The 66358-nt window shown below is 41.5% G+C and overlaps 1 protein-coding gene across 2 annotated transcripts; it reads left to right on the top strand.

Annotated features, from left to right (window-relative positions):
- Positions 1–5705: 5705 nt before the first annotated feature.
- Efhb (EF-hand domain family member B) lies at positions 5706–50748 on the top strand. 2 transcript variants are annotated; one of them, XM_070018389.1, is made up of 14 exons: positions 5706–5800; positions 6295–6423; positions 13721–13783; positions 15048–15191; positions 19080–19260; positions 21443–21553; positions 26943–27072; positions 27475–27558; positions 28604–28671; positions 33113–33267; positions 36595–36802; positions 43433–43645; positions 47537–47718; positions 50426–50748. In XM_070018389.1, exons 2-14 carry the CDS (start codon positions 6406–6408, stop codon positions 50597–50599), a joined length of 1731 nt encoding a protein of 576 aa, XP_069874490.1. In that variant the 5' UTR covers positions 5706–5800; positions 6295–6405; the 3' UTR covers positions 50600–50748. The 2 variants fall into 2 exon arrangements, with proteins under 2 accessions (XP_069874490.1, XP_069874489.1); XM_070018388.1 differs by lacking the exon at positions 5706–5800 and having other exon boundaries at positions 6097–6423.
- Positions 50749–66358: the final 15610 nt, after the last annotated feature.

The raw sequence follows: 66358 nt of genomic DNA, 5'->3' as shown, positions 1-66358 counted from the left end.
AGTGGTATTTTAAAGATACTGAAATGCCTCAGTGAAGCTTTTGAGTTGCAACTCAAGATACGCTTGTGCTTTCTTTTTTCCTAACTCTGAGAGTTGGGAAAATGGAGGAGAAGGGAAAAGGAATAGGTTGGACTCAATCATCAACAGGCAAGGACAGTTTATTGAGGAACAGCGTGGGGCACAGACATTCCCGAGGGGGTTGGAGGTTGCGGAAGGGAATTGGAAAAGGAGCTGGGTTTTTATATGCGGTCTGAGCAAGGAGGCAGAGGTTAATGAAAAAGCCACTAGGTCAAGGGAGGTGGGGGCTTTCCAGTTGGGCTCACAATGGGATGTTTACAGCTGGTCGGGTGAATTGTCCTGCCCAGCACATCAAACAAGTTCACACACACCTGGGGTTTTGCCTGGCTTCTGTATGGATCTGAGATAATAGGGTAGGGGTCAATCCTTCATATTCCATCTTTAGATACATAAAATGATTGGGCGCAGAGGGGAGAGGCAAGTTCTTCACTGAGGAGGGTAGATAACTTTATATATTTTAGGGTCAATTGTAGAGTCCTACTTATTGATTGGATTTGTTAAGCAAGCTACGAAATGGATGGGCCTTGCCAGGAGTCAGTGGCTCACTCCTATAATCCTCAAGGAGGCAAAATCTAAAGGATCATAGTTTGAAGCCAGCCTGAGGAGAAAAGTTTGTGAGACTCCATCTCCAAAATAATTGGCAAAAGCAGGGATGGCGGTATGGCTTAAATGATGCATATCAGCCAAGCAAGGCCCACCGAGTAACATGAGGCCCTGAGTTCAAGCCTTAGTTACTGCCCCTACCCCCCCCCAACCCCCACAAAAGAAAAGAATGAGGCTAAAGTCATCTAAAAAAAAAAAAAAAGGCCTTTAGCCTTTAGTCCTTAGGTTTCCTTCAGATCCCTAATGGCCCAAATCATAAATTCCCAGGGCTTGGCTGCTTTCAACAACTAGCACCATATCCTCTACCTTATCTTCGTGATTATTTTTCCTCCTCTGTGTAGTTGGAAATAAATCTTTCAATGAATCCTCCCCTATAACCAGTATAAACTAATAAGTAAATATTAATAAGAAGAAACAAATGAATCTTTTCCTAGAACATAATGAATGGTTATGTTACCTTTGTTGTTGGTCTCCCTATGCAGCCCCAGATTGTCAGTCCATGTACCTTAGCTTCAGTGCTGAGATCATAGCTATATATCACCCTGCCCAGCTAACAGTTACCGTTTTTGTTTTTGTCGGTCCTGGGGCTTGAACTCTGGGGTTGGGTGCTGTCCCGGCACTCTTCAGCTCAAGGCAAACACTCTACCAGTTGAGCCACAGCACCAACTCCGGTTTTCTGGTGGCTAATTGGAGATAATAGTCTCACAGAATTTCCTGTCCAGGCTGGCTTTGAACTGCAGTCCTCAGATCTCAGCCTCCTGAGTAGCTAGGATTACAGGCATGAACCACTGGCGCTGGGCAACAGTTACTTTTGAATAAGGTTATTTGGGGTATTTTTTTTTTCCTGGACATAAACCAAATAGTGGCTCTGATACAAGGCATGGTGTCAAGACAATGAGGAAAAGGCTATGGGAACTTACACAGGTCATATTGAAGATGCATTAGTATGGGGTTGGGGCATAGCTCAGTGTTGGAACATATGCTTGGCAGGACTGAAGCTCTTGGCTCAACAGCACTAAAAATAAAAAGCTTGTGTCTTAACTGGGTGCCAGTGGCTCATGCCTGTAATCCTAACTACTCAGGAGGCTGAGATCTGAGGATCTCGGTTCAAAGCCAACCTGGGTAGAAAAGGCTGTGTGACGCATATCTCTAATTAACCACCAAAAGCTGGAAGTGGAGCTGTGGCTCAAGTCATAGAATGCTAGCTCTGAGCAAAAATAATCTCAGAGACAGTGCCCAGGCTCTTTAAGTTCTAGCCTTAGCACTAGTGCAAACACACACACACACACCACCACCACTACCACCACCACCAACAACAACAAAAAACAAACTTGTGTCTGAAAAATATAGTCCAGGCTCTGTTATCAAAAGGGACTTCTAAGATTTCTAGTTCTTAAAAATTTCCTTCACATCAAAACAGCTGTTTTTTTGTTTGTTTTGTTTTTCTCAACACTTGGCTACCTGAAATGATTGTCTTATTTTTTTTTCTTCCTTTGTGCTAGTCCCAGAGCTTGAAGTCAGTGTCTGGGTACTGTCTCCTAGTTTTTTTGCTCAAGGCGGGTGCTCTACCTCTTGAGCTACAGCTCTACTTCCAACTTTTTGTTGGTAATTGGAGATAGGGTTTCATGGGACTTTCCTGTCCAGGCTGGCTTTGAACCTTGATCCTTTGATCTCAGTCACATGAGTAACTAGGAGTACAGACGTGAGCTCATAGTGACAGCTGAAATGATTTTCTTTACTGGTTTACTTATGTATCCCTATTACAATGTAGGCACTGTGAGATAAGGAACAGAAAGTATTATTTTATACTCCCAGGATGACACAAAGACTCAATACATATTTGCAGAATGAATGAATTCAATAAGTCCCCATACAAATATGCCTTGTGTACACAATATTGAGTCGTTTAAAGAATTTATGGGGAGGAGTTGGAGGCATGGCTCAATTGGTAGAATGCCAGCCAATGAAGCATCAGATACAGGAGTTTGAGGCCCAGTCTCAGATCTAAAAAAACAAAACAGCTTATGGGGAGCAAAATATTTAGAGCATTTATATGAATGATGTAGAATGTTACAGGGCTGAGCCAGGAGCCAGTGGCTTATGCCTGTAATCCTTGCTAATCAGGAGGCCGAGATCTGAGGATCATGGTTCAAAGCCAGCCTGGGCAGGAAAGTCCAAGAGACTTTTATCTCCAATTAACCACCAAAAAACTGGGAGTGGCTCGGTGGCTCAAGTGGTAGAGTGCTCTCCTGGAGCTGAAGAGCTCAGAACAGGGCCCAGGCCCAGAGTTTAAGCCCCATGACATACAAAAGAAAAAAGAAGAGAAAAGAAAAAGAAAGTTACAGGGCTGGAAATGTGGCTTAGTGGTAGATTGCTTGCCTAGCATGCACAAAAAAGCCAGAAGTATCGTTGTGGCTCAGGTGGTAGAGTGCTAGCCTTGAGCAAAAGAAGCTCAGGGAGGGGCTGGGAAGGTGGCTCAGTGGTAGAGCACTTGCCTTGCATGCCTAAGGCCCTGTGTTCCATTCCTCAGCACCACATAAGCAAAAAGAAAAAAGCCGGAAGTGACACTGTGGCTCAAGTGGTAGAGCGCTAGCCTTGAGCTGAAGAGCTGAGGGACAGCACCCAGGCCCAGAGTTCAGGCTCCACGACCAGACCCACCCCCCACCCCCCCCAAAAAAAGAAGCTTGGGGACAGAGCTCAGGCCCTGAGTTCAAACCCTAGGACTGGTTTTTTAAAAAAATGTTACAGTAAACAAGCAGTTTAAAAAAATTGGGGGGAGCCAGGTGTTGGTGGCTCATGCCTATAATCCTAGCTGCTTAGGAGACTGAGATCTGAGGATCATGGTTCAAAGCCAGCCGAGGCAGGAAAGTCCATGAGACTCTTACCTCCAATAAACCGCTCAGAAAACTGGAAGTGGCACTGTGGCTCAAGTGGTAGATCACTAGCCTTGAGGTGAAAAACTGAGAGACAGTGCCCAGGCCCAGAGTTCAAGCCCCACAACCACAAAAAAAGAATATAAATTAATTAATTAATTAATTAATTGGGGGGAGGGGGGCTGGGATTGTGGCTTAGTGGTAGCGTGCTTGCCTAGCATACATGGAGCCCTGGGTTTGATTCCAGTACCACATACACAGAAAAAGCTGGAAATGGTATTGTGACCATGTGGTAGAGTGCTAGCCTTGAGTAAAAAAAGCTCAGCGACAGTGTCCAAGCCCTGAGTTCAAGCCCTAGGACTGGCAAAAAACAAAACAAAACATTGTGTTCTTATAAAGGTGGTGTATAGAAGGGTTACAATTGCATGCATCAGGTAATGAGTACATTTCTTTTTGGACAATGTCACTCCTTCCCTCTCTTCCAGTTTTTCCCTCCCATCCACACCCACAAGTTGTACAGTTCATTTTCCACATAGTGTCTAGTGAGAACCACTGCTGCGTTTGTTCACCCTTTGTCCCTCCCTTTCTGTACTTCCCCTTACCACCCCCTAGACTGATAAATGAACAAACAAGATATAAAGAAAAGAAACGGAAACCAACAATAAAGATAAACCTCTTGTTTCTGTTTCCTGGAGCTCATTTCAATGAATATTATTTTATATGATCAGAGGCATATAGGCATTGCACCTTTATGTTTCTTCCTTAAGAATATCCACCTTTGGATACTCTAAAGTCTTATATAATTTACCACATCCTGGGGATTTTAGATCTAGCTTCCACATATGAGCAAAAAGGTGCTGTTTGCCTCTCTTGACCTTGGTTTACCTCACTTCACATGATTTGTTCTAGGGCCATCCCTGCAAATGGCATAATATTATTCTAATACCTGTGTAAAATGTGTATGTACCACATTTTTTGGATCCACTCATCTGTTGTAGGGCATCTGGCTATTTCCATAAATAAATAGTTTTTTTGCAAATGAGAAATAATATCCTACTCACTTTTTTTTTTTTTTGAGACCAGGTCTTGCTATGTCATGGGTTTTACAGGTGTTCTTCACCACACTTTGCCAGAATAGTGTTTTGTTTTGTTTTGGTCAGTCATGGAGGTTGAACTCAGGGCCTGAGTGTTGTCCCTTAACTTTTACACTCAAGGCTAGCACTTTACCACTTTGAGCCACAGCATCACTTCTGGTTTCCTGGTGGTTAATTGGAGGTGAGTCTCACAAAATTTCCTGCTGGGCTGGCTTTGAATTGTAATTCTCAGATGTCAGACAACTGAGTCGCTAGGATCACAGGTGTGACCTAGTGCTTGGCTCTCAACTAATGCTTTCGAGCTGAGGATTTAGCTCAAGTCAGGACTACAGTGATGGCCTGTGTGAGATCCTAAGTTCAGACATACTGCCAACCACAAGTTGTTTTTAGCGTTAACTACATGTGAATGGAGGGACAAAGGGTATACAAATGCAGCAATGGTACTGGCCACTATGTTGAAAATGAACTATACAGCTTGTGGGTGGGAAGGGAAGGAAAAACTAGGAGAGAGCAAGGAAAGGGATAGCATTGTCCAAAAAGAAATATACTCTTTACCTCATTTGTGTAACTGTAATGCCTCTATACATTACCATTATAACAACAATAAAAATTTTAAAAAAATAACGCGGTGTGGAGGTACTTAGGGGCAAGGGAGGGCATGCGTGATCACTACCCAAGAGTTACTTGTTCCCAGACGACAACCAGTCAAATTAAGCCAATGGCGGTAAAGAATTTTATATTTGAAACTATTTTAAATAACTCTGAATTGCTTGGGAAACCAGAGTGGTTGATGAACCATTACTCTAGTTCCCCAAAGCCACACCATTCTAGCTTTCTTGCTCTACAGATTTAGCAAGAATTAAAAGAGGAAGAAAAAGAAAAGAAGAAAAAAAAAATACTGGGGCCAGAGAAAGATACAAGGGAGAGAAGGAAAGATGGATGGGATCGCCCTGGGAGGGACAGCTCGACAAGCCCCGCCCCCAGACCCAGTCTGTTTCCCAGGTAACCGTGTAAACAGACTCCACCTGCTTCCCTGTCAACTGCGCTTGGTGTGAGAGGCAGGCAGGAAGCAGTGGGCTGGGAATCAGGGGGAGAGGTGCTCTTTCGTGAGAGTGGGGTCCCCTAAAGACTTCCAAACTTCCCTCCAGCCAGGTACAGCTACCCCCTGAACGACAGGGAACCTGGGGAGAAATCCCCCCTGAGCATAGAGGTCTGTTTTACCCAAGAAGGAGAAGGTGACTTAGGAGACAGGAGGATACTTAACAGAACAAAATCTCCCACAGAGTTAAGGCGTAGACTAGGATTTGGAAAAGGAAATCGCCTATGGAGGGAGAACCCTGCAGCTAGTAATAATTATAACGAAAAGTTGGCATCGTCAGAAACAAAATCTCCACTGGGCAAGGGGCTTGAAATGAGATTAGAAAGACAGGCTTTGCCTGGGACTTTAAGGGAGAAGGATAATTCAGGAGTCGATAGGGTATCCAATTTCAGGGGGGACACAGGAAAAAAAGCCCACCTGTGTTGTGGTTAAACCCAGCATAGAGATGGACTCTGTGAAGGTAGACATTGGGCTTCCCATAGCTGACAGGTCCAATGAAACTAAGGAGCTAGAGCCCCAAATGGGCTTGGTGATTGAACCCCCTCAGAATCAGTTTGTCGAACAACCTAAAGAGCAAAAGGAGCCTGAAAACATTGAACCAGGAGTGGAACCTCCACACTGCATCAGACCCATATACTCTGGAAAATATTTTGACCGGATGCCTTGCTGGCCAATTGTAAGTTTTTGATGTGGTTTTATTTTTTCTTAGTTTTTTCTCTCAAGGATACATGTATACTCCTGCCTTTTCATCTTCCTCACACCCCCCGCCGTGTGTGTGTGTGTGTGTGTGTGTGTGTGTGTGTGTGTGTGTGTGTGTGTGTGTGTGTGTGTGTGTGTGTGTGATGGTCCTGGGCACTAGCCTTGAACAAAAAGCTCAGGGACAGCACCCAGGCCCTGGGTTGAAGCCCCAGGACTGGCACAATAAAAAATTCTATTTGGATTACATGATATTGAGAGATGAAGAAGAGACCTAAAAATCTACAATTCAGAAGTTGCCAGTTAATCTTTTTGTTTTTTTTTCCCCCTCCTTTTAATATTAGGGATTGAACCCAGCACTAGGGATTGTGAATGCTAGGGAATATAGACTTGAACTTTGGGTTTGAGAAGAAATGAATATACACTATTGAGTTTATGAATGTCTTGAGTTTGAAATGGCAGGTGAAGCCTGAGAGATCATTGGATTATCAAGCCAGTGGAAACAGTGATATAGTTGAAGCCACGGGTGAGAACTAGAAAAGATAAAGGCAGAAATCTTGGGACATACTGACATTGTTGAGGTAGGCTGTAAAAAGATGAGCTCATAAAACAAGGACTGTTAAAGGAAGAAAGATTAGCTAGTCAAAGGAGAGAAAGAATGGAGAAAAGAGTGTGATGTCTGGGTGTCATATCTGAGTGTATACTGTAGTATTGAACATGAAGGGAGCATCTTTATGCTTTTTGTTTTGTTTTAGGACAAGGTCTTGTTATGGAGCCCAACAAGGCCTCAGACTTATTACATATCCCAGGCTGGCCTTGAATGGTGGTCCTTTAAGGCATTCTTGGAATAAAAGATTTTTTTTTTTGGTCCAGTCATGGGGCCTGAACTCTGAGCCTGGGCGCTGTCCCTCAGCTCTTCAGCTCAAGGCTAGCACTCTACCACTTGAGCCACAGTGCCACTTCCGGCTTTTTTTCTGCTTATGTGGTGCTGAGGAATCGAACCCAGGGCCTCGAGCATGCAAGGCAAGCGCTCTACCACTGAGCCACCTTCCCAGCCCCGGAATAAAAGATTTTACACATTGAAATTGGAGAGCAATACAATTCTGCTAAACAGAGGTCACAGGAATTCTGCCGAGTTTTGTCTGCATCTCAAACTTATGGTCTCATTGGCATTTAGGGCATCCTTTTGGCTTTGACCCATTTTGCTTTTTGATTCCATTATTGGATTTCCCCAGACACTGACTTTTTACTTTTTTTTTTGGTGAGGAGTTGGAGGGGGGAGGTGGTACAGGCAGTTCTGGGGTTTGAACTCAGACCCAGAGGTCTGTCCTTGAGGTTCTTTTTCTTTTTTACCCAAGTCTGCTGCTCTATCACTTGAGCCACAGCTCCATTTCTGGATTTTTGGTGTTAATTGGAGATAAGAGTCTCAAGGGGGGCTGGGAACGTGGCTCAGTGGTAGAGTGCTTGCCTTGCATGCATGAGGCCCTGGGTTCGATTCCTCAGCATGACATAAGCAAAAAGAAAAAAGCCGTAAGTGGCGCTATGGCTCAAGTGGTAGAGTGCTAGCCTTGAGCTGAAGAGCTGAGGGACAGTGCCTAGGCCCAGAGTTCAGGCCCCACGACTGGACCCCCCCCCCCAAAAAAAAAGGAGTCTCAAGGATTTCTTTCTGAGTTGGCTTTGAATCCCCATCCTTGGATCTCAGCCTCCTGACTAGCTAGAATTACAGGGGGGAAACGCTGGCACCTAGACAGATTTTTACTTTTTACTTGACAATGTCTGCTTTCTGTTCCTGTTTCTGGATTTGTCATGACTTCTAACCCGATTTTCAACACAGGTGGTTTTAAAATCTCGATTTCTCATACTCGGCTTTTTATTTTTTTATGTTTTAGGCAGGTCCTCCATAGTTCAGGCTAGCCTCGAACGTACTATCTAGCCAATGCTGGCCTTGAATTTGAAATACTTCTGCCTCACCCTTGAAGACCTGATGTCATTATAGAGTTGAAACCCCTATATTCTACTGTACTGAGCACTCTAAATGTGATGAGGATAGGGAAGAGAATAAGGAGAGAAATTTCTCAGCATTAAAATGTCTCTGATTGAGGCTGGGAATGTGGCTTAAGTGGTACAGTGCTAGTCTTTTTTTGTTTTTTTGTTTTTGTCGGTTGTGGGGCTTGAACTCTGGGCTTTGGCGCTGTCCTTGTGCTTTTCAGCTCAAGGCAAGTGCTCTACAGCTTGAGCCACAGCACCTCTTCCAGAGTGCTAGTCTTGAGCAAAAGAAGTTCAGGACAGTGCCCAGGCCTGGAGTTCAAACTCCAGGACTGGTAGTAGTAGTGTAAAGTTAAATAGACCCAAGTAAAGATAGTACTTACAATGTTTGTACAATATAAAGCCATGAGGCTACATAGCTAAAAAATTATAGAGTACTTGCTTTCAAAGAACTGAACAGTCTAGAGATTTGGAGGGATATTTTTGTGGAGGGATGTACTCGTGCTTAAATTCATGGCCTTACATTCTCACTTTTTGTTGCTGTTAGTCCTGGGGCTTGAACTCAGGGCCATGGCACTGTCTCTAAATACTTTGCTCAAGGTTAGTGCTCTACCACTTTGAGCCCCATGTCCACATCCATCGTGTTTAGCAGTTAATTGGAGATAAGACTTTCATGGACTTTCTAGCTGGTTTTGAACCAATCTCAGATCTTAGCCTCCTGAGTAGTCAGGATTACAGTCGAGCAGTACCCAGCTCACTTGTTTTTTTACTCAAAGCTGGAACTTTACCACATGAGGCACAATACTACTTCTAGCTTTTTGCTGACTAATTGAAGATAAGAATCTCATGAATTTGTATGCCTGTGCTGGCTTTGAACTGTGATTTGTAGCTCTCAGCCTCCTAAGTAGCTAGGACTACAGGTGTGAACCACTAGTGTCAGGTGATATTTGAAAATTTTCACTCCTATTTCCTTCATGAAAAGCATAATATGTTTTTCTCTTGTTTATTTCTCCCTTTGTTATTCTGTTACACCAAAATCAATTTTTGCTAAAACTTTCACCTTGTTAAACTATTATTATGAGACTCCCTTGAAATGCCTTTTGTATGTAGCTCTCAAGGACCTGTGATTTTTCTTTTATTGTGAAAATACCGTACAAAGGGGTTACAATTACATGGGCAAGATAATAAATACATTTCTTATCAAGCATTTTTGCTTCCTCCTTTGTTTCCCCTTCCCATCGCTTCCCATATGCCCCCCAACCTCTCCCCCCACACCAAAGTTGTAAAGTTCATTTTTGACATAACAACTTGTACATCTCATTGTTGCAATGGGTCCACCTGTATCCCTATTTAAATGATTTGTTTTTTCCCTTCTCCTCCACAAATTATACCAACATCAAATACAGTGAAAGCAGGGGTTATACCGTGGGGGAGGGACATACAAAGCAACAAAGAAATCATTTTATAAGTATATTAGGAACAATTGCATGAAAGAAAAAAAACATTTGAATACTTATCTTGGGGTTCATTTCCCTAACATCACCTTATCTGACCTTTTCGGCTTGACTCAGACATATACTAGTTATTGCAAATAAGGGAAACCATGGAACCTATGTTTCATGTTTCTTTGGGCCTGGCTTACTTCACTTAATATAATTTTTTCCAAGCCTTTCCATTTTATTTAATTTTTTTTGGGTCCAGTCGTGGGGCCTGAACTCTGGGCCTGGGCGCTGTCCCAGCTCTTCAGCTCAAGGCTAGCGCTCTACCACTTGAGCCACAGTGCCACTTCCGGTTTTTTTCTTTTTTGCTTATATGGTGCTGAAGAATCAAACCCAGGGACTCAGGCATGCAAGGCAAGCGCTCTACCACTGAGCCACCTTCCCAGTCCCGCCTTTCCATTTTCTAATAAATGGGGCAATGTCATTCCTTCTGATGGAAGCATAGAATTCCATTGTGTATATATACCACATTTTCTTGATCCATTCATCTACTGAGGGGCATCTGGGTTGGTTCTACATCTTAGCTATGGTAAATAATGCTGCAATAAATATAGTTGTGCTGGTAGCTTTAGTGTGGTCTTGTTTGTGATCATTTGGGTAAATGCCCCAAAGTGGGATTGTTGGGTCATAGGGGAGCTCTATGTGGAGTCTTTTTTTCTTTTTTCTTTTTCTTTTTTTTTGGCGGGGGGGGGGGGGGTCCAGTCTTGGGGCCTGAACTCTGGGCCTGGGCGCTGTCCCTCAGCTCTTCAGCCCAAGGCTAGCGTTCTATCACTTGAGCCACAGCGCCACTTCTGGCTTTTTTCTTTTTGCTTATGTCATGCTGAGGAATCGAACCCAGGACCTCAGGCATGCAAGGCAAGCATTCTAGCACTGAGCCACCTTCCCAGCCCCTATGTGGAGTCTTTTGAGGAAACTCCATACTGTTTTCCAAAGTGGTTGAACAAGTTTACACTCCCACAAACAATGCAGTAGTGTTCCCTTCTGTCCACATCCCCTCCAGCATCTGTTGTTATTAGAGTTCTTGATTATAGCCATTCTAACTGGAGTGAGGTGGTATCTCAATGTTGTTTTGATTTGCATTTCTTTTATGGCTAGAGAGGTTGAGCATTTCTTCATGTGTCTATTGGCCATCCTTCTTTCCTCTTCAGAAAAGTTTCTCTTTAAGTTTTAGCCCACTTATTTATTGGGCAGTTGTTTCTTTGAAAATTGTTGTTGGGGGATTTAATTTTTTGAGTTCCAGGTATATTTTAGATATGAGACCCTTGTCCATTGTATGGCTAATGAAGATCTTCTCCCAATCTGTGGGCTTTCTATTAATCTTGCTAGCTATGTTCTTTGCCAGCAGAAGCTCTGCAATTTCATGCAATCCTATTTGTCCAACCTTTCTTTTGTGTTTCTGGGTCTCTATGAAGAAAATTTGGGCCTGTGCCAAGGAGACCTAGGGTTTCTCCTATTCCATCCTGTAATGTTTTCAGAGTGTCTGCTTTGACTCCGAGGTCTGTGATCCATTTGGAGTTGATTCTGGTGCAGGGTGATATATAAGGATCTAGTTTTAGTTTTCTACAAGTAGTTAACCAATTTTGCTAGCACCATTTACTGAAGAGACTCTCTTTCTTTCATTCTTTTTTTTTTTTTAGCTCCCTTATCAAATATTAGACGGCTATAGGTCTTTAGGTTCATTTCTGGGTTTTCAATTCTATTCCATTAGGACCTGTGATTTTTAATGGAAACCTGTGATTTTTAAAATGAGGAAACCCACTCACCCCCTTAGCTGGTGACAGATTGGTGAGCCAGCCAAAAAGTGAATCTCAGAAGTTTGTATGGAATTTACAATCCAACTCATGGAAAGTGTCTAAAGTCCAACTTCTAATAACCCCAAGAGCGTTCTATCTGGTTGTGTATGTGTACATGTGCACGGATGTATACATGTGTGCACACATGCCAGTACTGGCCCTGAACTCAGGGCCTGGATGCTGTTCTTGAGCTTTGCTGCTCAACACTAGAACTCTACCACCTGAGCCAAAGTTCTAGTTCTGGCTTTTTGTGTGATTAATTAGAGATAATAGTCTCACAACTTTCCTGCCTGGGCTGGCTTTGATCTGCGATCTTCAGATCTCAGCATCTCGAGTAGTTAGAATTACAGATCCAAGCCCCTGGTGCTCCATCCAAACAACATTCTTTCAAGATGCCAGGACATCGTCTACAGAAAAGACAAAATTCAACTTAAAGGAAGATTCCCAAACAGTATCTTCATGTCTTCACATCCTTACTATGGCAACCTGCCAACTGATTTTCTTGCCAATTAAATTTTTACCTTCTAAATAAGATAGGAAAATGACTTTTCTTTGATAAAGCCAGTAAGACTAAAGAGATCAAAGCTGTTCATAGAAGAAATGAGCAGAATAGATAAGGAGACAGGAAATTTAAAATTAATAAATATTGAGAGGGCTAGGCTTAGACATTAAAACTAGGAAGCAAAAACTGGAAAACCAGTCTTTGAGCCATTTTGCTCAAGGTTAGGGCTCTACCTTTTGAGCTGAAGCTCCACTTTTGACATTTTTGCTAGTTAATGGGAGAGCAGAGTTTCAAGAACTTCCCTACCTGGGCTGGCTTTGAATCTTAATCCTCATATCTCAGTCTTCTGAGATACTAGGGTTACAGGTATGAGACATAGGCACCTGGCATTAAAAAAAATTAATTTGGATTTATTTTTGTGTAATAGGGATGAGGAAGGAGAAATAGAGAAGAGAGAGACACATTTTTCTGCTCCACACCCTGGGAATGGGAGTTAAACACAGCATTAACTCTTTACAATGGATAAAATGACAGGAATTAAAAGGCTTGTCTGGCAAAGTTTAAGTTCTAAAATCACTACTGATACTATGTTTTGGGTGGGCTTGCCCATGCTAAATCACTGTCTAGGGATTAAGGTGCACTCTTAGAGCTGAGAAAGTACAAAGGTTATTTTTGAGAACTACCATTTTGTCTTTATTTGTGTGTGTGTGTGTGTGTGTGTGTGTGTGTGTGTGTGTGTGTGTGTGTGTATTCGTGCACATATGCACAAGTACTAGGACTTGAACTCAGGGCCTCACACTAACTCTACTTTTTTGATCATGACTTACATTCTACCACTTGATCCATGACTTCAGTCCACTATTTTGTCTGTAACTCTGATTTCTTGCATGGGGAATAGGAAATGTTCCTCTCTCTTGCTTTTTTTCTTTCTCTGTACGTTTTTCCTGTTATACTAAAGTAAATCCTTGCTAAAACTTCAAAAATTACAGATGTTCTGCAATTGGATGAAACACTGATAGTGCTAGACTATAATTAAGTATACTTACAATTATATTAGACTATATGTGACATCTGATTAATTAATTTGTCGTTCTGGGGTTTGAACTCAAGGCTTCATGCTTGCTAGACAGGCGCTCTTCTATTTGAACCATTCTTCCTTCCTTCCTTTCAACAGTCCTGGGGCTTGAATACAGGGCCTGGGCACCGTCCCTAACCATCTTTCTTGCTCAAGGATAGCACTCTACCACTTCAGCCACAGAGCCACTTCTGGCTTTTTCTGCTTATGTGGTACTAAGGAATGGAGCCCAGGGCTTCATGCATGCAAGGCAAGCACTCTACCACGAAGCCACATTCCCAGCCCCATAACATTTATTATTAGTAGTAGTAGTAATAGCAGCAGCAGTAGTAGCAGTCAAGGAACTTTGTAGCATCAAAGGCACAGATCAAATTTTCGTTTTTTTATTCTGACTATAATCAAGTTACTTTTTTTCCCTTTAGGCAGGAAAAGTTAAACCAGTTGGATACAGAGTTGCAACTTGTCTGACTGAAAAACTTCCTAGGGTAAGCACTTCCAATATCTTTATATGTTGTTGGTGTTTTTGGTGGTGGTGGTGGTGGTGGTGTGTGTGTGTTTGTGTGTATGTGTGTTAGTTCTGGGGCTTGCATTCAGGGCCTGGATGCTGTCCCTGAGTAGTTGTGTTTTTTTTTTTTTTTTTTTTGCTCAAGACTAGTGTTCTTTTACTTGAGCCACAGTTCCACTTCTGGATTTTTTTGGGGGGGGGTCCAGTCGTGGGGCCTGAACTCTGGGCCTGGGCACTGTCCCTCAGCTCTTCAGCTCAAGGCTAGCACTCTCCCACTTGAGCCACAGTGCCACTTCCAGCTTTTTTCTTTTTTGCTTATGTGGTGCTGAGGAATCGAACCCAGGGCCTCATGCATGCAAGGCAAGTGCTCTACCACTGAGCCACCTTCCCAGCCCTGTATTTTTTTTTTTGTATGTGGTTAATTGGAGACAAATCTCATGGACTTTCCTGCCTGGGCTGGTTTTGAACCTTGATCCTCAGATCTCAACCTCCTGAGTAGCCAGAATTAGACAGGTATGAGCCACAGGAGCCTGGCTTTATTTTTATCTTGAACATTATTTTTATCTTGAACTCTATTTTTATCTTGAACATTAGGAGATAGACAATTCTATGTTTCTTGGGCGAGTGGATTTATAATTTTAATGTACAATGAGGTCTTCTATTAATTTTGTCCAAGAAAGTGAATATTCCCAATTTACAATTTTAGTGCTACAAAACCTTCTAGGTATTTTATATTGGTAAAGATCATAATATGTATTACTGTTATTAGTAATAGTTCCTTCCTTCCCTCCCCTTCCTCCCTCCCTCCCTCCCTCCCTCGCTCCCTCCCTCCCTCGCTCCTGTCCCTTTTCCACTCAATGTTGGCACTCTCCCGCTTGAGCCACGGCTCCAATTCTAACTTCTTTGGGGTTAACCAGAGATAACAATTTCCCAACTTTTCTACTTCAGCTGCTTTTGCACTTTGATCCTCAGATCTCAGCCTCCTGAGCAGCAAGGATTACAGGCATGTTCCATCTGTACCTGGCTATTAGTAATGATTTCTAACCTGGGTACTTACTAGCTACTTTCTTAGTATAGCTTTTCAATATATATTATTTCCATAAGTAAACACATTATTTGAGGCTATTGTTAGTACCTCATTCCCTTACTGAATGTATGAAAGGAAGGCTGTTATTGATTGGAAAAGTTCGGCTAACATTTTAAAACTTGTACTTAGTTTTATTTTCTTGTCTGCTTCTTTGTAGCTGATTACTCCACCTGAGGCAAAAAAATACTTCAACTTCAGATATCCACCTCCTGGAGAAGAAAGAATATTCTATGGCAGAGCAAATGATCCCCAAGTTGCACCATATTTGACCCATGGGATAAGTTCTAAAAGTTCAATATCGGTAATTCCTCACCCTCTACATTAGTAATTGACCATGGTGAAAATGTACCAATAAAGTCAATGAAATTTATCAATGCTAATCTCCTTTCTAACTTCTTCAACCTGTCCTCTAAAAGCACTAATGTTAGAAAGTGAAAAAAAAAATCCAAGCAGCAGGCAAGAGAGTGTAGACAAATGGTCACACCACAAGCTATTGTCCCTTTAGATGATGAAAGGCCAGTTGCATTCTATTAATTAATGTTAAATAGAAAGGCTGGCAGGCTTTGCAGGGAATAGACAGTCTTTTTTTTTTTTCTTTTGTCGGTCGTGGGGCTTGAACCCTGGGCTTGGGCGCTATCCCTGCGCTCTTCAGCTCAAGGTGAGCGCTCTACCACTTGAGCCACAGCACCACTTCTGGTTTTCTAGTGGTTTATTGGAGATAAGAGTCTCACAGACTTTCCTGCCCAGGCTGGCTCTGAACTGTGATCTTCAGATCTCAGCCTCCTGAGTAGCTAGGATTACAGGCGTGAGCCACCGGCACCGGGCAGAATACACAGTCTTGAAAACTACTTCTTGTCTTCTAGAGGTTCTGACAGGCGCTGTGAAGTGTAGTCTGAGTCAGAATGTTACCATTGGTTGATTAAATGGATAGTCTTAGATTCAGAAGATTTGGTCTATCCACTTCGAAGAGAACTTGTAGAAATTGGTTCTTGTACTTTTCATTCCCACGTCTAGTGACCTATTTTGGTCAAATACCTTGGAAACTGTCTTTATAAGCTGTTTAATTCTATTGAAGCTTTGTTGTCATTGTTTAAATACTGAGGACTGAATTCAGTATTTCACATTCTTGCTTGTCTTTTTCCACTCAATGAAGGCTGGTGCTCCATTTCATGAATGACTCGACTACTTCATGCTTATTGTTGCTGGTTGATTAAAGATAAAGAATCTCACTGACTTTTCTGCCTGGGCTGGCTTCAAATTGAGATTCCCAGATCTTAGCCTCCTTAGTAGTTAGGATTACAGGTGTGAGCAACCAGACTCTGGGCTTGTACCAGGGAAATTTAGTAACTGCTTTGCAAGTTCTTGTTGAAACATTCTTTGTAGTACCAATTGTTCATTTGAAAATGAGCTAAACCAATGATGGTGAAATATTTTTCTGTAATCATACATGCTCCTTTTACTAGGTTTTCCTAGGGCTTTCATTTTCAGATTTATGCTATTTTTGTTTGTTTGTTAGTATCTGTGCACTTTGTGACTTTCTTTTTTCCTTTTTCTTTTCTTTCTTTTTTTCTTTTTTCTTTTGGTCATGGGGCTTGAACTCTGGGCCTGGGCACTGTCCCTGAGCTCTTCAGCTCAAGGCGAATGCTCTACCACTTAAGCCACGGTGCCACTTGTGATTTTCTGGTGGTTAATTGGAGATGAGAGCCTCATGGACTTTCCTGCCGGAGCTGGCTTTGAACCACAATCATCAGATCTCAGCTTCCTGAATAGTGAGGATGAACCACTGGCACCTACTCTTTTTTTTTTTTTTTTTTTTTTTGCCAGTTCTGGGGCTTGGATTCTGGATCCCTGAGCTTTTGTACTTAAGGCTAGCACTCTACCATTTGAGCCACAGTTCCATTTCCAGCTTTTTTTTTCCTTTTGTGTGTAGTTAATTGGAGATAATCTCCTAGACTTTCCTACCTGGGCTGTTTTCGAACTGCGATCCTCAAATCTCAGCCTTCTGAGTAACGAGGACTACAGGAGAGTCACTTGCATCCAGCTCTATGACTTAATTTTTTCTTTTAATCCTTTATTTATTTATTTATTTATTTATTTGTAATTTTGGTCTATTGTGGGGCTTGAACTCAGGGCCTAGGTACTGTCTCAGAGCTCTTTTGCTCAAGGCTAGTGCTTTACCACTTTGAGCTACAGCACTACTCTTTACATTTTTGCTAGTTAATTGGAGAGCATAATCTCAAGGACTTTCCTACCTGGGCTACCTTTGAACCTGAATCCTTAGACCTCAGCCTTTTGAGCAGCTAGGATTACATTTATGAGCCACTGGTGCCTGGCATTTTATAAAAATTTTATTAGCATATATTAGTTGTAGGAAGGGGAATTTTTACTGTGACATTTCCATAATACATACAATGTACTCTGATCCATTTCCCTCCCCCTCTGTCTCTCTCATTCATTCCCCCATCCTAAAACAATTTCAACAGATGTTTGTTTTCTTCCTTTCTTTCCTCTCCCTCCTTCCCAGTCTTTTTTCTTTCCTCCTTTTCCCTTTCCTTCTCCTTTTTTCCTTCCTTCCTCCTCCTTCTTCTTCTTCTTCTTCCTCCTCCTCCTCCTCCTCCTCCTCCTCCTCCTCCTCCTCCTCCTCCTCCTCCTCCTCCTCCTCCTCCTCCTCCTCCTCCTCCTCCTCCTCCTCCTCCTTCTTCTTCTTCTTCCCAATCTTGGGGCTTGATCTCAGGGCCTGGGCACTGTCCTTGAGCCGCTCTGTGCTGAAGGCTAGCACTCTACCACTTGAGCCACAGCCCTACTTCTAGCGTTTTCTGTTCCTGTGGTACTAAGGAATCGAACCCAAGACTTTATGCATATTAGCCAAGCACTCTGCCACTAAGCCACATTCCTAGCCCCAAGCACAATATTTTTTAAATTTTATATTTATTTTAACTTGTACACAGGAGCTGAATTCAATATATTAGTACATGAGTACAATGGATTTTGATCATTGTCATCTCTTTCATAATTTCCCCAACCCTCTCAATCCCACCTTTTCCTCAAGTTTCTTCATTTGGTAGAATATGCTTAAGTTATATAACTGCATTTTCTCCCACTTTATTGCTTCATTTATCTATTTCTCCCCATCTTGATCCCAGCCCTACCTTTGAGTACCTGGTTCCTTGTGTCTATTTTGTTGGAATGTGAGTTAGCTTTTCTAAGGAATTACATCATTTGAATTCCTCCCCAAATCACCCACATTTCAGTCCATATCTATTGTATACTTGAAATCCACCCAAGTGTGTATGTTGTATCGTTATAGATTATGTCTAACTTCCTGAGCTTGACTTTCTTCTCTTAGTTCACTTAGCATGATTTTTCCCCAAGTTCCTTCCCTTTCTTTGCAAATGATAGAATATCATTCTAATGGATGAGTAAAATTCAACTGCCAAGCACAATATTTTTAATAAAATAAAATTGAAAAAGAAAGGAAAAGAGCTGGGATTGTGGCTTAGTGGTAGAGTACTTGCCTAGCCTGCATGAATCCCTGGGTTCAATTCCTCAGTACCACATAAACAGAAAAAGCTGTGGCTTAAGTGGTAGAGTGCTAGCCTTGAGCAAAAGAAGCTCAGGGACAGCGCCTAGGCCCTCAATTCAAGCCACAGGAGTGGCAAAAACAATAACAACAACAACAACACAACAACAACATTGTGCTTGAACTTGGTTGAACTCGGGGCTTCATATTCTTGCTTTAGCTTTTTTCACTCAAGGCTTAGTACAGCACAAGGTGGGTACCAGTTGAGCCACATCTTCACTTCTGATATTTTGCTGGACAATTAGAGATATGAATCTCATGAATTTGTCTGCGTAGGCTGGCTTTCAACCAGGATCCTCAGATCTCAGCCTTCCACGTAACTTGAATTACAGATGTGACCCAAAGGCTCCCAGTGTTTTTTTTTCTTCTTTTTCCATATATTTATGCAAAGTATTTGCTAGCTTCTCTATTAACCCACTTCTCTGTTAACCCTCCTGCCTTTTGCTGGTACCCTTCCACACACACTTTATTGTCCTTCATTATTTTTTCAGTATATACTAATTATGCAAAAGGTTCAACATGGTAATTCACACGTGTGTATATTATAGTTTATTCAGATTAACCTGAATTGACCTCTCTTTCCTGGTCCCCCTTGCGTGATTTCTTTAGGCACGCACATTGGTAAACCCACAGCCCATCAGCAAATTTCAACAGCTAATTAAAGATAAAAAAGAATCTCTGTATCTTAGCAATCAACGAGCACCATTAGGAAGATCTCAAGATCAAACACCAGGATTACCTAAAGGACTGGATATACTCAATACAACATTTGGGACAGCAGTCATCAAAGGTAGTAAAATAAATAAGGAATGAGAAGGGGTTGTAAAGAAGTCCTCATGGGAAATTGAATATATTTGGGGATGGGATAAATAATTATTCAAGAATGGACAATGGAATCGTAATGAAAAGGCTACTTTCTGAACCCAAATCCTTTCTGTTATGGGTATGAAGACAGTAAAAATCCAGGTTTTAGAATGAAGGTGTGGGTTGAAGGCATGATGTAATAATAGGAAAGAGTCAGAAAAGTTGGCATTAGGACCATCTGTGACATCTGCAGTCTTCCTTCTGGATAATCATGGGTGTGTTTGTTTCCTTCAGTGCCTCTGATGTGTTCATGACTCTTATCTTTTTATGAGTCATGAGACAAACAAGTTTGTAAATGCTGCATATCAACCTTCAGATTCAGGATGCATACTTGCATACTAACCCACAAGAAAGGGAACATCTTGATCTATATTGTTATGTTGAAAAAGAATAATGAAGGGCTGAGAATGTGGCTTAGTGGTAGAGTGCTTGCCTAGCATGCATGAAGCCCTAGGTTTGATTCCTCAGTACCATATAAACAGAAACAAAACTGGAAGTGGTGCTATGGCTCATGTAGTAGAGTGCTAACTTTGAGCAAAAGAAGCTCAAAAATAGTGCCCAGGCCCTGAGTTTAAGTCCTAGGACTGGCAAAAAAAAAAGGATAATGAAATAGTAAAGGAAGCTATGTTTAAAAAATAGTACTTAATGTAGAACATTGGTAGCTCATGTCTGTAATCTCTTAGACAGACCTGAGGATGGAGATTTGTCTTTTCTCAAATTAACCAGCAAAAAAGCTGGAAGTGGAGGTGTGGCTCAAGTGGTAGAGCACTAAGCTTGAGCAAAAAAGCCAAGCAAGAGCTTAAGGCCCTGAGTTCAAGCTGCAGGGCCAACAGAAAACAAAGAAATTAGGTAAACCAATAAAAACAAGATAATGCATTATACACAAAACTGAGGACTACCAGTAGTGAGGAAGCAGCTCTTCAACAAGCATCTTATTTAGGTTTGGAGCCAGTAGCAGAAAGAATTCTGATTCTAGGGTTTTTTTCTTCTGACTTTTTTTTTTTTTTTTGGTTCCAGTCGTGGGCCTGAACTCTGGGCCTGGGCGCTGTCCCTCAGCTTTTCAGCTCAAGGCTAGCGCTCTACCACTTGAGCCACAGTGCCACTTCTGGCTTTTTCTATTTATGTGGTACTAAGAAATTGAACCCAGGGCAATGCTAGGCAAGCACCCTACCACTAAGACACATTCCCAGTCCTTGGTAGATAATTGGAGGTAAGACTTTCCTGCCCAGGCTGGCTTTGAACTATGACCCTTAGATCTCCGTCTGCTGAGTAGCTAGGATTACAGACATGGGCCACTGATGCCAGATCAGAGTTCTAATTTCTTCAGAAACTTTGGGAGTGAATGAGGTCAAGGAGAACTTTCTAGCAAAGTAACACTTAGACTATGTTTTGTCTTGATAAATCTTTTTTCCCCCTTGAGGGGACTGGAAAGTGGACATAGGAGAGACATAAGATCCCCTTAAATAAATAGAAGATCCCTTCTATTTTCCTTTTTCCTCCAATTATAATTTTTATATTTTTAAATTAAAAAAATTCTTTGCCTCCTTTTTCTCTTCCTTTTTATTTTTGCAACTATTTTTATTCTGTTACCTTTTTTCTGTCAGTTTTTTGTGTGTTTTTGTTTTTATTTTTGTTTTCTTGTTTTGTCTTTTTTCTACAACCCTGATTGATTTTTTTCTTCCTCATTGCTGTTCTGTTCACAACTGGATACACAGCCTACGGTGATCACTAGGCTTTCTCCTTAACTGTGTATATACTTAATTCAGAGTATAAATTGATTACCCAGTTCTCTACTGCACAATCTTAGTATTTTTAATTTTACTATTATTACTTCATACATATACAATTGTTCTAATTTTTTATTTTATATACATTTTTTCTCTTTTCCCTTCTTAATTTTTTTTCTCTTTTTCTTACTTAGAATTTAGGTCTTAGTTTTCTTCCCTCTGTTCCTTTCCTTGGCTACATCCTTCTACTCTGATAAATCTTTATTCATGCAGGTTAATGAAATCTGCATGCCTTGTGTGTTGCTTGTCCTAGTCAATTTAAGTACATTAGAAATAGATGAAAGAAAATCCTAAAACTGATTTCTTTGATTCTTCCTTCAGATTTCTCTGCTAGAGAAGTAGTGAACCCACCCAAATCCCATGAAGAAGTGCTTAAAGAAGGAAATGAGGGACATGATTTGTATGTTGTGACTCACAATGCTTATTATGCCGGTAAGTCTCTTCCAGTGCAAAATGGGCCTAAAGATATGGAACCCTGAGGTTTGTGAAGAGGAGGAAGGACATGAGGTATACAAAATTAAAGTGATCAGTGAATGGGCTGGGAAGGTGGCTCAGTGGTAGAGTGCTTGCCTAACACGCATGAAGCCCTGGGTTCGATCCTCAGTACCACATACAGAGAAAAAGCCAGAAGTGGTGCTGTGGCTTGAGTGGTAGAGTTCTAGTCTGGAGTAAAAAAGCTCAGGGACAGTGTCTAGGTCCTGAGTTCAAGCCCCAGGACTGGCAAAAAAAAAAGTGAAGTGATCAGTGCATTGTAATTTATTGTAATAATAACAAATGGACAATTATTATTATTTTTTTGGGTTCCGTCATGGGGCCTGAACTCTGGGCCTGAGTGCTGTCCCTCAGCTCTTCAGCTCAAAGCTAGCGCTCTACCACTTGAGCCACAGCGCCACTTCCAGCTTTTTTCTTTTTGCTTATGTGGTGCTGAGGAATCGAACCTAGGGCCTCAGGCATGCAAGGCAAGCGCTCTGCCACTGAGCCAACTTCCCAGCCCGAAAATTATTATTTGTAATAAATTATTTTTATGATATATTTGCTGGTAGCTGGAACACAGGTGTATTTTGCATAGAAATATATGTATTAATAAAATGAAAAAGCAGTTAAGAAGGTCAAAGTTTATATGGTCTTTTTTTTTTTGCCAGTCCTGGGGCTTGAACTCAGGATCTGGGTACTGTCCTGAGTTTCTTTTGCTAGCACTCTTATCACTTGAGCCACCGCGCCCCTTCTGGCCCTTTCTGTTTATGTGGTAGTGAAGAATTGAACCCAGGGCTTTGTGTTAGGCAAGCACTCTACCACTAAGCCACATTCCCAGCCCCTGGTATTTTTTTTTTCTTTAGTGATTTTTTTGGTTGAAAAATTATGGCTCTTATTCAAATATCAGGCTTACTCTTTCATTACTATTTTGTTGAAACAAGGTCTTTCTATGTTGCTCAGTCTGGTCTTGAACTCCTGCCTGTGACTCTTTAGGTGCGGAGACCACAGGTTTGTACCACCACACTGAGCTAAAAGTCAGACTTGTTGAAAAAAAAAAAGGCTGAAAAAAAGTCAGACTCACTTTAAGTTCTTCTTCTTCTTCTTCTTCTTCTTCTTCTTCTTCTTCTTCTTCTTCTTCTTCTTCTTCTTCTTCTTCTTCTTCTTCTTCTTCTTCTTCTTCTTCTTCCTTCTCCTCCTCCTCCTCCTCCTCCTCCTCCTCCTCCTCCTCCTCCTCCTCCTCCTCCTCCTCCTCCTCCTTCTCCTCCTCCTCCTTCTCCTCCTCCTCCTCCTCCTCCTCCTTCTTCTTCTTCTTCCTTTTTCTTTTGTTTTTGGTCAGTCATGGGGCTTGAACTCTGGGCCTGGGTGCTGTTCCTCAGCTCTTCAGCTCAAGGAAAGGGCTCTACCACTTTAACCACAGTGCCACTTTTGGTTTTCTGGTGGTTAATTGGAAATAAGAGTCTCAGAGACTTTCCTGCTCAGGCTGGGTTTGAGCCATGATCCTCAGTTCTCGGCCTCCTGAGTAGCTAGGATTCCAGGAGTAAGCCACCAGCGGCCAGCTGGCTTCATTTTAGTACTAAGTTTTTAATCAGATTAGCTAGGTTCAAATATTAGCTCATCTATTTACTGTTTTTTAAGAAATTGAGCCCCTTTTAAAACCCGATCATCATCCCTTCTTATAACAATAGAGAATTAAGTGACATGTTAAATGCCTAAGTGCCTGAAAAATGGTAAACGTTCATGAATATTTATTTGCTTGTTTGTTTATTTATTTGCTAGTCCTGGGGCTTTAACTCAGGGCCTGGACACTGTCCTGGAATGTCTGTGCTCAAGACTCTATCACTTGAGCCACAGCTCCACTTCTGGCTTTTTGATGTTTAAATAGAAGTAAAAGTGTCATAGCCTTTACTGTTCAGGCTGGCTTTGGACTATGATCCTCACATCTCAGCCTCCTGAGTAGCTACAATTGCAGGCCTGAGCCACTGTGCCTGGCTCACAGTTATTAATTATTCTTATCAAGCGTTCTCACCTAAACTAATCTGTCATATTACTAGATTATATAGGCATGGATTAGATTTGTAGTGCTATAAAAGGCAAATTACTTGGTAATTTGTTTTTGCTACATACTATTAATGTAAAGGGAATTGATGGTTAGACCCTGACACATGTCACAAGAAAGCCCCATCTGGAGTCTGCCCACGGTCCCTTTCAAAGCTAATCTCTTCTGGTTCCATGCACTCCTTAATGTGTTCCCAGTCCTGAGATAGTCTCTCTGTCCCATTCAGGCTGGCGCTGTTTCTCCCCACATGGACACCATATTCCTTCTCATGCCTTGACTTCTTCCCGTATCTCTGTCCTCTGCTTCTGTAAGGCTCCTCTTTTCTTTCTTTCCATCATCCTTCCCTCCCTCATTGTAAAAATGTTTGATTTATGTAAAGTCACAATGGGGTTCCTCCACAGTGTTGGGATTATAGGTCCTGTGCTCTCTCCCCCTTGAGCCACAGCTTCAGTTTTGGCTTTTTGCTGGTTAATTGGAGAAAAAAGTAGCAATAGACTTTCCTGCCTGGGCTGGCTTTGAACCAGGATCCTCAGATTTCAGCCTCTTGAGTCGCTTGAATTAAGTCATGAGTCACCAGTGCCCAACAATGTATGAACTTTGTGGGTTTTGTTGTTGTTGTTTTGTTTTTTTCCTATGCTGGGGATTGAACTCAGAATCTTGGAACTGTAGGCAAGTGCTCTATCATTATCTATATCCCCAGCCTTTATATATGTATTTGAGATATACATATATATATTATATTTGTTATTTATATAATATATTGTATATATAGAATATGTATGTATACACATTCAGGTACACATAAATACATATACACATGTATTCTTTTTTCTTCCATTTGTTGTTTTTTGTCTTATGAAATATTTTTGGCAGTTTATTCCTGCTGGTATTGTATCATACTTTTCACTATTACAAAAATGCACTGTTAAATACACTTTTGAATGTGCTCTGCTATGAACTTGGAATATATTGCTAGATTTCTAAGCATTTGAAAATTTCACTGAGACAAATTATTTTCCTGAATAACTAACTGCTTCACTTTGCTCTCAGACTCAGCAACCTATGAGAATCTCCATTTACCCCGCCAGGCGGCCCTGAGTGATCTTAGCTGATCTTCATTTTTGCTTAACTGGGACACAATTTTTTATTTCATATTGCTGTTTTTATGTGAAACGTACCTATTCAGAGAGGCTCAGTGTCCTTCATTTCTTACCATCTTAGTTGTTTTCTAGCTTCACTCATACTTTCTTTTTTTTGTTGGTAGTGGGGCCTGAACTCTGGGCCTGTCTCTCAACTCTTCTGCTCATGGCTAGCGCTCTACCACTTGAGTCACAGCACCATTTCTGGCCTGTCCTGCTTATGTGGTGCTGAGGAATTGAACCAGGACCTCATGTGTGCAAGGCAAGCGCTCTTCCACTGAGCCACCTTCCCAGCCCCATACTTTCTAATTTTGCAATTGAAAACATTAATTCAAGACTTGAAAAAAAAGAAAGCTACAATATTAGATATTTAAAGAAAACACTGGGTTGGGAATGAGCTTGGTGGTAGAGTGCTTGCTAAGCATGCATGAAGCCCTGCGTTAGATTGCTCAGTACCATACAAACAGAAAAAGCTGGAAGTGGTGCTGTGGCTCAAAGTGGTAGAGCACTATCCTTGAACAAAAAAAGTTCAGGGACAGTGCCCAGGTCCTGAGTTCAAGCCCCAGTACTGGCAAAAAACAAACAAACAAACAAAACCAAGTTGTTCCATTACATGAAGGCACAATGCCTAGATGCATTTGATCATACAAAATTATATTTATCAAAATGAACTCCAGAAAATGGAAACGGGAGGTTTTTTCTTTCTTTTTTGCTATTTTTGTTTTCTTTTTGTCTAGTTTGTTTGCTTATATGTCTTTGAGAGGGTATGGGGAGGCACAGAAATGGAGGTATAAGGGGTGAGCAAATGCACCAGTGGTCCTCACCAGACTCTAACTTGAAAATGAACTATACAACCTGTGAGTGGGATTGGAGAGAAAAAATGTGAGAGGGAAGGGGTGACGCTGTCTGAAGAGAAATTTATTTTTACCTGATTTATGTAACTGTAAACCCTCTGTACATCATCTTTATAATAACAATAACAAATTTTGAAAAGTTGTTCTGCTCATTTTTTTGCAATTTTTATCTTAAAATATTTTTATTGTTAATATAAAGGTGATGTACAGAGGGGTTATAGTTACATAAGTCAGGTAAAGAGTATATTTCTTTTGGGACAATGTCTCCCCTTTCCTTGCTTATTTCTGTTTTCTTTTCTCCCTCTTTTTTTTCTCTTTCTTTTTTCTTTTTGTCGGTCTTGAGGCTTGAACGCTGGGCCTGGGCACTGTCCCTCAGCTCTTCAGCTCAAGGCTAGCACTCTACCACTTTGAGTAACAGTCCCGCTTCTGGTTTTCTGGTGGTTAATTGGAGATAAGAGTCTCACAGACTTTCCTGTCCAGGCTGGCTCTGAACAGTGATCCTCAGATCTCAGCCTCCTGAGTAGCTAGGGTTACAGGTTTGAGCCACCAATGCCCAACACTTTTTTTCCCCCCAGTGCTGGGGCTTGAACTCAGGGCCTTGGCACTGTCACTTAGCTAATTTCTTTCTTTCTTTGTGCCTTTGGTCTCTCTCTCTCTCTCTCTCTCTCTCTCTCTCTCTCTCTCTCTCTCTCTCTCTCTCTCTCTCTCTCTCTCTCTCTCTCTCTCTCTCTCTCTTACATTCCTTTTTTTCTTTCCCATCCTGGGGCTTGGACTCAGGCTGGGAACTGTCCCTGAGCTTCTTTTGCTCAAGGCTAGCACTCAAGGCTGGCATTTGAGTCACAGCACTACTTCTGGCTTTTTCTGTGTATGTGGTGCTGAGGAATGGAACCCAGGGCTTCATGCATGCTAGGCAAGCGCTCTACCACTGAGTTACTTCCCATCCCTCCTAAGTGTTTTATTGACTAATGTTATTATTGTAAATGGATATTGTTTTCATAATTTATTTTTTCTGCTAGGTAGTTATTATTAGTTTTTGGTGCTGTCTATGGGGTTTCCTACAGATAGCCTTCTTTATTAACATAAAGATTCTTGTACATTCTGTCATATCTCACCCGTCTCTGGCTCACATTGGAGGAATTGCTTCTCTCATCGGTAGCTAGATCTGCATCATTCCCTGCACTATTTCAAGTTTGTTCCTTGTCCCCAGCTTGTCCTCAATGTCTATGAGAATGTAATGTGCTTCTTACAAGATAAGGTTATTTGTGTCTTGAGTCATTCCTCCTCCTCCTCCCATCCAGGAGAAGCCAAGAACCGGAAATATAACACCTCAAGTTTCCAAAAGTCCAACTTATTTGGAGTCCCAACACCACACTATAATAATGGGAAAAACATGGCAAAAAGTTTATATTGGCTCCATGAACTACAAATGTAAGTTTCCTTGTGTTTTCTCCAGGATTTAAATACATGTTTGCTTTAAAATACCACATCAATATGATTGAAATGTACATTTATCTTTAAGTAGTTGTCCAAAAGAGCTATCATTTTGCTCAAGGTTACAGCACCACTTCCGGCTTTTTCTCTGTATGTAGTACTGAGGAATGGAATCCAGGGCTTCGTGTATGCTAGGCAAGCACTCTACCACTAAACCACATTCCCAGCTCTATATTTTTATTATAGAGAATAAATGGCAGAAACATAAATGCATAAAACCTTTTTTAATCATGTAATTTATTTTGAAATTAAATCTGTTCACTGAAGGTGTGGTAATGCTGACATTTCTCTACTGTACACTTTGCAGACAAGATAGCTGACAATTTTTAAATCTTGTAGGAAAAAAGGAAGTAAAATTGTATCCAAGAGAGTAGATGATTTCAATGAAAAGTTTCAACATAAACTTGGAAGAGTTTTAGATCCGTAAGTAAATGATTAACTTATTATTGGTAGTGTTTCTGCATGGAATTTAAAAAGTACTCTTAAGGTGAATATTGGTTTGTGTTCCATTAGATCTTTTTTTTTTTTTTTTTTTTTTTGGGTCTGGTCGTGGGGCCTGAACTTGGCCTGGGCGCTGTCCCTCAGCTCTTCAGCTCAAGGCTAGCGCTCTACCACTTGAGCCACAGCACCACTTCTGGCTTTTTTTCTTTTTGCTTATGTGGTACTGAGGAATCGAACCCAGGGCCTCAGGCATGCAAGGCAAGCGCTCTACCACTGAGCCACCTTCTCAGCCCTCCATTAGATCTTTATATCTATTAAGTAAAAAATATCTATGTCCGTAGATATATTTTGCTGTGATCAATGGAATTCTGTTTACGTTTATAGCCTTTGGGATTCTAGGAGAGCAAAGAGCTCTTAAGGGCGGACCAGACATTTAGAGAGTGGAAGGGAGTATTTTGCATGAAGCCTTATTTCTAGAATGCCAGAAATATCATTCAGCTTTAAATGCTTCTCTGTCTCTGTTTATATTTTGGTAATTTTGCTCTGATTTTTTTTGAGGGGGGTAGGTTAGTAAGAGGCAGCTGCTGTTAATACAATATCCAGCTGTTGTTAATGCAAGTAGATGGTTAGACTAAAAAAGATCTTTGAAGATCTTACGATTGATCCTTACAGTTTATTTATAAGAGAAAGTTTAGGGCTGAGGGCTGGTGGCTCAGGCTTGTAACCCAGCTACTCAAGAGGCTGAGATATTAGGATCATGGTTCAAAGACAGCCTGAGCAGAAAAGTCAGTGGGACTCTCGAACTAACCATCAAAAAAGCCAGAAGCAGATCTGTGGCTCAAGTGCTAGAGTGTTAGCATTGAGCAAAAAAGCTGGGGGGTGGGAGGGGGTGGGGCAGTAAGGGGAGAAGAGGGAGAGGAGAAGAGAGAAATATAGGTTGCTAAAAAAGATGTGGGGAAATATACTTTAAATGCCAGAGAGGACATTTGCTTGGTGCTTTAACTAAAGGATTCATTTTCTTCTATAGCGTTGCAGATACAATGAATATCCCCCCAGGCTACACCTTTGGAGGCTGCCTCCATCCTGAGATATATGGTAAAAACACAAGCTCTCCTTCAACAAACTTCATCAAAGCCAGCACTCAGACTCAGGCCTGTAATCCTAGCTTCTCAGGAGGCTGAGATCTGAGGATTATGATTTAGAGGCAGCCCTGGGAGGGTAGTCCATGAGACTCTTACCTCCAATTAACCAGAAAAAGCTGGAAGTGGGGCTGTGACTCAAGTAGTAGAGCACTATTCTTAAGCACCAAAGCTCAGAGACAGTGCCTGGTTCCTGAGTTCAAGCCCAGGGAAATAAATCAAGGTAGGTAGAAAGGAAGGAAGTCCATAAAGTTACTCAATCAAGCTCACAGGCTTTTAATTTATGATTTTAGCAGGGTAGTAGTAGCTCATGCCTGTAATCCTGGCTACTCAGGAGGCTGAGATCTGAGGATCAAGGCTCAAAACCAGCCTGGGGAGGAAAGTCGGTGAGATTCTTATCTCCAATAAACCACCTGAGAATCAGAAGTGGTCCTGTGGCTCAAAGTGGTAGAGCGCTAGCCTTGAGATGAAGGGCTGAGGCACAGTGCCCAGGCCCAGAGTTCAAGCCCCACAACCCACACAACCCCCCCAAAACCCCCCAAAAACCCCCAAACAGAAAAACAAAAATCTGATTTTAAAGGTGTAGAAGAGTTACATTAATAAAAAATATGTAATATGAGAGGGATTTGTTTTCACATTATGTTGAAACTAAGTACAGTTTAAAGGCTTTGTAATGAATATCTGAAGTGTAGTTAAGTCTTAAATTTGATTTAGAAAATAAATACAGCCTTATTACACAGACAATGTGAAACAAAGCAGATTTTTAATTAATTCAGATATTGTCTGTAGGTCCTTGCTACTCAAAGTGTAGTTTATAGACAGGCAATATGAGAGCCCCTGGGAACTTCTTAGAAATGCAGAATTTTGGGCTGGGAATGTGGCTTAGTGGTAGAGTGCTTGCCTAGCATGCATGAGGTCCTGGGTTCAATTCCTTGGCACCACATAAACACAAAACAAACAAATAAATAACTTGAAACATTATATTTAAAAAAAAAAAAGAAATGCAGAATCTTGAGCCAGGCACCTGTGGCTCATGCCTGTAATCCTAGCTACTCAGGAGGCCGAGATCTGAGGATTGATGTTCAAAGCCTGCCTAGGTTGAGGAGAGTCTTCAATTAACCACCAAAAAACTGATAGCAAAGATAGGGCTCAAGTGGTAGAACACTAGCTAGCCTTGAGAGAAAAAGCTAAGGACAGTGCCTAGGCCCTGAGTTCAAGCCCTAGGACTAGCACAAAAACAAACACACAAACAAAACAAATCAATTCAGGCTATACCTTAAAACCTGTATTCCTATTTAGAAGGCTGATATCTGAGAACTGGAGGTTGAAGACAGCCTGGATAGAAAGGACCTAGACTTCTCCGTCCCCCACCCCCCACATCGTCGGCCATGAGGCTTGAACTCAGGGCCTAAGTGGTGGCCCCAAGCTCTTTTGCTCAAAGCTTGTACTCTACCACTTTGAGCCACAGAGCCACTTCCAGTTTTTTGGTGGTTAACTGGAGATGTGTCTCATGAACTTTCCTGGCGAGCTGGCTTTGAATTGTGATTCTCAGATCTCAGCCTCTGAGTAGCTAGGATTACAGGCATGCCACCAATGCCCAGCGATTTAAACTATTATCTTCAAGCAAAAAAAGCTGGAAGCAGAGGTGTGGCTCAAGTGGTTAGTGCACCAGTCTTGAGCAAAAACACCAAGTGTGAGGCCTTGAATTCAAGCCCCCAGTACCAGCACAAAATAACTAAAATATAAAATAATATTTAAAAATTTACCAATTAAGGGCTGGGAATGTGGCTTAGTGGTAAAGTGCTTGCTTAGTTAGCATGAAGCCCTGAGTTTGATTCCTCAGTACCACATAAATAGAAAAAACTGCAGTGGCACTGTGGCTTAAATGATAGAGTGTTAGTCTTGAGCAAAAGAAGCTCAGGGACAGTACCCAGACCCTGAGTTCAAGTACCAGGACTGGCCAATAAAGTAAAATAAAATAAAATAAATACCAATTAGGGTGGGGCTATTGTAGAGCCTTTGCCATATCTGATTTCCTAACTCTGTGTGTGTGTGTGTGTGTGTGTGTGTGTGTGTGTGTGTGTGTGTGTGTGTGTGTGTGTGTGCACATGCATGCACACACATACAGGTGCCAGTTCTAGGGCTTGAACTCAGGGCCTGAGCACTGTCCCTGGGATGTTTTGCTCAAGGCTAGTTAGTACTCCACAGCTCCACTTTCAGTTTTTTGGAGGTTAATTGGAGATAAGAATCTTACTTGAAGGTAAGAGACATCCCAGTCTAGACTGACTTCCAACCATAGATCCTTAGATCTCAGCTTTCTGAGTAGCTAGCATTACAGGAGTGTCTGGCTTCCTTATTGTTTTGAATTTCACTCCCAAGGCCTTTTCTGGGTCTTGCTAATTTTAGACTGGTCTGATGGTTGCTGATCCATTCAGAGGGCTTAGCTCTGCAGCTCTTGTCCTGTTTCTGAATCCTGCATTACTGGTGTGCTTCTCAGCCCTCCTCAGGGGCTTTCCACAGAAAAACCATGAGCATAATTAGCTCCCGATTGTATGATGAGTAAACAACTTACACTAGCTATGAGTGCCTATTTAAAAAAGACCCTTGAAAGAGAGTCTTACACAGAGTAGGTGTAAAAATTAGTTGCCTTAAACTGGAACCAGTGTTCCAGCCAACTGCCAGCATGACCTTGGCTCCAGGAAAGCTAAGAGGTTGGGCAGGAAGTGGGGAAATGTGTAGGCCAGGAGAAAATCAGTAGAGGCAGAAAGTCTTCTCTGGTAATACCCCTTAAGCCACCATATATGATATAATGAGGTCAACTCTAGTTGGGGATGTGGGCTAAGACTCTTGGAGAATGGAACTGTGGATGGAGGATTGGGGGGATTGGGGGAAGGGGGGGCGTGTCACGCTACAGTAACAAGGATGGGATGGGAAGAAGTCAGTCTGAGACATAGGAACTGGAGCGCCAGCTGAAATCTAGGAGGGCAGAGCAAATTTGATTTTTTTTTTTTAAACAAAGGATCGTAGAAGTTCAGCCAACTCCAGACATGCTGAATAGCCCTTACTTGGGAGCAGTCCCAGCTTTCAGATCCTCAGTGTTGTGGATTGTCAAGCGAAGACTCCACTGTCCTACTTAGGAAAAGAAAGGGTAGCGGAACAGGACTGATGATGTCCCACACAACTTATGCTATTTCATTTTTCTCTTGAACAGAGAAGTGACAGAATAGAAATACCATTTTCTTTCTATTATTATTATTGTTGGTGGTGTTGTTATTACTGTTATTATTGTGGGTTGTAGGGCTTGAACTCTGGGCCTGGGCCTGGGCCTTGCTCGGGATACCTCAGTTCTTCAGCTCAAGGCTAGTGCTCTACCACTTTGAGTCATAGCCCTGCTTCTGGTTTTCTGGTGGTTAATTGGAGATAAGAGCCTCACAGACTTCTGCCTGGGATAGCTTTGAACCATGAATCTTCAGACCTTAGCCTCCTGAGTAGCTAGGATTACAGGCGTGAGCCACCGGCGCCGGGCTCTTTTCAATTATATCATGTACTTTTTGTGTTGTTGCCAATACTGGGGCTTGAACTCATGGCCTGCGTACTCTCCTTTGCCATTTTCATTCCAGGCTGGAGCTCTACTACTTGAACTATTCCTCCACTTTTTTTTGCCAATCCTGGTGCTTGAACTCAGGGCTTAGGCACTGTCCCTGAGCTTCTTTTGCTCAAGGCTAGCACTCTTACCATTTGAGCCACTTTTGGCTTTTTCTCTACTGAGGAATTGAACCCAAGGCTCTGTACATGCTAAGCAAGCATTCTACCACTAAGCCACCTTCCCAGCCCCATTCCTCCACTTCTGACTTGGAACTGCTTTTTGGAGATAAAAGTCTCATAGACTTTTCTGCCCAGACTGGCTTTGAACTGAGATCTTTAGATTTCAGCCTCTTGAGTAGTTAGGGTTACAGGTATGAACATTGGCTCCAGGCTTATTTTATGTACATTTTATGCATAAAAATAGTTAGATAGAAGGCTTTTTTCATTCCTTGAGGTTGCAAGATTTCTCTCTCTCTCTTTCTCTCTCTTGCCTTACTTTTCTCCTTAAAGATAGAAATAAATGAACCATGTGCCAGTGGTGCACACCTGTAATTCTAGCTACTTAGGAGGCTGAGATGTGAGGATCATGATTCAAAGCCAGCCAGCCAGGGCAGGAAAGTCTATGAGACTCATATCTCCAATTAACTACCAACAAAATCTGGAAGTGGAGCTGTAGCTCAAGTGGTGGAGCACTAGTTTTGAGCGAAGAAAAGCTCAGTGATAGTGCCAAGGCCCCGAGTTCAAGACCCAGAACTGGCCAAAAACGAAAAAAAAAAAAAAGCAAAGACTTTCTTTTCTTGTTTCTTCAATAGGAGCTGGTGATCTTATCCATAATAGGCCTTTGGCAGAATGCCTTCGAGGGAAAGACAGACAACGAGCTATGATTGCAGCCGTCCGACATCACCTGAAGAAATTTAATTACCAAAACTTTGACAGTTTGCTGGAAGCCTTTCATTATTATGACAAGGTCAGTGGGTAGGGCAGACCTTTGTGGTTTGAGCTTGGGCTGATCTAATTCTAGCAGGTGGATGCAGGTAGGGACAGGGACCAGCTAACGAAGGCCTGTGGTCAAATCTAGTTCACTTGTCTTTGTTTAGATTTTTTTTTAAACTTTATTTTTGGTACTGGGGAACGAACCCAGGATGTTGCCCTAGCTAGGCAAGTGCTTAGCTGCTGAGCTACATCCCAGCCCATTATCTTTGTAATGCAACTTCCATTGCAATACAGTCCTTTCTCCGTGTGCATTGTTATCTGTAGCTGGATTTGTCCTATGTGCAGCATTGAATAGTAGTAACATATTTTTATCATTCGGTTCTCGTGTTTCAACTCTCTCTTCCCCTCCCAGTTATTTTTAGACTAATCATATAGGGTCCTATCATGTACAAATGAGTATTCAATTGCATTGCACACAGAAATGTGGGTTTTTTTTCTTTTTAAAAATTGTTATTATAAAGGTGATATACAGAGGGTTTGCAGTTATGTAAGTCAGGACAAAACTGGGTTTTAAAAAGTGTAAAATCCAACTATCTAGCTTTTAAGATAAACCAATTTGTATTTATATGTAGTTATTTGAATTCAGGGCCTCACACTTTCTAGGCAAGTGCTCTACCACTTGAGACATGCCCCAGTCATTCCAAGATAACTTTTCAATATTAAAATAAGAACTAGCCTGGCACCAGTGGCTCATGCCTGTAATGCCTACTCAAGAGGCTGAGAGGTGAGGATCATGGCTTAAAACCAACCTAGGCAGAAAAGTCCCTGTGAGGCTTTTTTTATTTTTATTTTTTTAACTGGTCCTGGGGCTTGAGCTGAACTCTGGGGTTAGGTGCTGTCCCTGAGCTTCAAGTGGAGCCACAGCTCCACTTCCGGCTTTTTTGAGTAGTTTGTTACAATTAAGAGTCTCATGGAGTCTCCTGCATGGGCTGGCTTTCAACCTTGATCCTCAGATCTCAGCCTCCTGCGTAGTTAGAATTACAGGCATGAGCCACTGGTGACCTCAGGGCATTGCGAGACTTATCACCAATAAACTATGCCGAACAAGCTGGAAGTGACGCTGTGGTTCAAGTGGTAGAGCACTAGCCTGGAGTGCAGAGAGGCCCAGGGGCACTGCTCAGGCCTGGAGTTCAAGCCCCAGGATGGGCAAAAAAATAAATAAAATAAAATAAAATAAAAGAACATTGTACAGTATCTAGTAAGTGTGCAACAGCCCTGAGTTCAAGCCAAGTATCTGTCCCCGTCTCTCTGTTCCAGTCTCTGTCTCTCTCTCTCTGAATGCTAGAGATAGAACCCAGGGCTTTGATACCTGCCAGGCAATTGCTCTGCCATTCTGTCTCTGACCTACATCTCAGCCCCTTTCCACTGAAGTGTCATTTATCTCATAAATATGATATTTGAGGGGAATTTAATTTACATAGTAGCAACATGAGACAACCTGCCATGGTACATAGTGCTATGCTTTAAAAAATTCATTTGAAATGCAATTATGGGAAATATGATCATCTTAATAGCTGTTGATTATCTGAGTAAACCACCAGGCACATTCCTTATGATAAAATTAAATTAAGCAGGGAGGAAATTAGTGAGAATTATTTAATGTTGCTATGCCTTTTAAATGGTTAACTTTTAATAGGCAAAGTGTAGAGCTTGGTGTCCTTACGGAACATTTTATGGTGAGGGTGATAGGATGTGGGCCGCGTACAGCTGCAGGATCATTAATGATTTGAATCTGAATAGAAAAAAATTAAAACAGCCCAGCTATGATTTCCTAAATGAATATTCTTGGCTTAGGAAATTAATTGTTATTTATGGAATGGCCATAATACATCACACCCTCTACTGGGTGATGTGTAGACGAGGGCAGTTAAGCATAAGCTAGACTAGCAGTGACCTGCTAGAACTGGCTTGAGAGGGTATATAAGAGGCACATTTTCATGAAGTTTGCAAGTCAGTTGACATCACAAAGGTGTCTGGCAAAGCCAGAACATTGGTCGCTCACGCCTGTAATCCTAGCTACTCAGGAGGCTGAGATCTGAGAATCATGGTTCAAAGCCAGCCTGGGCAGGAAAGTCCATGAGCCTCTTTTCGCCAATAAACCACTAGAAAACCGGAAGTGGCACGGTGGCTCAAGTGGTAGAGTGCTCGGCTTGAGCTAAAGTGTGCAGGGACAGAGCTTAGTCCCAGAGTTCAAGCCACACAACTGATTAAAAAGCAAAACAAAACTGGAAGTGGTGCTGTGGTTTAAGTGGTAGAGTTCCACCTGGAGTGAAAAAACTAAGAGACAGACCCAGGCCCTGAGTTCAAGCTCCAAGTACACTGGTATCAAAAAAATAAATAAAAAATAAAAAAATCTCCCTGACAAAAGAATTAATGCCAGGAACAGTAGCAGCTATTACAAATCAGATCTTCCTTATACCCCACCGAGCAAAGAGCCCAAGGAAAACACGCACAGTACACTGTTGGCAGGATAGAAAGTTGGAATGATAGCTGGGCACTCGTGGCTCATGCCTGTAGTCTTAGCTACTCAGGATGCTGAAATCTGAGGCTCATAGTTCAAAGCCAGCCCGGGCAGGAACGTCTGTGAGACTCTTATCTTCAATAAACCACCAGAAAACTGGAAGTGGTGCTGTGGCTCAAGTGGTTAGAGCTCTAGCCTTGAGCTGAAGAGCTGAGGGACAGCGCATAGGCCCAGAGTTCAAGCTCTATGACAAAAAAAAAAAAAAAAAAAAGAAAGTTGGAAAGAGCTGTCAGCAGTACAAAACACTGCCACAGGAAATGTCATCTTGTATCTCAGCCTCCTGAGTAGCTAGGATTACAGGTGTGAACTACCAGTGTGCAGTGGTCATACACACACACACACACACACACACACACACACACACACACACACACACACACACACACACACACACATTTTTGGAGGGGGAGGCCAGACTGTTCTTGAACTGAGACCCTCTACTTATACCTCCCTCATAACTGGGATTGTAAGTATCAATTTTGCCAGTCCTGGGGCTTGAACTCAGGGTTTGGGTACTGTCCCTGAGCTTCTTTTACCCAAGGCTCTGCCACTTGAGCCACAGCACCACTTCTGGCTTCTTCTGTGTATGTGGTACTGAGGAATCCAACCCAGGGCTTCATGCATACTAGGCAAGCATTCTACCACTAAACCACATTCCCAGCCCCAGTACCCTCAAATCTTGATTTTTTTTCTTGTTGTTAAGCAATTGGTGCTCTCTGCTTCCACAGATAGTGTTAATTGCTTTTTTTTTTCTTTCTATTTTTGTTTCATGTGCAACAGAATGGAGATGCGATGATAGATAAAGAAGAGCTGCTAGGAGCTTGTCACCAGGCTAATTTACGTTTGGATACGAAGCTCCTGGACCAACTATTTGACTACTGTGATGTGGATAATGATGGCATGATTAACTATCTAGAATTTGCAAATTTTCTGAACTGGAAAGACACATTTCTTCTTAAAGACTATGAAAAAAGAGTCATTATTAAAGGTATCTGATTTTTGAAAGTTATTTATTTTATATGTGCCAGTGTTAGTGCTTGGACTCTTGCTTTTTGTTTTTTTTCAATCAAGGCTGGCGCTCTACTTGGGCCATACCTCCACTCCAGCTTTTTGCTTGATAATTAGAGATAAGAGTTTCTTTTAGATTTGTCTGCCCAGACTGGCTTCGAATTGAGATTCTCAGATCTCAGCCTCCTAAATAGCTAGGATTATAAGTGTGAGCCATCAGTGACTATTTAAAAAGCAATCTTTAGTTTTGATTTAAGTATTTTCATATTTATATATGACCTTCCTTTAGCAGTCCCTACAGGTAGCTATAAATATATACACATGTACATGTGTGTTTGTATTACTTTGTTTAGTTATTTAGTTTAAAAGAGGGTCTTACTATATAACCCAGGCTAGCCTTGAACTCACAATCCTTCTGCCTCAGCCTCATAATTGTGTGAGTACAGATGTATACCAGCATGATAGGATTTTTATATGTATTTTAAACTTTTCTAAAATAACAATAGATATGCCATTTCATTTGGCAGAGAAAATTTATCTTTCAAATTTTTGTGGAGGGCTGGGAAGGTGGCTTAGTGGTAGAGCGCTTGCCTTGCATGCATGAGGCCCTGGGTTCAATTCCTCAGCACCACATAAGCAAAAAGAAAAAAAGCCGGAAGTGGCGCTGTGGCTCAGGTGGTAGAGTGCTAGCCTTGAGCTGAAGAGCTGAGGGACAGCGCCCAGGCCCAGAGTTCAGGCCCATGACCGGACCCCCCCCCAATTTTTTTGTGGAATGTGAGCTAGCTTCCTTCCTTCCTTCCTTCCTTCCCTCCTTCCCTCCTTTCCTCCTTTCTTTCTTTCCTCCTTTCTTTCTTTCTTTCTTTCTTTCTTTCTTTCTTTCTTTCTTTCTTTCTTTCTTTCTTTCTTTCTTTCTTTCTTTCTTTCTTTCTTTCTTTCTTTCTTTCTTATTTCTTTCATCCTAGGGCATGAACTCAGGGCCCGAGTACTGTCCCTAAGATTTTTTGCTCAAGGATAGCACTCTGCCAATGGGGCCACAGCTCTACTTCTGACTTTTTTGGTAAAAGCTAATTGGAAATAAGAGTTTCAGGGATTCTCCTGCCTGAGCTACCTTTGAGCTACAATCTTCAGACCTCAGACTCTTGAGTAGCTAGGATTATAGGCAGGAGCCACAGCTGCCTGGCTTTTTAAAGTTTTTTTTTTTTTTAAATAATTCCCTGTGCTTACTTATGTATTAAATACTCAACCTTTTTTTCTTTCTGGGAAATTTAGGTTGTTTCCAGATCATTTAAAAGTAAGATAGGTAATGATATGACTATCGACTCTCAAAAAGCTTTCCGTTTCTACTTATATCTCCTTTCTTAAGAGTGTTATTAGTGTCCCAGAAGTAGCTCTATTTTAATTTTGCTTTTCTAAATGATTGTACCTATTTGTAACTTTGTCAGTTGGTTTTACTCCAACGTTGCTACCATCGAGTATTATTTCAGACATTCTTATAATTTAGTTGGTATGTAATGATATGTTATTTGCTTTAATTTTATGATTATTAGAGAAGATTAACGTTTTTAAAGGTTGTTTTAGCATTTTTATTTCCCCTTGGAATGCCTTTCCTCTGAAAAAGTAAATATGCTTCCATTCTCATTTTTATTCTTAGATCATGCCTTTTTGCAAGGCTTAAACCAAATGACTGTATGAGCCTTCCCTCAATGTGTGTGGGACAGCCTTTCGTCCCATTCACTGGGAAAGTGGCAGAATGGTCTTTACGTATTTTCATATAAAATGATTCTATGCCATCCTATTTTTTTTTTTTGCCAGTCCTGGGGCTTGAACTCAGAGCCTGGGCACTTGTCTCTAGCATTCTACTATGTCACCACACCACTTCTGGCCTTTTCTGTGTATGTGGTATTGAGGAATCGAACCCAGGGCTTCATGCATGCTAGGCAAGCACTCTACCACTAAGCCACATTCCCAGCCCATCTATGCCATCGTTCTCAGAAATCAAGGGGTTGACACAATTGGTTCCTTCCAAACACAACTTAATGCTGTCTGCTTTCAAATCAATAGTTTTCTTTTTCTTTTCTTTTGTTTTGTTTTGTTTTTTTGCCAGTCCAGGGGCTTGAACTCAGGGCTTAGGCACTGTCCCTGAGCCTTTTTGTGCTCAAGGCTAGCTCTCTACCACTTGAGCCACAGTGCCACTTCTGTCTTTTTCTGGGGAGTTTATTAGAGATAAAGGACTCTTTTTTTTTTTTTTTTTTGGCCAGGGCTGAACCACAACCCTCAGATCTCAGCCTCCTGAGCAGCTCATAGCTGTGAGCCATGGATGCCTGGCACCAAGAGTTGTTTAAATTATTCCCAGTTTCAGTGGAGTCCTCCTCCCCTTCCTCCTCCTCCTCCTCCCCATCCCCATCCCCCTCTCCCCCTCTTTCCCCTCTTCCTCTTCCTTTATCTCTCTCTCTCCCTCCTTCCTTCTCTCTCCCTCTCCTCTCCCCCTTCCTCCTCCCTCCTCCCCCATCCTCCCCTCCCTCTCTCCCTCTGCCTCCCTCTCTCCAGTGCTGAATTATAGGCAGGCATGTACTTCTGCAGCTGGTACTCAGTGGAGTCCCTGAGGAGTTTGCCTTCTGCGATTTTAGGCCAGAAAGTACGAGTGTTTGGGCCATTCAGTCCAGTAAGTACAGAGGAGTCCAACATTAATTTTACCAGGAATATTCATACATCAAATTGTGTCTTATTGCTGGGCTGTAGAGGACAGGGTGAGTATGGAAGGCACTGGCTTTCAGTTTTCTGAGGAAGTTTTCCATCAGACTTCTCTAGCTCTCTGCTTTTTGTTGAGGGGAGTCGGTGGATCTGGAGGACGTGAATGCTTTTCTGGCAAAGGTTGTACATCGTGGAATGGTTCATCACAGTTCTTTGGTACTGGAGACCCACTTGGCTTTGCATTCCTTGATTGGACCTCAAGGCCCCAACCCAGCTTGAAGTTCTTCAGGACGTCAAAGCACCACAGTGCCCTCTACTGGTAGCTGTGGAATAACCAGGTTTTTGGAAAACAAAAATGAGAAAACAATGTCTCTGGAATTTGAAGTTCAGAATTGACTCAGCAAAGCAAATCTGCAAAAGATCATGGCTTACAGTTCAATTCTACCCTTTTGTTATGAAAATTTAACACAGGGCTTCATGCATGATAAGCGCATGCATTACTTCCAGCCCTAAGTTTTCTTTTATAAACTTTTTTCTTTTATAAACTCCCTCCATCCCTCCCCTTTTGCCAGTCCTGGGGCTTGAACTCAGGGCCTGGGCTCTGTCCCTGAGCTTTGCTGTGCTCAAGGCTAGCACTCTACCACTTTAGCCACAGCATCACTTCAGGCTTTTTTTTTTTTTTCTGTTTGTGTGGTACTGAGGAATCCAACCCAGGGCTTCATGCATGCTAGGCAAGCACTCTACCACTACACTACATTCCCAGTTCCATATTTTCTTTAAAATTTTAATATGTTTTTTATTGTAAAAATACTGTACAGAGGGGTTACAGTTTCATGAGTAAGGTAGTGAGTACATTTCCTATCAAGCATTGTTACCTCCTCCTTTGTTTTTCCCCTACCATCCCTTCCCTCCCACCTCCACAACTACCCCCTCCCCCACAAGTTTTTTTTTGTTTTTTGTTTTTGTTTTTTATTTTTGTCGGTCATGGGGATTGAACTCTGGGTCTGGGTGCTCTCCCTCAGCTCTTCAGCTCAAAGCTAGCCCTCTACCTCTTGAGCCACAGCACCTCTTCTGGCTTTTTCTGCTTATGTGGTGCTGAGGAATTGAACTCAGGGCCTCATGCATGCAAGGCCAGCACGCTACCACTGAGCCACCTTCCCAGCTCTCCCCCACAGGTTGTAAAGTTCATTTTCAACATAGAGTCTTGTACATCTCATTGTTATAATGGGTCAACCTATATCCTTATTTAAGCATTTTGTTATTTCCCTTCCCCTCCCCAAATTAGAAAAATGTGTGTACAAGATGCAGGGCACCAGAATCAAATATAGTGAAAACAGGGGTTATACCATGGGAGAAGAACATATAAAAGAAACAAAAAAAGCACATAGTACATTATAAATACATTAAAAACAATAGCAAGAAAGAAAAAATCCACTTGTGTCTCTATCTTGGCATTCATTTCACTTAACATCATCTTATATGGTCATATGTACATAGCTTTTGCCCTTTTTTGCTTGTCCTAGACATGTACTACTTATTGCAAATAAGGGAAACCATGGGACCTATGTTTCTTTGGGCCTGGCTTACTTCACTTAATATAATTTTTTCCAAGTCTTTCTATTTCCTAACAAATGGGGCGATATCATTCTTTCTGATGGAGGCATAGAATTCCAGTGTATGTATATATGTGTGTGTATACACACACACACACACACACACACACACACACACACATATATAATCACGTTTTCTTGATCTGTTCATCTATTGAGGGGCATCTGGGTTGGTTCCATATCTTAGTTATGGTGAAAAATGCTACGATAAACATGGTTGTGCTGGTAGCTTTGGTATGACCTTGTTTGTGATCATTTGGGTAAAAGCCCAAAAGTGGGATTGTTGGGTCATAGGGGAGCTCTATGTGGAGTCATTTGAGGAACCTCCATATTGCTTTCCAAAGTGGTTGAACAAGTTTACATTCCCACCAACAATGCAGTGAAGTTTCCTTTTGGCCACATCATCTCCAGCATCTGTTGTTATTAGATTTCCTGTTATAGCCATTCTAACTGGAGTGAAGTGGTATCTCAATGTTGTTTTGATTTTCATTTCTTTTATGGCTAGAGAGGTTAAGTATTTCTTCATGTGTCTATTGGCCATTCTTATTTCCTCTTCAGAGAAGTTTCTCTTTTAGTCTTTAGCTCACTTATTTATTGGGCAGTTGTTTCTTTGAGGATTTGTTGTTGGGGGATTTAATTTTTTGAGTTCTAAGTATATCTTACATATGAGACCCTGTTGTATGGCCAGTGAATATTTTAAATTTTTTTTAAAAATATTTTTCTGTGTATGTGGTCCTGGGGAATGAACCCCATGGCCTCATGCATGTTAAGCAAGCAATCTACCACTGAGCCACATCCCCAGCCCCACATTCACACTTCCTTTCATATATGCTAAGCACATGTTTTAATATGCAGCCCTGGGTTTTCTTTTATATACTAATCTGTAAGGAATTAGTTATATAATGAGTTAAAATAATTTTCTGAGTTCACAGTGTGTGTGTGTATGTGTGTACGTGTGTGTGTGTGTGTGTGTGTGTGTGTGTGTGTGTGTGTGTGTGTGTGTGTGTACTAGGGCTTAAATGAAGGTCCTTGGGGCTGGGAATATAGTGTAGTGGTAGAGTGCTTGCCTGACATGCATGAAGCCTTGGTTTTGATTCCTCAGTACCACATAAACAGAAAAAGCCCGAGGCGGTGCTGTCTGTGGCTCAAGTACTAGAGTGCTAGCCTTGAGCAAAAGGAGCTCAGGGACAGTGCCAAGGCCCTGAGTTCAAGCCTCAGGACTGGTAAAGAACCCAAAAACAACAACAATAAAAACCATCCCCCCAACAAACAAACAAAAACCCCTTAAGGGCCTTGTGGCTCTTGCTTGCTTGGCTTTATCAGTCAAGATGGAGTTCTACAACTTGAGCTAGGCCTCCACTTCTGGTCTCTTGCTGGTAAATTGGCCATAAAAGTATCTTGAATTCGCCTCTCCGCATTGGCTTTGAACTAGGATCCACAGATCTTAGCCTCCTCCACTAGCTGGGATTACAGGTGTGAGCCACTGATGCCTGACAGCACATTGGATTTTTACCGCCTCTCTTGATGGTTTCAATACATGTTCTCCCTCCATTCAACTTTATCCTACTTTTCCCCAGGACAATCTGTTAGTTTGAGTTAAATGTAAGAACACACAGTATTCTTTTTAAAGTTTAATTTTTAATTTTTAATTATTATCTTTATATAGTGGTACAAAGGAGTTACGATTTAATAAAGCAGCCTATGACTGCCATATCTCTTGATCAATGTCACCTCTTCAACATTCTCAACCCTCTCTCCCACACCCATTCCTTCCCTCACTCTTCTTAATTTTGCAGGATCTACATTGGATTCTTGACCACATTCTCTCTTCTTCTCCTCTTCATTTGTTTATTCCTTTCACCTTGACCTTCCTACCCCTTTTCAGCACTCACTTCCTGTGTTTTAGTTTGTTGAACTTTGATTTTTGCCTTTCGAAGGAATTACATTACTTGAGCTCTCCCTTGAATCTACTATATTTGTATACAATTGCATACCACCCAACATATTTACTTATAAGTTTATAAGCTAAATCTGGCTTCTACAAATAAGGGAAATTATACACCTCTCATCTTTTAAGGAAAGCAAAGAATAGGTTCTATGTTTTCTCTTAGTCTCTCATATTTGAAATTTTTATTTTGGAGTAAAATGGAGTGGCAAAAGGAAACTCCTCAGGTAATTCTAGGCTCAGATTATCTGGTGAACAACATTGGCCTGAACTTGCTATTTATTCCATGGTAGGGTTAGCATTGATGATGGTTTTCCTGTTTGGTTTCCACTGGGAACTTGACTCTCCATTTTCCCTCAAGGTAGAAAACCAGACTGCGCATCTCCCAGTGAGGCTAACTTAGAAAAAATGGAATCAACTCTGCTGATCCAGCCTGAAGATCTTGTCCCAAAAGAACCAGGGAGCTCAGAGCAGACTCTGCGGACACTTCTGAGACCGAGCGATAAAGTTTCTCACTATTATAAGACAACGTCTTCTGAGATCAATGCAGTTGTTGGAGCTGTTCCATCAATTTGTAAGTATGTCACAAAATGTGTCAAGTTTCAAAATGATCAGCAAAGCATCCTTTGTGCCTCGGTTCTTGCTGCACCAGAAGGAACAATTTTCAAAGCTGTGACTTTACATTTAATTCTGTATTCTAAGCACTTAGGGGCATCTCACAAACCGTTGGCTGAACTGCTAATGAAGACTCAAGGTAAAATGGTTCATGTGTATATGTGTGTGTGTGTGTGTGTGTGTGTGTGTGTGTGTGTGTGTGTGTGTGTGTGTGTGTGTGTGTGCACGTGCACGTGCACGCATGCGCATGTGTGCACCAATACTGTACTTGTGCTTGAACTCAGGGTCTTGTGCATTTGATTAGCTTTTGCCATTAAGGCTGGTCCTCTACCATGTGAGCCACAATACACTTCCAACCTTTTGCTGATTAATTAATGAGTCTTTTAGACTTTTCTGTCCAGGCTGGTTTTGAACCACAGTCTTCAGGTCTCAGCCTCCTGAGTAGCTAGGATTACAGGTGTGAGCTACCAGCACCCATCTAAAATGATTTTTCTCTGTATTAATGGAATAGAAACCCTCATAAATGAAGACATTGTATGTTGTATTTGTAATAATTCAGACTTTAACCAGTATCATGAGACTTCCCAGCCATGTGATTCTTAGTTCTATACACACTCTGCCTTCAAATATTTAAAGAGCTTTTTATAAAACAAATACCACTCTCCACATCATATTAGCTTGCTAGGGCTGCCATAACGAAGTACACAGAGTAGAGAAGTTTTTTTTTCTCCCTCTGGTCAGTTTTGAACCCAGGACCTTGCATTTGCTAGACAACTGCTTTATCACTTGAATCATACTTTAGCCTTTTTTTTTGGGGGGGGGGCTTAGTTATTTTCAGATCGTTTCCCACTCTTTGGCCTCAGGATTGGCCTCAGACTGCGATTGTCCTACCTATGCTTCCTGAGCAGGTGGAATGGCAGGTGGGAGCTGGTATGCCTGGCCACTAGCTGGGTGGCTTCAAAGACAGAGTTCTCAGGCTGGACGTCTGAGGTTCAGGTGTGGGCTGCGGGCAGAGTTGGTACCTTCTGTGGACTATCAAGGAGAATGTGTTGGAATGACTCCCCTAGATTTAGTGGCATGGAGGCAGTGAGGAACTTCTTAGCCCTGCTGCAGCTCCCTGGTCTCTGCCTTTATCTGCTCCTGGTGTTGCTCCCTCCAGTGAGTATGTTGTATGGTTCTGGGGACTGGACCCAGGGCCTCTTACTTGCTAGGCAGGCAGTATACCAATTGAATCACACCTCAGTACTCTTCGACTCTTTTTTTTTTTTTTTTTTTGCCTGCTGTAGGGCTTGAACTCAGGGCCTGGGCACTGTCCCTGAGCTCTTTTGCTCAAGGCTATTGCTCTATCACTTGAGCCACAGTTCCACTTCTGGCTTTTTTTGGTGCTTCATTGGAGGTAAGAGTCTCATGCATTTTTGGGGGCTGGCTTTGGACTGTGATCCTCAGATCTCAGCAGTCTGAGTAGCTGGAATTTAAGCTATGAGCCACCAGCATCTGACCCCTAGCTTGTGGTTGAAGTTAAAGTCTTACTACCTTTTCTCTTCAGATGGTATTGAACTGTGATTTTTCTATTTCCAACTTTTGAGAAGTTGGGATTACAAGTGTGAACCACCATGACCTAATTCAAACTACTTCTTCTTCTTCTTTTTTTTTTTTTTTTTGCCAGTCCTGGGGCCTGGGCACTGTCCATGAGCTCGTTTTGCTAGGCTAGCACTCTACCACTTGAGCCACAGCACACTTCTGTTTTTTTTCTTTTTATGTGGTACTGAGGAATTGAACCCAGGACTTCATACATGCTAGGCAAGCACTCCACCACAAAGCCACATTCCCAGCCACTTCTCCTTTTTTTAAAGACTCCAGTCCTGTTAGATCAAGGGCTCATCATATACTTGTATTGCTCAACTTTATTATTATCTGAAATGATTTTTTTCTAGACATGATTATATTTTAAGGTATTTCAAAAGGTCAGAATTAAATTTCTATCTCCCCAAACACAATATTGAACATGATAATCTTATGTATTCAGAATTACTAATCTAGCCAATATTTATTCACTAATGAGACTGAGGTATTACTTTGGGTGTTCTAGGGGATACAAGCATGAGCAAAATTTGGAGTTTTGTCCTTAAGAGCCCAAGGAGACAGGCATGCAACTGTCTGAAAACTCAAGGCAGAAAATTACTTTGCTTTAGAGAAAATGCCTTTATGTGCTTATAGATCACAATAACAAATTTTCTTAGGTAGAGAAGATTTTTATCTTAATTTGAAGGATATGAAATTGCTTTTTAATTTTTTTGCCAGTCCTGGCGTTTGAACTCATGGCTTGGGTGCTGTTACCCAGCCTTTTTGTGCTCAAGGATAGTGTTCTACCACTTGAGCCACAGCACCACTTCCAGATTTTTCTGAGTAGTTTATTGGAGATAAGTCTCACAGACTTCCTTGCTTGGACTGGCTTTGAACTGTGATTCTCAGATCTCAGCTTCCTGAGTAGCTAGGATTATAGGTGTGAGCCACCGGTGCCCGGCTGGAAATTATTTTCTTGAAGAAGTGATTTTTTTTTCATATACAGAAATAATAGCATAATAAAGTAATAGCAACAATAGGAAGTATTTGTTTTATGATTATATATTAAGAATTAATTGAATTATTATTTCAACTTTGTTACTATGGCTGATTGCTATGTTCATTTACAGGGGAGAAAAGTAAGAGAGAGAAGTTAAGTAAGAATTGATAGGCTGGGAAGGTGGCTCAGTGGTAGAGTGCTTGCCTTGCATGCATGAGGCCCTGGGTTCGATTCCTCAGCACCACATAAGCAAAAAGAAAAAAGCCGGAAGTGGCGCTGTAGCTCAAGTGGTAGAGTGCTGGCCTTGAGCTGAAGAGCTGAGAGACAGTGCCCAGGCCCAGAGTTCAGGCCCCACGACCGGACCCCCCCCCCAAAAAAAAAAGAATTGGTGAGCCTCTGCCCATAGGTAATATGGTTCCAGAACTCCAGGCTATTATGTTCCTGGAAATATAAGCACAGACCAAAATCCTAAATAGGTTTTGGCATACCTTAATCTTCTAGTCTCACTTTACAAATTGTGGGAGACTTGTATGCCAAAATATTGACTATCTAGAAAGTATTTAATGTTGCTCAAGGTCATGTCCCTGGATTAAGGACATTATAAAGGCCATTTAAATGTTGTCATCAAGATTTTGTTTTGTTTTGTTTTGGTTCTTGTATTGAGGCTTGATCTCAGGACCCCAGGCCCTTGCATGTCTTTTTCACTTAAGACTGCCACTCTACCATTTTCACTTCTAGCTTTTTGTTAGTTAATTGGCTAGTTCGTGGCCTGCTTTGGACCTCTGTCCTCAGATCTCAGCTTTCTGAGTAGCTAGGATGACAGATGTGAGCCATGAGGGCCAGACTCATCAGATCTAATAGACCTGCTTTCTATCCTAACATCACTGCATTTACAACTGGGTGTTTGCCAACAGAAATGCAATTGGAATTATCCTTACATTTAAAATTTTGTAGTATATTCAAAAAGCCTCATAAATAAAGGAAACAGGAGCAATTAATTGTATATATAAATCTAAGTATCCCAAATCAAAACAAAATGATTAGGCCTTCCCTCCCTCCTTCCCTCTGTTAAGATGGGCTCTTGCTTTGTTGTGCAAACTATCCACCAGCCAGCTCCTGGGCTCAAATGCCCCTCAGTCTCCCCACTAGCTGGGACACCAGTTGCTCTTATACACGTTGTAATTCAGACCAGCCACATTTCAAGCTCCCAGGAGCCACAACATGGCAGTCAGTTATTGTATCACCAAGCCTCATTTTAGTTGTTTTATTCCCTGATCAATGACCTAGGTTACCCCATCTTTGGTGTTCCGACCATCCGATCTGATATTCCTGTCCCACGAATTCGTCGCGTCAGTGACAGAACAAATTATGGCGAAGAGGGCGATGCTTACTCGTTACTGTATCCTAACATCTTTGCCCAGAAAGGAGTGTATGAAAACGATTTCTTCCAGGCTAGATCGAAAGAAGAGGTAAAGCAATGACTTCAAAAGTAAAGTCAGGTGGGAATGTGGCTTAGTGGTAGAGTGCTTGCCTAGCATGCATGAAGCCCTGGGTTTGATTCCTTAGTACCACATAAGCAAAAAGCTGGAAGTGGTGCTGTGGCTCAAGTGGTAGAGTGTTAGCCCTGAGCAAAAGAAGCTCAGGGACAGTGCCCAGGTCCTGAGTTCAAACCTCAGAACTGGCAAAAAAAAAAAAAAAGTCCGGTGGCTCACGCCTGTAATCCTAGCTACTCAGGAGGCTGAGATTTGAGGATCTCGGTTCAAAACCAGCCTAGGCAGGAAAGTCCGAGAGACTCTTATCTCCAATAAGCCACCTGAAAACCAGAAGTAGCACTGTGGCTCAAGTGGTAGAACGCTTGCCTTGAGCTGAAGAGCGCAGGGACAGCGCCCAAGCCCAGAGTTCAAGCCCCAGGACTGACCCAAAAAAAAAAAAAAAAAAAGAAATATCAATCTCATATAAACATACAACAAGGATGAACATCTTTGTGCATCAATGACTATAATTATGTTTTTTTGAGACAAGGCCTTATATGTAAGCCTAGGCTGGCTTTGAACTAAAGACTCTCCTGCCTCAGCCTTCTGAGTGCTGAGATTAAAGACTTAAACCACCACAGTTGGCCACCACAATTCTTTCTTTTTCCCAATACTGGGTCTTGAACTCAAGATCTCACATGCTTGCTTAGCTTTTGCCACTTATAGCTGGTGCTGTACCACTTAAACCATGCCTCTTGAGTATTTGTCCTCACAAGCTGGCTCTGAACCAAAATCTTCAGATCTTAGCTTCCTGAGTAGCTAGTATTATAAGCCTGAGACACTGGTGCCTAGTATCTTCTTTCTTTCTTTTTTTCTTTTTGTCAGTAGTGGGGCTTGAACTCTGGGCCTGGGTGTTAGTCCCTCAGCTCTTCAGCTCAAGGCTAGCACTCTTACCACTTGAGCCACAGCACCACTTCCAGTTTTCTGGTGGTTAATTGGAGGTAAGAGTTTCATGGACTTTCCTGCCTGGGCTGGCTTTGAACTATGATCCTCAGATCTCAGCCTCCTGAGTAGCTAGGATTACAGGTGTGAGCCACTGGTGCCTGGCTTCCCCCCGTCTCCCTCTCCCTTCCTTCCTTCCTTCCTTCCTTCCTTCCTTCCTTCCTTCCTTCCTTCCTTCCTTCCTTCCTTCCTTCCTTCCTTCCTTCCTTTCCTCTCTTTCCTTCTTTCTTTCCTCCCTTTTTTTCTGGTGGCTGGTACTCTAACACTTGAGCCACAGTTCTACTTCCAGCTTTTGCTGGTTAACTGGAGATAGGAGTCTCATAGACTCTCTTGCCCAGTCTGGCTTCAAAGGCAGATCCTCAGATCTCAGCCTCCTAAATAGGTAGATTTCAGGCAGGAAGGACCAGGGCCTGGCTCTCGCTTGTTTCTTGGTGCCTAAATACTCTAGACACCCTTTAGTTCACAATTGTAGATAGCAAGACCTTCGAGACATGGTGGAAGTAATTTCATTAGTTTGACAATGAGTAGCTTTCACTCTGTGTTATCTGTCTATGGTACACTCCTGGTAGTTTGCTAACCACTGGGTGGAATACCTCTGGGGCCTAGGACCATTCTGGGAATTTTCTCCACCAGTTATCTACCATTATCTGTGGGGGGACAGCAGCTGTGCCTAGGGGCATTGGCTGTTTTTGCAGCTGAAGGTGCTAGCAGCTCTGCTATTCTATTTTAGTATTCAGTGTGAATTTGTACGGCTAGTTTCTTTCTGACAAAGGTGTATGATTTCAAGAAGACCTTTTACATTCTGTTTAATAGAAGTATTCTGCAACCATTCCATTTCTTTTGGCTTTCCCACTCACTGTCTACTATTTTAGTATTTTCCTAGTATTGTAATATTTAAAAATATTTTTCCTACTCATCTCTTATTTTTTTTTTTGTTTCCTGTAAGCTTCACAATATTCTCCCTCCCATCTTCCCTCCTCCTCCTCCTCCTTCCCTTTCTCTCTCCCTCCCTTTCTCTGTTGCTCTCTCTTTCTCTCTCTCCCTATCCTTTTTGTTTTTCCCTTGCTGCTTCTCTTAATAAACCAACCAAAAATACAAGCCAGATGCTGTCGGCTACCCAGGAGGCTAAGATCTGAGGTATTTAGTTTGAAACTAGACTGAGCAGGAAAGTCTGTGAGAATTTTTTTTTTTGTACTGTTCCTAGGGCTTGAACTCAGGGCCTGGGCACTGTCCCTGAGCTATTTTGCTCAAAGTTAGTGCTCTGTCACTTGAAGCATAGCTCCACTTTTGGCTTTCTTTTTTGTTGTTAATTGGAGATAAGAATCTCATGGACTTTTATCTCCAATTAGCTAGGAAAAATCCAAAAGTGGAGGTATGGCTCAAGTGGTACAGTGCCAGCCTTGAGTGGAAAAACCTAAGAAGAGCTTGAGGTCCTGAGTGCAAAAAAGATCATAAGCATTCATGACACAAAGTCAACACATATCTTCTATTCATAATATTCTCTCCTATATTAATAACAAATTCATTCCTGTGATAAAACTTCTAGAATTTGGGTATTTTCTCATTAAAAAAATATACAGGCACATACACATACTTTTGCAGGGGGGGATCAATATTCATAGTATTTGCTATGATGAAGGTATTTTAAATACAAAATTTAAAACATGAATCCTGCATGGCCTTAATGCATTTTTTCCCCCAGATTAAAAAGATACTATGTAACATCGGTGTCCTACTTTCTGAAGAGGAATTTGAGTATGTATGGAACCTGGCATCCAAGAAACATCACAGAGGGGAAGTGTGTGTGGAGACCATCAGGAATGCGCTGGATGAGCTGCGGCAGAGAGACCTGACCAAATGCCACACAGACCCGTGAGCTGTGCTGGAGCTCCGTGTTCATCTAAAATGTTCAACCCATTCTGGCTACCGATATTGTTGAAGAATTCAGCCTTCCTGCTGGCACAACTCATCTGCCAATCTGCGTTGTTAATACATTACAGTTTGGATTGTAAAGTTTGTCTGTTTGTTTATCATAAAACACTGTACTTGAAGAGTTAACCTTCAGCCTCACGAGTTACAGTTCAGAACGTTACTACAAGTTAGATCAGGTTTAGTATGTCTTAAGAATCCCATCCTCTTGGGCTGGGAATGTGGCTTAGTGGTAGAGTGCTTGCCTAACATACATGAAGCCCTGGGTTCAATTCCTCAGTACCACATAAAACAGAAAAGCAGAAGTGGTTCCTGTGGCTCAAGTGGTTCCTGTAGAGTGTTAACCTTGAGCAAAGAAGCTCAGGGAAATTGTACGGCATTGGAATCCTCACTGATAAGTGTCCCAAGAGCCACAAGAAGTCTAAAAGTGGCTCCGAAGTTTTGTACAATTTTGAAGATTGTGCTAATTACAGACAAGCATTGAGCTTTCTCTTCAATGTTATGGTCTTTATGAAAACAAACAAAATAGTACAATTAGCTAAGTCTTTAGGTGTTGATTCTCAAATAAAAAAAGTAAGCCTCAGTATCAGAACCAGCTAAAGTAATGAATGCTGTAGACTAATCCTAAATGTGTTGTAGCAATGGGGAATGCTGGACAAAGTTGTGAATTGATTAGTGTTTTTTCCCCCTCACATTTTACATGACTGATTATTGATGTCTTTAAAAAGAAAGATACTGTGGATTAAAATAAACTTTCAGATCTTGTAAAGTGGTGGGGAGGGAAAACAAAGGTTTTGCACTGATGAAAAAAAAGAAGCTCAGGTAGTGTTCAGGCCCTGAGTTCAAGCCCCAGCACTGGCAAAAAAAAAGAAAAAAAAGAAAAAGAAAGAAAGAAAGGAACGGAAAGGAAAGGAAAGGAAAAGAAGGAAGGAAGGAAGGAAGGAAGGAAGGAAGGAAGAAAGGAAGGAAGGAAGGAAGGAAGAAAGGAAGGAAGGAAGAAAGGAAGGAAGAAAAAAACAGAATTCCATCCTGACTGCCTTGTCTGAAATTCAGTCTGCTTTGTGATGCTAAGTTCAGGAAATTTTGTCTTTTTTTTTTTTTAGTGCTGCTTCTAGGATTTGGACTTAAGGCCTGGGCACTGTTCCTCAGCTTTTTTTTTTTTTTTAATTAATACTTTTTTATTGTGAAAATACTGTTCAGAGGGGTTACAATTACATGAACAAGGTAATGAGAACATTCTTATCAAGCATTGTTGCCTCCCCTTTGTTTTTCTCTTACCATCCCTGCCCTCCCATTTCCACGACTACCCCCCTCCCCTCCTCTCCACCAAAGTTGTAAAGTTCGTTTTTCGACATAGCATCTTGTACATCTCATTGTTGCAATGGGTCCACCTGTATCCCTAGTTAAACAATCTGTTTTTTTCCCTTCCCCTCCCCCAATTATACCAACATCAAATACAGTGAAAACAGGGGTTATACCGTTGGGGAGGGACATAAAGAGCAACAAAAATATCACCTTATAAATGTTAGAAACAATAGCAAGAAAGTAAAACCATTTGTGTCCTTATCTTGGGGTTCATTTTGCCTAACAGCAACTTATCTGACCTTTTCTGCTCAGACATATACTAGTTATTGCAAATAAGGGAAATCATGGGACCTATGTTTCTTTGGGCCTGGCTTACTTCACTTAATATAATTGCTCAAGGCCAGTGTTCTCTCACTTTGAGCTGCAGCTCTAGTTGTAGTTTTTTGGTGGTTAATGGAGATAAGACTCTCAGTACTTTTCTTTGTAGGTTGGCCTCTAACCAAGATCCTCAGATCTCAGCCTCTTCTTTTTAATAATTTGTTTTGAGATTAAGTAATTACATATTTTTCACAAATTTCACAGTATTGTGAGATAGTGTTAAAATCACAAACACATTTTAACCTTTACAAGGCAAATTGTCATTATCATGGTCTATAATGTTTGTGAGTAGCTAAGATTACAGGCATAAACTACCCTAATCCTGAGGTAGTCTTACTGTTTTTTTTGTTTTTTGTTTTGTAGGTTGTGGGGCTTGAACTCTGGGCTTGGGCGCTGTCTCTCAGCTCTTTAGCTCAAGGCTAGCGCCTACCACTTGAGCCACAGCGCTACTTCCGGTTTTCTGAGTGGTTTATTGGAGATAAGAGTCTCACAGACTTTCCTGCCCAGTCTAGCTTTGAATTACCATCCTCATATCTCAGCCTCCTGAGTAGCTAGGATTACAGGCGTGAGCCACCAGTGGCGGGCTTATTGTTGTTTAAGGTTTTATAATGAAAAGATTTAAGATTCACAGGCTTTCAGTCTTGTTAACATCTGGTCAGCAGGTGCAGGGTTTAAGCAGCCAAATCTCAGGTCCCAATAATTGCACAATAGTGATTTTTACAATCGTTCTATGGCCTGAGAAACAGGCATTCTATCCTTGATAGATCTGAAGAGGACACAGTTGACCCACCATACAGCGTGGCTTTGGAAGGTTATTAGTAGCAATTATGCGGAAGCATTCCCTCCTTCCTTCATGCTTTCGTCCTCCATATCCAGGCAGGATGGGGTGAGGAGGGTACATTGCTTTCCTTCCCTAGCTCAAGCAGGTACAAAGTGCACCATCCACAGCTAAATGTTTAACAGTAAGGTGATCACTAAATGTGCAATCTTGTTAGTATTTCTCTGATAGACCTTGACCAGTTTGTTGTCTATTAGTATAATAAAATACTGCAGACCTAGGTATTGTGGTTAAATTGTAGTCTACTCTTTACTTAAAAAAAGACTAGGCTAGTGCTGTAGGTCATGGCAGAATGCTTGTCTCATATGCTCAAGGATCTGGGTTCAATCCCCAACACCATACACGTAAACTCTAGAGACTTATGGCCTTAAAACATGGCTTTACTCAATTTCCAGGGGGAAATATGTTGGTAATACATTTATCATATAGATACGATAAGTTGAAATTTATTTCTTTTTTCTATCTTATTGTGTTTTATTACCTTTGAGTAGTTGTACAGAGGAGTTTTTGCCATTTAACAAAGCAGTCTATGAACACAGTGGAGCTTGATCAATGCCACCCCTTTTCAGCTTTATCACCCATCCCTCCCAATCTACCCTTTCCCTCACTTTACTTAATTTTGTAGGATATATATTGAATTTTTTTTGCCAGTCCTGGGCTTGAACTCAGGGCCTGGGCATGGTCCCTGAACTTCTTTTGCTCAAGACTAGCTCTCTACCACTTGAGCCATAGCATCACTTCTGGCTTTTTCTGTTTTTGTGAAGTAAGGAATCAAACCTAGGGCTTCATGCATGCTAGGCAAGCACTCTACCACTAAGCCACATTCCCAGCTTGTAAGAAATGCTCTTTACTATTTTTGTTTGTTTGTTTTTATGCCTTCTGGGAGCCTTTTCTGTGTATATGGTACTGAGGAATAGAACCCAGGGCTTCATGCATGCTAGGCAAGCACTCTACCACTAAGCTACATTCCCAGGCCAATACATTGACTTTCATGACTGTTTTCTCCCCTCTCCCTCTTCTCCTCTTCATTTGATTTCAAAGTCATCTTTGAAAGATTTGCAAAAATTGTATGCAGAATTCTACAGTGGTGTGCTCGAACCTGTTTTTCCAGTATTGCCTTCAGTGACCTCAGGCTGGTAGCTTCTATCAGCTGTAGTGGAAATATTTAGAAGTAACACAAAGAATGCAACAAAATTAAGGATTTGTTTCCTCTCAGAGAGTTAATAGTTAGAATTTTACTAGCATGCTTATGTCTCAGATCATCTATGTATCTGTCCATCTACCCATCCACACATATGCACACCCACATACTTACATACTTGAGAGTAGGAACTGTGGGAGAGTACGAGATGCTCTGATTCTCAATACTTCAGTGTGTATGCATTTCCTGATAACAAAGAAAAGCCTCTGTGTGTGCGCGCACATGCGTGTGTGCAGACACATTAATACTGGACTTTTGCTCTCAATTGGCTTTTTTCTTTTCTTCTTCCTTCTTCTTCCTTCTTGTTCTTGTTCTTGTTCTTCTTGTTCTTCTTCTTGTTCTTGTTGTTCTTCTTGTTGTTCTTGTTGTTCTTGTTCTTGTTCTTCTTGTTCTTGTTCTTGTTCTTGTTCTTGTTCTTGTTCTTGTTCTTGTTCTTGTTCTTGTTCTTGTTCTTGTTCTTCTTCTTGTTCTTCTTCTTCTTCTTCTTCTTCTTCTTCTTCTTCTTCTTCTTCTTCTTCTTCTTCTTCTTCTTCTTCTTCTTCCTCTTCTTCTTCCTCTTCTTCCTCCTCCTCCTCCTCCTCCTCCTCCTCCTCCTCCTCCTCCTCCTCCTCCTCCTCCTCCTCCTCCTCCTCCTCCTCCTCCTCCTTTTGCTCAAGGCTGGTACTACCAGTTGAGCCAAAGCTCCACTTCTGGCCTTTTGCTGGCTCATTGGTTCTGTTGTTTCCCAGAGTTTTATACTGTGATCCTCAGAGCTCAGCCTCCTATGTAGCTAGGATTTACAGGTGTGAGACACTGGCACAAGGGAAAGAAAAGCCGATTTGAACTGTTATTTCTGTCACAAGTGATCAAAAGTGCACTAATTCATTAGTAGTAAAGGTGTTCATATGTATTTAGTGGACTTAAAGCTGCATCATAAAAAGAAAGTTTTAATTATTTACATCTTTTTCATTAGAAAGTTAAGCATTGCTATAGGTGGTCGGAGATACCTGTAAACTCAGAACTTGGGTGGTTGAAGCAAGAGGAGCTCAAATTTGAAGCCAGTCTGGGCTATATAAGTAAGACCTTCTTTTTCTTCCTTCCTCCCCCCTTCTTTCTTCCCTTCCTCCCTCTTTCCCTCTTTCATTCCCATCTTTGACCAAGGCTTTGCAAAGGGCCAATGGTCTGACTGAAACCGGCCTCACCACATCCTTAGTCTACAAGGAAAAATTACATGCAGCTGTATGCTGAATTGAAATGCTACGAGGTAGACACTAGGGATGTTCACAAAGCATCTTGTGACATCTTGTGACCTAACATTTCTTACCTTTGCCTAGATTAGTGAAGTATGAGGAACTGTAATTTCAATCAAGCTTCACACCTTCAATGGGTCCTAATTGGTCACTTTTCCCCCCTATGTTACAATGCCATTCCTTTCCCCAGTTGTATTAAATCAGAGATAGAGTGCTGATTTCTGGATTTCAATTTGCAGTCAATCCCAGTCTCCAGCAGGCCAGCCTACCAGCCCTCCCACTTATTCTGAATGCAAAATGTTATAATATGTATTCATTTTAATTCTCCAATCAGACCCCTCCTGAGGAGCAAACTGATAGTATGAATGTTCATTCACTGGATTTGTATCCTTGGAAAGGCATTTAACCTTACAAAGCTGTAGCTTTTAAACGTGTAACATAGAGGTTTCCGCAGCTGCCTTATCAATCTGTGAGTTTGTTTTGATGGTAACGGGGGTACTGGGTATTTAAGCTCCTAGGACAGTTTTAGCTCAGTATATGTTAGTCAGAAGCATTAGCTTAGGCCTCAGCTCATCTCCACTTGTAAGTACCATGGTAGTCTACAGTGTGTGTGTGTGTGTGTGTGTGTGTGTGTGTGTGTGTGTGTGTGTGTGTGTGTGTGTGCGCGCGCGCGCGCGCACCTGTCCTAGGGATTGAACTCAGGGCCTGGGTATTATCCTTGAGCTTTGTATATCATGGCTGGTGCTTTGCCACTTGAGCTACAACTCCACTTGTAGCCTTTTGGGGTTAATTGGAAATAATTTTTATTTTGCTGGCTTCAAACTGTGATTCTTAGATCTCAGCTTCCTGTGTAGTTAGGATTACAGGTCTAAGCCACGACACCTGGCAGTATTCTATTCTTCATACAAATGTTATATTGACTTTCTCTTAGTTCTTCTTTCATCTCTATGATTCCTGTTTTATGAACTAGATGTCCAGTGTTGGCTTTGGTAAGGTCAACAATTCCCACAGATTTACCCTTCTAGGGAATTCAGGAATACCTGTTAGGGCATGTCTATTACTTGTTCTGCTTCTTTAATTTTTCAAACCATGTACATACATAATCTGTTGGGATTTTCATTGTGATTGCATTGAACCTAAAGATCAATTTAAGTTGAAATTTTTTTTTTACCATATTTTGGCTCCAAATAATAACTATGTTAATCCATGCATTTATTTAGCTTTTCATTAGCTCAGTAATGCTTTTTAGTTTTCCATGTTGACGTATTGTCCATTGTCCGGTAGATTTCTTCCTAGGTGTGTTCTGTTTTTGATGATGTGATCAGTAGTGTTGGGACAGTTATTGAAGTATCATCTTCATGCAGTGATGTGGGGCCATTTCAGTGCACAGTCTGATGAGGCCTAAAAAAATGCATGGTCATCGTGTTGCCACAAACAAAATGTAGAGCTGTCACATCATTCCTCAACGCTCTCTGTGGCCCTCCTCAGGAAATGACTCTCCTGCCCCATTCCTGCCCTTCTGAGACTCTCTCTCTCTAGCTTCTTTCCAAAATGTCATGTAAGTGCAACCTCTTTTTGCTTTTGTGGACCTGGCTTCTTTTAGTGTAGTGCTTTGGGAAACCATCTATGTTATGCTTGGATCAGTAGTCATTCAAAAATATTGTTTTTGTTTTAGTATTTTTTTTTCTGACTCACTAGAGACACATGGGTTGTTCCCGGTGTTTTGGAATTCTCATTAGAGCTTCTATCAACTTGCATGTATAGATTTTGTGTAAACACACATTTTCATTCCTCTTGGGAACACACATATGGATAGGATTCTTCGGCTGTATGGTAAACATATGTTGAAGTTTATAAGACATTGAAAATCTGTTTCCCAAAATGGTTGCAACATTTTGTATTCTCACCAGCGATTCCTGAGTAGTCAGTGTACCCTTTGCCAGTATCATGGGGCATTATCAAGTTAAAACATTCGAGTATTTTAATAGTGCAGTAATTCAACATTGCTTTAACTTGCATTTCTGTAATGACCAGTGATTTTGAATATCTTTTCATGGGCTTATTGACCATATGTGTGTGTGTGTGTGTGTGTGTGTGTGTGTGTGTGTGTGTGTGTGTGTACACATCTCTCTCTCTCTCTCTCTCTATATATATATATATATATACATATATGTCTCTTTATATGTCTTCTTTGGTGAGGTTTTCGTTTTAATATTTTGCCTGCTTGGCTTCCTTATTTTCCTATTATTGAGTTTCAATAGTTCTTTCTATATTCTGTTTTTCACTCTAGGGTTTAAACTCAGTGTCCTGTCCTTGCTAGGCAAATACTCTATGATTTGAGCCTTGCCTATAGCCTGCATGGTCTGTATATAAGTCCTGAATCAGATATGTGTTTTGCACCTATCTCCTGTCTGTACGGTGTATCATTTAATTTTCAGGTCTCTCAAAGAACAGATGTTTTACATTTTGAAGAAATCTAGTTTATCAATATTTTCATCTATGGATTGTATTTTTGCTATGTTTTGTAAATGATATGTTGAATTCAAATCTCAAAGATTTTCTACAGATGTTGAGTTGTTTCAACTTTTTTTTTTTTTTTTTGGTTGGTTGTGGGGCTTGAACTCTGGACCTGGGTGCTATCCCTCAGCTCTTTAGCTCAAGATGAGTGCTCTACAGTGCCACTTTTGGTTTTCTAATGGTTTATTGGAGATAGGAGTCTCACGGTCTTTCCTGCCCGGGCTGGCTTTGAACTGCGATCCTCAGATCTCAGCCTCCTGAGTAGCTAGGATTACAGGTGTGAGCCACCAGCGCCTAGCTCAACTTTTTTTTTTTTTTTGAGAGAAATTATCCTTACATTGAATCTTTGCACTTACTATAACAGCTTTATTTGTGCATTTTTGTATTGGGCCTATTTATAGACTCTATTCATTTCCATTGACTTAAGTGTTCAATTTTTCTTTGGTACTGCACTGATAATCCCTAGCCTTATGATGACTCTTGGAATCAATGTGAATCTACCTTTGTTCTTTTTGTGTGCTTGTGTGCCAGACCTGAGGAATTCAGGTCTTGGGTGCTGTTCTTGAGCTTTGTTGCTCAAGGCACTCTACCATCTGAGCCATATCTTCACTTACAGTTTTCTGATGGTTAATTGGAAATAGTTCACACACTTTCCTGCCCAGGCTGGCTTTGAACCATGATTCGTGGATCTCAGCCTACTGGGTACGAAGATTACAGGTGTGAACCATCAGCACTCAACTAGTTCACTGATTTAAAAAAAAATCAATCTGCCAATTTCTACAAAAAAATACATTGCTTGGATTTTGGTTGGGATTATCTCAAATTTATAGATTATTGGGGAAACTGAAATCTGTCATCTATACTAAGCTGAGCTCAAGGCCAGTGTTTAAGTTGCTAGTTATGTGTTCCACCTTTTAGCATACCTGTTTGATTTCTGCTGCGCATGCTTGCATATTGTGTGTGTGTGTGTGTGTGTGTGTGTGTGTGTGTGTGTGTGTGTGTGTGTGTGTGTGTGAATAAAACCTGTCATCACCTCTTTATTCCCTGGAATTCTCCTTTTAATGCTTCATCTGTATCTTTGATACTTTTAGTTTTTTCTTTTCCTGTTCCTTTCTAATCTTGACATAAATTATACTTGTTTTTTAATAGTTTTCATTTTTGTAGAGAATATAATATACATGGTTAGTCTAGTGAGTTAAAACATTTCTCCATTTCACTTCCTATTTTCAACAGCTTTCAGTTGGTTCCCTCAGACTATCTTCGTAATCTTCATACATGGACACCGTATATTTGGATATTATTCACTTCCTTATCATTTCATTTTCTTCTTCCCTCCCTTACATCTCTGAAATAGTACCATAATTACCATCACCTTGTATCTGTGTGTGTGTGTGTGTGTGTGTGTGTGTGTGTGTGTGTGTGTGTGTGCATTTTATGTCTTACCAGGTTTACTTTGCTTAACATGAGGATCTAGAGTTTCACCATTTTTCTACAAATGCGTGGCAGAATTTCATTCTTCTTTATAGAATAAAGAAATAATGCTCCATTATGTATATATACCAACTTTTCTCTTCTTTATTTTGGCAGTGTTGAACCTTGAACTCAAACTAGCTTGGCTTCACACTAGTGGCTGATTCCATAGCTTGGTAGTTGCATATAATAGTGCTTCAATTAACATGAGTGTTCAAATGTCTCTGTTATATCTTGATGAACGTTTCTTTGAGAGTTGTATATAACCAGATAGTAGTCATTTTGTTTTGAGGCGTGTCCCTATTGCTTTCCACAGTGGCTGTATTAACTTACATTACCACGACCAGTGTGTTAAGATTGTTAATCTCCAGCATCCGTGTCAGAGTTTATTGTCGCTTGTATTTTTTATGATGGCCATTCTGACTGGGGTGAGGTGAAATCTCAATTTAATGGTTTCAGTTTGCAGTTCTTTTATGGCCAGGGAGAGCAAATATTTCTTCATGCATTTATTGGCTGCTTGCACTTTTTCTTTCAATAATTGGTTTTTCAAATCAGTTTACCCATGTGTTAATAGAATTGTTGGTTATTTTGGAGTTTAGTTTTTTTTTTCGGGGGGGGGGGGGTCGTGGGGCCTGAACTCTGGGCCTGGGCGCTGTCCCTCAGCTCTTCAGCTCAAGGCTAGCGCTCTGCCACTTGAGCCACAGCGCCACTTCTGGCTTTTTCTTTTTGCTTATGTGGTGCTGAGGAATCAAACCCAGGGCCTCATGCATGCAAGGCAAGTGCTCTACCATTGAGCTACCTTCCCAGCCCATTTAGTTTTTTTTAAGCTCCATGTATATTCTGATTACTAATTTATGTCAAATGTATAGTCTAGCATTTTTTATTTTTGCCAGTCCCAGGGCTTGAACTCAGGGCCTGGGCACTGTCCCTGAGATTCTTTTTTTTTTTTGGGTCTGGTTGTGGGGCCGGAACTCTGGGCCTGGGCGCTGTCCCTCAGCTCTTCAGCTCAAGGCTAGAGCTCTACCACTTGAGCCACAGCACCACTTCTGGCTTTTTTCATTTTGCTTATGTGGTGCTGAGGAATCGAACCCAGGGCCTCAGGCATGCAAGGCAAGCGCTCTACCACTGAGCCATCTTCCCAGCCCCCCTGAGATTCTTTTGCTCGAGGCTGGCACTCTACCATTTGAGCCACTTTCGGCCTTTTCTATTATGTGGCACTGAGGAATCGAACCCAAGGCTTCATGCATGCCAGGTAAGCACTCTGTATCACTAAGCCACATTCCCAGTCAAATAGATGAATAACATTCCTTTGTGTACCTGATGTACCATATTTTCTTGATCCACTTACCCAATGTAGGGTATCTAGGCTGTTTCCATAAGTTGGCTATTGTGAATAGCAATGAATACAGATGTACAGTGCCTTTATTGTATCCTGACTTGTAATGCTCTTAGGTAGAGGCACAAGAGTGATGTGGTTGGATCATGTGTAGTTATATATTTAGTTTTTTGAGGAATCTCCAAACTGCCTTCCATAGTAGTTGCACTAGTTTACACTCCTACCAACAATGTATTCAGGTTCCTTTTCCTCCAAATCCCCACCTGTGTTGGTTTTGATTTGTATTCCTGACATGGCCAGTCTTACTGGGATTCTGATTTGCATTGCTTTTATGGCCAGGCATGCCGAGAATTTTCTTATGTGCTTACTTAGCCATTCTTACTTTTTCTACGGAGAAGTCTTTATTTCATTCCTCTGCCCATTTATTGATGGAATTGTTGGCATTTTTTTGATAGATACTTTTGTAGTTTGACTTGGATCCCTTCTTCCATGCAAATTTAATCAAATATATGTATCTCTGACTATAATCTCTTCTTAGATGTGATCTGAATCCATTTTATTCATCTATTTGAAAGAATAATATGCCATTTGCAGAGAAATGGATGAACTAGAAAAATTATATAAGTCAGGCTGACAGAAACAAACGGCACAGGCTTTCTCTCCTATGTGGAAGTTAGATCTAAAATACATATACAAGGCTATATGCATATATCCACACACTGCTAAAGGATGGGATATCCAGGAGGATTTCAGTGATGTAACTTATCTGAACAACTAATGAACCATTTAACAAAATGAATACCAGGAAGCTAGAATATGCTTTGTCAAGGGAGGGAAGGGGAGGTTATGGGGCTAGAGGGGGAGACATACAAATGGAGAGAAGAAGCTTGAGCAAATACAGTCATTCAGTGTACATCGTGTGAAATTTGAACTACATAACTACATAACTACATGGATGGGATGGAGGAAGATAGGGGAAAAGGATAGAAGGGGTGATAGTACTCAAGATGCATTGCACTCAAAATCTGACTTGAGGAACTTGATAAATGGAAACCCCTTTGTACAAAAAATTAAGGAAACAAACCAAGAAAAAGTGCAAGTCGCATATTACATCTGAGTCCGAAACAAGAAAGCAGGGCCCTGTGGGTAAGAGGAAACCGAGAAGCACGAAGGCAGACAACCATTGAGTCTGTCTCAACTCCAGACAGGAGGAGTGGAGACAGGAAGTTGCCTTTCAGTGGATCCAAGTCAGAAATAGACATGTTGGATCTGAGTTTGGCACCAAAGTTTGTGACTGGAAATTCAGTGCACCTGTCTCCCTTGGTCCTTGCATTTGGTGAGGCAAAGACTTGAAATAGAACGAAAATGATATGAAAGTTTATTAGGAAAGGCATGCACTTCCAGTAGATGGAAAATGGTCCGGTCTAGAGTAAGAGTGGCAATGCTTTTTTTTTTTTTTTTTTTTTGGCTGGTCATGGAGCTTGAACTCTGGGCTTGGGCGCTGTCCCTCAGCTCTTCAGCTCAAAGTTAGCCACAGCACCACTTCTAGTTTTCTAAGTGATTTATTGGAGATGATAGTCTCATGGACTTTCTTACCTGGGGTGGCTTTGAACCGTGATCCTCAGATCTCAGCTTGTGGAGTAGCTAGGATTGCAGGTGTGAGCCACTGGTGCCTAGCTGGCAGTGATTTTTATCTTGGCCCAGTGAGAACTCTTTCGATGGCAGTGCATGAAAATCTGTTCAAAAAGATTATGAGATAAATAGTGGAAAAACGAATAGAGAAAACTCTTCAGTAGGGTTCCTCTAAGGAGAACATCCTATAGTTTATGCCTGTAATCTGAACTGCTCAGAATGTTGCGATGGCGGGGCGGGGGGGGGGGGGGGACAAGTTTTGAAGCTAGCTGCAAAAATGTCTTTGGACTGTATGTCCAAGTAGCCAACACAAAGCAGGACTGGGGGTGTGACTCAAGTTGTAGAATACCAGCTTAGTAAGCATGAGGCTTCAGGTTCAAATCTCAGCATTGTCCTCCCCTTCAGAGGATAGAGAAAACCGTGTGTGTGTGTGTGTGTGTGTGTGTGTGTGTGTGTGTGTGTGTGTGTGTGTGTGTATGAGGGATCTTTATAGTACATTTGGTATTGAAAAGAATTGTAAAGAGATTGACCTTGCACTGTGTGAGTAGGAGGAAATAGTCATAGGAGCAAAGTTCCTGAGTTGCATGTTTGGAAGGGCTATATAGAGGACCTCAAGAAGATGGGTTTGTGTTTGGAAATCCTCTTCACCTGAGAGTGATGGGGAGACGGAGGGAGCTTTGAAGTGGGAACAGAGGAGAAAGGATGATGTCATCGTTGGGCCACTCAGTTAAGGAAATACAGAACTTTTGAACTCTGTGCTTATCAGTTTAAAGAGAGACTGATCATTTGGTTTTGGTTTTTCTTAGTCAGTTTTCTTCCTTTGAAATTGTTAGATTTTTTTTTTCCCCTTTCACCAGATGTAGATGAGACTCAGTAACTTCTTCCACACCTGCAAGTTCCAAATTTCAGTGTTTTCTCAATTTCCAATTAGAGAGTTAAAGTTTCTTTTTGCTTGTAAATAAGAGAATTCTATTTTGAGCTCATCACTCAATATATTGTCTCTCAAATGTAGTCATTAGGAACAAATTCAAACTACAAGCATTCTATTTTCCTCAACAATCTTCTCCAGAAAGAAAACCATAGAACCAGTCTATACTAGTTCTACAAATGTTCAAGGGAGAATTAAGTCCAATAATATAAACAATTTCACAGAATAGAAACAGACTTTTTTTCTGACTCGTTTTATGAGGCTATCAGAATGCTGATGGCCAAATTTCCTAGAAAAGTAAGATAAAAAAGGAATGCTAGTAAGCTTGTTAAAGAACATAGAAAGCAAATTTATAATCAAAATATTAGCTTGTAGAAAAGCACAGTATAGAAAAAGGCTTAACAGAATAATACAGAAAATGGAGTTGGAAGGTGAAGGTATGGTCTAAGCGGCAGCACTGTTCAGCAAAGCAAGGAGCCCCGTTTGGACCCCATACTACAAAAAAGGTAGGTGGTGTTAGTGTTATGCTCACCTTTGGTCCTTAGCTCCACCCACCCCTGCGCCCCCTCCCATTCCTGGAGTTCCCTCCATACAGCTGGCCCCTCCCTCTCTCCACCCAGACCCACCTGAACTCCCATCTACCTCACTTCCCCCAGACCCTCCTGCTACATGGATGGTGATGGAGGCCATGTGTTTCCTCTTGGGGGGTATAGGGCTCCTCTATAATAATCTTCCTCCTGTGCCTGGCTGCCTCAGCGTGGTCCTCTGGGATGGATGGGTCCAATCCTCTTTCAGTAGGGCCAATGGATTCAGCACTTTGAATGGGACAAAGAATTGTAGGGGAGGAAGTGGCGCTGTAGCTCAAGTGGTAGAGCATTAGCCTTGAGCTGAAGAGCTGAGGGATAGAGTTCAAGCCCCATGACTGATAGAAAAACAACAACAACAACAACAACTTTATAATGGAGTTGGGGATGTGGGGATGGAAGGGATGGCAGGGGAAAAAAGAAGCGGTAACAATGCTCGATAGGAAATGTACTCATTATGTAAACTGTAACCACTCTATTTTTACAATAAAGTATATATAAAAAGAATGGTAAGGGAGGATTATTTAAAGAAAATAAAACAAAAGCTACAAACCACAGGAACTGGTGATCATAGCCTGGAATACTTGCAAATGAGATTCTGGAAGTGGGGTAAGGGAGGCAGGGTTGGGGGTATGTCAACATTTAGGGTGTGACCACGGAGTGGTGAATGGAACAAAGGAGAGGAATCTGAGAAGTGAGAAGCTGGGACTAGGTAAGTGGATCACAGACATGGAGTCAGACATCACCAGGGACAGGAAAGGTTGCATAGTACATGCATGAGTGAGTGAGTGAGAAAGAAAGGAAGAGGGAGGTGGGGGGGGGAGAGGGGGAGAGGGGGAGAGCGGTCAATCCAGACCTAGGTTATATATTCCTTTGAAATTATGATAAAAACAAAACCCATTGCCAATTTAGAAAATGCATGAACACATAAGCTTAACTTATGTCCATTAACTTATGGATATCATATCTCTAGATTGTCAGAGCAGTAGTTTAAAAATCAAAAATTTTGTCAGGCATGGGTGGTTTATACCTAGCTACGCAGGAGACTGTGATCTGAGGTTCATAGTTCAAAGCCAGCCTGGGCAGAAAAACCATTAAGAATCATCTCCAATTAACTACCAAAAAAAAAAAAAAGCCAGAAGTGGAGCTGTGGCTCCAAGTGGTAGAGTGTTAGCCTAGCAAAAGAAGCTCAGAACAGCACACAGGCCCTGAGATGAAGCCCCAGGACCTACAAAAAAATCTAAAAATTTAAAATATAACCACATGTCATTCTAGTCATACACACATATGTACATGCATATGTAGGTACATAGTGCATGCATTCGTGTGACTAATCACTTTGGTTAAATATCCTTAGAAGAATGTTGTATTCTGAAGGGAAGACATGTATTTCCCATTTTGAACAGTAGGGGGCACGCTAGCATTTCCAATCTCAATCCTGAACCTTCTCTAACTGCAGAATAGCTGCAGCTAGTTCAACAATAATCGCTGGTAGAGACAATGCTAAACTGAAGGAAGAAAGAATCTTTACCACTGCACCATACCACATCCAGGGTGTTCTTGGAACTTCCTTCTTTTATTATTTAGTGGCAGTAATTAGGTTGAGAAGGAACATTTTAAACAGAAAGATAGAGAGGAAGTTTAGATCTTCTAGTGAAGTAAAGGAGTAAGAAATATTTGCTAATAGGTAAATAAGAATCCAGGTATTCTCACCTAAGCAATGCTTTCATAGTGTTTATGACAGTCTTCTTTAAAAATACAGTTGAGTGCTCGTGGCTCAAGACTAACAGCTGAGGATCATGGTCTAAAGCCAGCCTGAGCAAGAAAGTCCAAGAGACTCTTTTTTTTTTTTTTTTTCCAAGAGACTCTTATCTCCAATTAATCACTAAAACTCTGGAAATAGTAGAGCACTAGCCTTGAGCAATAAAAGCTAAGCGATAGCATCTAGGTCTAGAGTTCAAATGCCAGTACACTGCTCCTCCCCTCCCCTCCCCCCCACAGAAAAGTACAGTATATAAAAAGTACAGTAGGTGAAACTTTTAAAAAGTCACAGTCTTAGCTGGGTGCTGGTGGCTCACACCTGTAATCTTAGTAACTCAGGGGGGCTGAGATCTGAGGATTGAGGTTCAAAGCCAGCCTGGGCAAGGAAGTTTACGAGACTCTTATCTCCAATAAACTACCAAAACAAACCAGAAATAGAGCTGTGGTTCAAGCAGTAGAGTGCTAGCCTTGAGCAGAAGAGGCTCAGGGACAGCACTCAGGCCCTGAGTTCAAGCCCCAGGACTGGT

This window comes from Dipodomys merriami, unplaced genomic scaffold, assembly GCF_024711535.1.
Source record: "Dipodomys merriami isolate MVZ:Mamm:240054 unplaced genomic scaffold, mDipMer1.0.p SCAF_13, whole genome shotgun sequence".
Classification (NCBI taxonomy): domain Eukaryota; kingdom Metazoa; phylum Chordata; class Mammalia; order Rodentia; family Heteromyidae; genus Dipodomys; species Dipodomys merriami.
The sequence above is the reverse complement of the archived record's forward strand: the minus strand, read 5'-3'. Positions and strand labels throughout refer to the sequence as shown.

Excerpts from the sequence above, each read along its gene's own strand:
- Efhb (XM_070018388.1), top strand. The coding sequence starts at position 6,193 with ATGGACTCTGTGAAGGTAGACATTGGGCTTCCCATAGCTGACAGGTCC. Across the intron at positions 19,261-21,442 it reads TGGGACAGCAGTCATCAAAG|ATTTCTCTGCTAGAGAAGTA; the intron begins GTAGTAAAATAA and ends TTCTTCCTTCAG. Across the intron at positions 27,073-27,474 it reads TGGCTCCATGAACTACAAAT|GAAAAAAGGAAGTAAAATTG; the intron begins GTAAGTTTCCTT and ends TAAATCTTGTAG.